This window comes from Arachis hypogaea, chromosome 14 (genome assembly GCF_003086295.3).
Source record: "Arachis hypogaea cultivar Tifrunner chromosome 14, arahy.Tifrunner.gnm2.J5K5, whole genome shotgun sequence".
NCBI classification, from domain to species: domain Eukaryota; kingdom Viridiplantae; phylum Streptophyta; class Magnoliopsida; order Fabales; family Fabaceae; genus Arachis; species Arachis hypogaea.
The window spans coordinates 18,182,268-18,253,957 of record NC_092049.1 but is presented as its reverse complement, the minus strand read 5'-3'; the positions used below and the strand labels follow the sequence as shown (position 1 = coordinate 18,253,957).

General features: G+C 35.8%; 6 protein-coding genes across 6 annotated transcripts; 4 read left to right on the top strand and 2 right to left on the bottom strand.

Moving 5' to 3' along the window:
• The first annotated feature begins 26,535 nt into the window (after positions 1–26,535).
• LOC114925188 (protein FAR1-RELATED SEQUENCE 5-like) lies at positions 26,536–27,482 on the top strand. Its single transcript, XM_029292440.1, has 2 exons — positions 26,536–26,828; positions 26,927–27,482. Exons 1-2 carry the CDS (start codon positions 26,536–26,538, stop codon positions 27,480–27,482), a joined length of 849 nt encoding a protein of 282 aa, XP_029148273.1.
• Positions 27,483–38,003: 10,521 nt separating this feature from the next.
• LOC112741736 (protein pleiotropic regulatory locus 1) lies at positions 38,004–46,497 on the top strand. The gene is made up of 17 exons (XM_025790826.2): positions 38,004–38,270; positions 38,370–38,394; positions 38,559–38,673; positions 39,259–39,340; positions 40,957–41,022; positions 41,296–41,380; positions 43,605–43,697; positions 44,192–44,255; positions 44,329–44,414; positions 44,520–44,621; positions 44,759–44,842; positions 45,063–45,123; positions 45,251–45,317; positions 45,425–45,502; positions 45,688–45,752; positions 45,935–46,012; positions 46,114–46,497. The coding sequence occupies exons 1-17, from the start codon at positions 38,131–38,133 to the stop codon at positions 46,284–46,286; spliced, it is 1,464 nt and encodes a 487-aa protein (XP_025646611.1). The 5' UTR covers positions 38,004–38,130; the 3' UTR covers positions 46,287–46,497.
• Positions 46,498–50,116: 3,619 nt separating this feature from the next.
• Positions 50,117–54,887, top strand: LOC112741735 (UDP-glucuronic acid decarboxylase 2). Its single transcript, XM_025790825.3, has 7 exons — positions 50,117–50,949; positions 51,669–51,816; positions 51,920–51,999; positions 52,094–52,177; positions 52,273–52,347; positions 52,518–52,610; positions 52,859–54,887. Exons 1-7 carry the CDS (start codon positions 50,371–50,373, stop codon positions 53,081–53,083), a joined length of 1,284 nt encoding a protein of 427 aa, XP_025646610.1. The 5' UTR covers positions 50,117–50,370; the 3' UTR covers positions 53,084–54,887.
• Positions 53,443–55,831, bottom strand: LOC112741734 (probable 3-ketoacyl-CoA synthase 21). The gene is made up of 2 exons (XM_025790823.3): positions 55,694–55,831; positions 53,443–54,988 (listed from the first exon to the last, which is right to left on the bottom strand). Exons 1-2 carry the CDS (start codon positions 55,767–55,769, stop codon positions 53,718–53,720), a joined length of 1,347 nt encoding a protein of 448 aa, XP_025646608.1. The 5' UTR covers positions 55,770–55,831; the 3' UTR covers positions 53,443–53,717.
• LOC112741733 (pentatricopeptide repeat-containing protein At5g50990-like) lies at positions 55,426–58,002 on the bottom strand. The gene is made up of 2 exons (XM_025790822.3): positions 57,816–58,002; positions 55,426–57,694 (listed from the first exon to the last, which is right to left on the bottom strand). Exons 1-2 carry the CDS (start codon positions 57,949–57,951, stop codon positions 56,178–56,180), a joined length of 1,653 nt encoding a protein of 550 aa, XP_025646607.1. The 5' UTR covers positions 57,952–58,002; the 3' UTR covers positions 55,426–56,177.
• A 6,862-nt stretch (positions 58,003–64,864) lies between these two features.
• LOC112741732 (phylloplanin) lies at positions 64,865–67,578 on the top strand. The gene is made up of 2 exons (XM_025790821.3): positions 64,865–65,107; positions 66,987–67,578. The coding sequence occupies exons 1-2, from the start codon at positions 64,918–64,920 to the stop codon at positions 67,262–67,264; spliced, it is 468 nt and encodes a 155-aa protein (XP_025646606.1). The 5' UTR covers positions 64,865–64,917; the 3' UTR covers positions 67,265–67,578.
• Positions 67,579–71,690: the final 4,112 nt, after the last annotated feature.

Genomic DNA, 71,690 nt, shown 5'->3' with positions numbered 1-71,690 from the left:
TCATCAGAAGCGGTGAGGAATGGGGATCTGTAACCTAAAGCCTGAAACTTCCTACTGTGAGGGATAATCTTCTTGCAGTCTGTAGCAGGTGGCTTTTCATCAGCAAGCTCCCAAGGCACGTCAGCTCGACGACCTAGCTGGGTGACCAAATAAGGGAAAGGGAGAGTGCCTCTGACATGGACCCTGACCATATAGTACCGGATGAAACGTGGAAGATACAAGTCCTTACCCTCCATCACACACCAGATGAGGGTGATCATAGCAGCGGGCAGCTCTGTCTCATGAGTGCTCGGCATCACATAGTTGCTCAGAATCTGGTGCCAGAGCCGAGCCTCATCATTCAGATAAATCAGCTTGATTCCCTTAGGCATCACTGTGTTCTTTCCCATGACCCATGGGACAGTAGGATCAAGGGCTATCCTCTGCTTGACAGCATCCCAGTCAAATCTCATAAAGCGCATATCCTCTTCAGCCTTTTGGTAACTGTCAGGCTGATCTAATTTAGGCTAAAGGTGGAGGATGTCCTCAATAGCTTCCTCAGTGACCAAAATCTGTTTCCCTCTGAGGTGCACTGCATCTAGGGAAGTCTTGAAATAGTTGCAGTGAAACTCTCTGACCCAAGAAGCATTGACCTCTGTCAAGTTTCTCTCCAAGAAGAACTAGCCTCTCTGTTTTATCTGTTCAGAGGTGTACTGCTGTAGTTCTTCTGGAATTTTCAGAGTTCTTTCCAGGTACAGGTTCCTGGAAGTGGCAAACACTGGATACTTTAGCTCACAGTATCTGTTTGCAAATTTAACTGGATCATTGGTAGGGAGGAGTTGGTCAGCCTTCTCCTGCGGGGTAAAGTGCTTTTCCCGCCAGGAGTCATCATGCATAATGTCGAGGATGGACATAGAGGATTTGCCTCTTTTCTGTTTGCCAGTGGTTGCTTTGCCTTTTTCTTTGCGCTGAGGGTCAGACATCCTGAAAAGTAGAAATTGCAAGATATAATTAAAGAACAAAAGCAGGAAAACAAGTAGGCAAATAGGATTTATCAATGTAAGCATAAAGGCAAACGAGCAGTAGAATTATGAGATGAGTTAAATATATGTACATTTTGGACTGAATTTGAGTGAAAAATCTGAGGTGAAAAAAAATCACAATCCAAAATATAATATAAGTAGAATTCATGTTAATTAGGAAAAACAATAATCATGCCTTGAGTTAAAAAGTTAAAGTAGTTAGGTTAAAAGCAAAAAGAGAAGTGAGAAGGTTAAAATGGTTAGGAGTAAAAGGAGGTTAGAAAGTGGAAAGCAGTGAGTTAGGACAAAGAAAATTAAAGTGAGTGGCATGATAAATATTTCCTAGGTAACAATAAATTCACAAATTTAAAGAATAATCAACTCATATTTAGGCAAAAATTTCAGTGGATTGATGATAATTCAGAAGGATAGAAAAGTTGCAAAACTAACATGAAATCATCAATAGTGCAAGTTATTAACTTGGGGATCCAAAAGGAATAAGAATGCCAGCCCGGGCAGTCATGAATCGGTTTGGTTGTAGCCAAGTAAGGCAAAATAGTAAGTTTTCAAACTCAATACATGAAAATAATTTGCAGAAAATTGGGTAGCATTCTGGCTAAAATTGGATGTTCCCGGAAATAAACAGCATGAAAAAGCAATTCATATAAATTAAAATAAAGCTGCAAATAGATACAGATAATATGAACATGAAAGAGCAATGTAACAGCAGCAAGAAACATGGAAGAACAATGTATGAACAATATGATTATCATAGCAAAATCAGAATTGCGAAATAGATAAAACAAGTGGCAAGAACGGCGCAATTATCAGGCCTAAATCCACTAACCACATCCTAGCTACCTAACCACCTAGAATCCACTACAAACATGCATCTCTAACTAGCCTAATTCGAACATAATCTGAAAAATAAGCAAATAGCTACAAGGGATAGAGAATTTGGTGTTCGGCAGAACCTGGTATGTGTATGAACAGAGGTGAGGGCAGAGAGATGGTGGTGGTTGGTGCGGCGGTGCTGGGGGGAGCACGGCGGCGCGGTGGTGGAGCAGGGGCGGTGGCAGGGGCTTCGGGTTGGGGTTAATGGTGGAGGGGGTAAGGTTAGAAGGGAGGTAGGTGAGGGTTGTGGTGGTAGGAGGCGGCGTTGGTGGCGGGGTGGTCGGTGCTAGTCGCGGTGGGAGGGCAGTGGTGGTTGAGAGGGGTGGAAGAGAGGGAAGGGAAGAAAGAAGAGAGGGGGAAGGGTGTCGCAGCGGGTTTTGGGTGGTCGGGGGTGGTGCAGTGGTCGCGGTGGTCGGAGCTGGGTGGTTGGGTGCGGTGGTGGTGGTTGCAGAGGAGGGAGGGAGTTGCAGAGAAGAGAAGAAGAATGGGGGGTTATGAGGCACGACGGGTAGGGTTTCGCGTGAAAAGGGGTTAGTGATTTTGAATCCACGCGAACGCATGGGGCACGCGATCGCGTGACTAGGGTGAAATGGGTTCGACGCGGTCTCGTGATTGACACAATCGCGTAGGCTGGGTAAAGGATGGTTGACGCGGACACGTGAGGCATGCGACCGCGTCGCTGAAAATTGTGCTAGACGCACACTTCCAGCGTCATTTCAGCGCAACTCCCTGTCTCCATTTAGGGGGCCATAATATCCACGCGACGAGGACGCGTCACTCACGCTTTCGCGTGGGATGAGTGTTTTGCAAATAACGTGTTCGCGTCGGGGACGCGAACGCGTGGGCCGTTTTGTGCTAAACGCACACTAGTCGCACGATTCCAGCCCAGATTTCTGGGCGTTGGATCTTCACGCCGATTTCCAGGTCACGCGTTCACGTGAGTGACGCGGACGCGTGGGAGGTATTTCTTTTCGCAACTAACGCGAATGCGTTAGCGACGCGGTCGCGTGGAACAATTTGTGCCAAAGGCACGCCTCTAGCCACGCTTTCGCGTGACTTTCTGTTCACTTTCCTTTTCTTCCCAATGCACTTGTGACGCGGATGCGTCGCGTAAAACTTTTTTTTTATGCAATTATGCAGTATGCAATATGCAGTGCTAATGTAGATGCTATGAATACTTCCAGGTTCAATGAAAATAAAATAAAATAAAAACAAATAACACGAAATAAAATTGAAAAAGAAACGATCATACCATGGTGGGTTGTCTCCCACCTAGCACTTTTAGTTAAAGTCCTTAAGTTGGACGTTTGATGAGCTTCTTGTTATGGTGGCTTGTGCTTAAATTCATTCAGAAATATCCACCAATGTTTGGAATGCCAACAACCTCCGGGATCCCAAACTAGGCATGTAAAGCTTTTGAGCAGCTTCAAACAGATTCTCAGGCTCCCGGGGTGACGAATGTCAGAATAGATTCCAGGATCCCAAACTTTGCTTTTAAATCTGCCTTTGTCTTGATCTATATTCTTCCATCCGAGTGGTTTAGAAATTGTATTCTCACCAAGATGACCAAACGCCTTCCGAGACCCACTCAATTGAGTTTGATACCAATCCGTGCACTTTGAATTGAAGCGTGGAACCTTATTGAATCTGGTACACCAGCTCTGAGTACGAGCCATTTCCCTCTTACTCTTAAAGCCGCAGAGAGATTTAAGCTGGCCATCTGTTTCAAGCAAACCATATTCAAGTGGAAAAGTAAAGATAAAGGTTAAGGATTGTACCCACTTGAAGCTTGTATTAGGTGGTAAGGGCCTTGGGATAGGTGTTTCCAGTGGTTCTGTAAGCTTTACTCCCTTGTATTCTTCTGTGAATTCCTCCACTTCCTTGCAAAATTCTTCAACTGCAATTGTGTCCTGATCAAAGTCTTCTATGTCTTCCTCGTCACTCAAGTCATACGTTGGAGGTTGAGAGAAATCTACCTCGACGTCATCTTCGTATCCACTTGGATAAGGTTCTTCAGGCTCAAGGAATTCAGTTGTGGATGTAAGTTCGTGACTAGGAGAGCTTGATTCATGATCATCACTGCCTATGGAATCAATTTCTTGGTTTGTTCCGTCCAATTTTTCACAAGGTATATGCTTTGGAGGTTTTGCACTATCCTCCTTGACATCAAATTCGAAGTTCTCAGCGGAATCCTTTACAGTTCTCGATTCCCATGGAGGTTCAGCATCTCCTAAATCTTCAACCACTTCTTCTTCTACAACTATTATGGCTTCCTCCACTTGTTCCAATACAAAGCCATGCTCCTCATTGTCTACCGAAGTTTCTAGCATCTCCTTCATGCTACGCTCTTCTTTTGATTCTCCACATGCAGTCATGGGAGTACTTTGAGTGCTCAGATGTCGGGAAGCTATTATATTTACTACCTCGGTTAAGGCAGTAGTGAGTTCTAGTACGTCCCTTTGCATCTTCGCTTGCCCTTGAAGAAGAACACGAAATTTGTCATCCATTGGAGGTTGGGGTGGGTATGAGGGTTCATTGGTTGGGGGAGAGGGTTCATAATAAGAATGTGGTGGTTCTTGGGAGTAATTGTATTGGGATTGTGGTGGATAAGGGTCATACGGTGGTGAATGGTGAAAAGAAACTTGTGAGTGTGGTGGTTCAAAGCTATGTTGAGAGGATGATCTATACGCACAGGGTGGGGCTTGTTGGTAATTACAAGGGGATCCACCATATCTATCAGCTTAGTATGCATTGTAGAGTGGTCATTGCCCATGATATCTGGGAGGGTGTTGTTGCCTAAAGGGTTTTGATCAGATCTTCTTGGCTCCATCCATCCTTGATTGCTTAGACCTTGATGCATATTCCTGTTATAGCTTCCACTCCTTTCAACAAATTTAGAACCAAACTCAAAGCGAGAGGGGTGAGAATTCATGGTAGCTAATAGAAATAAAAGGGAAAAACAAAAACAAATAAACAAGTAAAAGAAAAATATTTACAATAACCAATAATAAGGCACACGTTTGCAATTCCCCGGCAACGGCGCCATTTTGAAGAGCGAATGATTGACGGTTTAGAATTCAGAATAAATTCTCGTTGCAAGTATAGTTTCTAAACCAAGCAATCATCCTTTCTTACAAAAGTTTTGTTTGTCACAAGTAACAAACCCAATAAAATTGATAACCGAGTATTTAAACCTCGGGTCGTCTTCTCAAGGAATTGCAGGGAGGTATGACTTATTATTAGCTATGGAAAAGGTAGAATTTTGAGTTTTGAAAGGTTTGAACAAGGAAAATAAATTGCAGGAATTAATAAATTAATATCTAATAAAACTCTTGGCAAGGTATGAAAATTCGGAAGTCCTATCCTAGTTATCCTTATCGATGGTGATGAGAATTGAGTTTTAACCCCACTTAGTTAACCTTTACGAAAGCAAGGGAAAGTCAAGTGGACTAATTAGTTAGATCCTCAAGTCCTAGCCAACTCCTAAGGAAAGACTAGAGTTAGGGGAATTCAATTCAATTAGCAAAAATAACAATTAACAATCACGATAAGTTTGATAACTCAAGAGCCTCCAGTTAATCAATTAAAGCCAAGAATATAAAAAGCTAAATAAGAATCATAAATCTGAAATACCTCAATTTATATTAAATAAAGAAAATCCTAACATGAATGGTTCATAAGCCAATTTGGCAACATAAGTAATTAAATAAAAGCATTAAAGTATCTGAAAGTAAATGGGAAATATAAAGTAAAAGGAATATTGAACCTGAGAGGAAGTTGAAATAATAAGAAATCCTAATTCTTTTAAGAGGGATCCTAATCCTAAATCCTAAGAGAGAGGAGAGAATCTCTCCCTCTAAAAACTACATCTAAATTATGAAAAGTGAATAATCGGCAGGCCCCCTCTTAAATGGATGCATTCCCCCATTTTATAACCTCTAATATGTGTTTTCTGGACTTGGATCTGGGCTAAAATGGTTTTAGAAATCGCTGGGGGCATTTTCTGCAGTTTTTGCACGTGGCGTCTGTCACGCGTCCGCGTGGGTCACGCGGTCGCGTCATCTGGAGTTCTGCTCTTCCACGCGGTCACGTCAGGCACGCTTCCGCGTCAGTTGTGCTTTTGCTCAAGGCACGCGTCTGCATCAGTCACGCGTTCGCGTCGCTGCCTTTTCGCACTGGGCACGCGGCTGCGTCGTCCATGCGTTCGCGTCGCTGCCATTTTCTTCAAAACTCCATTTTTGTGCTTTCCTTCCATTTTTGTATGTTTCTTTTCCATCCTTTAAGTCATTCCTGCCCTATAAAGTCTGAAAGCACTCAACACACAAATCACGGCATTGAATGGTAATAAAGGATGATTAATTTTAATATTTCTGAAGCATAGGAAACATATTTTTCACATATATCACATAATAAGGAAGGAAAAGTAAAACCATGCAATTTACATGAATAAGTGGGTGAAGGATTGAATAAATCACTTAAATTGAGCACAAAATACATCATAAAATATGGGTTTATCAAGCACTATTTACACAGCCTTTGCCTAAGACTAAGACTTTTGGGATGAGAAGAAGTGAAAGATTGAAGATGGGGATAAGAAAGGGAGCAGCCAATCCTGCTAAACACATAGACCTCACAGATGATTGAAGTTTTTAGGGTTATATAGCTCCTCCTACTGTGGATTTATGTAGGGCTTCTTTTGTGTATTATAGTATATTGTGGATGTATTTTGGTATTGGAAACACCACTTTTTTTGTTTATTTTGCTTTGTGGTGGACCACTTTTGATAGTACATTTTAGGTGGAGCATTTATCTTGTGACTAGTGCAAGTTGGATCCACTGAACTTATCTAATGTGTGGAACATGTTAATGACCACTTTTGTGAATTATATTATTCTAATGATGCATCTGTGATAGGCTGATAGCAGTTGTTTTTAGTTGTATACATTTTCATTCAATATCACAACATTATATTTTAGCAACAAACAAAAAAAAGTTTCATCCATTCAATCTAAATAACATAACATACACTTTTTATAACTGCTCTGTTTAAAGCCAACAATGACCACATCATCCCTAAACTTTACCACATAGCACTGCAACTATTAGGATTACAAAACAAAAAAATAACATTATTTGCATCTTGCTCTGCTTCTTCATGTTTTCTTCCAACTTTCGAAGTTCCTCCTGGACCGAATTCAACTCTACACAGATTCTTCCAACACAGTCATCAACTTCTCCAATCTCCACCTTTAACCTCTCCGTGTCAACACTAAGTCTATCAACCCTCCTTTCTTGTGCATTTTCACCCCTAATTTCACCCTCTACCCGACCAGAGTGATACTGTGAAGCCAATAAGCAAACATCGCCAACCTTCTTTTCTTCATCAACCCATTCAAAAAATTTGCATCTTCTACTTGGGCAGTACATAAACCTTCTATTTGGATTTTTGGGTGTATTAGAACTTTTCAGAATCAAAGAGTCTCCACAGAAGCAACGACTCCTCCTCTCCTTCTGCTTCAACCACTCACCTTTCATATCATCTTCATTATCAATCCACTAAAAAAAACTGCACCTTGGCACTCGTCCACAAGCTACATACCTCCTTCCATGGCTGGCCACTTCAGAAGAAGATAGAACAACAACTGCCTCTCTACAATAACACAAATGTCTTCTCTTGTTGAGACTTCTTGAACTCGAAATTCTCGAAGAACGTTGGGTGGAATCCATGCAAGATGAGAAATTTTCAGCAACAAATAAGAAGAAAGGGAGAAGAGGAGAATGACGAACAGAACAGGGTTCTGGAGTTTTAGGATGAGGGCAAGGATTATGTAGGGTTATACACATGGGTATTTTGGTAAATTTATCATAGGTCAACGTTTTATTTAACGTTGACTGCGAATAGGGACCCAATTAAAACAAAAAAATTGGTATGGGGACCCAATTAAAAGGAAAAAAACTATAGGGACCTAATTAAAAATTTGGCCAAACTATAGGGACCAACAGAATAATTAAACTTTATTTATATTGAAAAAATGGTCTTTGTATTAAAAATTTGATTTATTAGTAATGAATAGAGAGTTGGAAAAGATTTTGATATTGGAACTGGTTAGATTTCAGATTTGTAAATGTTTTGAATATTGGACCTGGGTTGTTTTATTTATTGAAAGTGTTGAGAATTGAAAATGGATTTACAGTATTGAATTTGATTTGTTTGAATTATCAGAAAGGGTTTTCGAGAATTGAAAATGGTTTGGTAGGGACCCTCGAAGGGTGGCAAAGCCCAGATTTTTAGAAGAAATGCTGCATAAATTTTATAAAACTCTGAGGCTTGTTAAAGCTTTATCTAAAAGAAAGTTGAATTTAAAAACTATATTATTTGTTTTCGATTTGTTAAGAAAAGAATAAATTATGCTATGATTTCGAATTGTGAAGAAAAGCATTTTGTTTTGAAATATTTTATTAAGAAACTGAATTTTTCTTTAATTAAACGTTAAAGAAGTTTGGATATATAGAAATTAAAGGTTTTAATGCTAAGATTGAAAGTATACCTATGTGGTGATGTGGAGGTAAGAGTGATTGATTATTTGGTGATGCGGAGGTATGTGTAATTAAGTGGTGATGCGGAGGTACATTTAGTAATGTAGGTGATGCAGAGGTGTGTGTATGTAATTGGTGATGTGGAGGCATAATAAAGAGAAAGAGAATGAAAGTACTAATGCGGAAGTGCCCGCCTGACTAATAGCCTAAGATTGCTAATGCGGGAATATCTGCCTAATTAATAGCATATTGCTTGATTGAATGGGCCTTTGTGCTAAATTGCTAATGCGAAAGTGCCCGCCTGACTGATAATCTAAGATTGCTAATGCGAGAATGTTCGCCTAATTGATAGCCTATTTCTACCATGATGCCAAGATATCCTAACTGACACGGTAAAGAAACCATATTGGGGTTCCCCTCGAGTAACGTCGGGTTGCGGGCAGACTACCGACGCGTGAGCTCATGGCCTGCCTAGGACAGACATGCATCATATTGTTTGCGTATTTGCATTTGGTTGTATTTTGCTTGTTGTATTTTCTTTGTGATTGTGCTAGTTGTCTTATTCTACCTTGCTGGTGTGTTCAATTAGATTTCTGGTACTATTAGTTTATGTACTAAAGTATTTAAGAATTATTGTTTTAAATGAGTTTTGTTTTAAGTTCAGAAATAATGAAAGCAATTAATTGTCTAAAGTAAAATTAAAAAGTATTTTCAAAGGGTTGATAAAAGAATAGTTCTATAGAGTAAAGTCAATTATTCGCATTTTGTTCATTACTTTTACATCATTCACTTCTCCTATTGATAACATGCGAGGACGACATTCTCATATGCCTACAGATTTCTCTTTCAGCAACAGGTTCAAGAATCTTTGGCGCGGAGCTGCGACCGAACATCAGGGCTTTATGTACATATGTATCCGTATCTTCTGTGTTTGGTCTAGTCTTAGACTTTCCCCTCGCCATTTATTGTCTTTGATTCTTTTTAGAGGGGTAGGCTTGTATTTTGAGAATCTTGGATTATGTCTATGTATATGATGCTATGTGGGTATATATATATTTTTGTGAATAAAAGGTTTAAAGTATAGACTCACCGTTTCTGAAATAAAATTTCGGTTCGTATTCGCAAAGGCTCGTTATTAAATAAAGATATTATAAATTAAAAAGGTAGAGGTAAGTAACGCCTGAGCTTTTAGTACGATCATAAGGTGCTAAAAGTTAGGGTGTTATAGTTGGAATCTCTTCAGGAGTTCCAATGATATTTAAATCATCAACGTACGCAGCAATTATAATGAATCTAGATGCAAATTTCTTTATAAAAACACATAGGCAGGTATCATCATTCTTGAATCCAGTTTTTACCAGATATTCAGTAAGACGATTATTCCACATTTGTCCAGATTGCTTTAGACCATATAAAGATATTTACAATTTGACTCAGCCAATTGATGTTTAGATATCTTTTGTCTTTCAGAAATTTTTATATAGATATCACGATCTAATGATCCATATAAATAAGTTGTCACCACATTCATTAGATGCTTATATAGTTTATGGTATGTGGATAAACTGACCAAATAACGCAATGTTATTACATCTACTACAGAGGAATATGTTTCTTCATAATTTATACAAGATTTTTGCGAAAAATCTTGTGCCACAAGTCGAGTTTTGTAGTGTACAATTTCATTTTTCTCATTTCATTTTCTCACAAATACCCATCTGTATCCAACAGGTTTCACATCTTTTGGTATACGGACTACAGGTCCAAAGACTTCACGCTTTGCAAGTGAATCTAACTCAGCCTTCATAGCTTTTTTCTATTTTGGCCAATCATTCTTTTGTCGCCATTCTTCGACTGTTCTTGGCTCAAGATCCTTACTTTCATGCATGATGTGTAATACCACATTACAAGCAAATGTTTCATTGACAATTATTTTATTTCAGTTCATTTTTCTCATATAAAGACATAATTTATCGAGATCTCATCATTTTCAGAATTTTCAGGTACCTGAACATTTTCTGTTCGTCAAAATTATATCAGAATTTTGGACACTTTCTGATGTCTTTTCTATATCTTTATCTTTTTAACAGTAGTACCATTTATCTTTTTAATTATATCTTTACCTTTATCATAATTTTGTTTCAGTAGCTATTTGTCTAACTAGAACATCAATTCGAATTGAGGCATTTTCAACTGGTATATAGGATTTACTTATTTTCATTAGGCAATTCATTTGCTATTCTTTGTAAATGTTTAATCTTTTGAACTTCTAGTTCATGTTGCTCTGATCGTGGGTCTATATGCATTAACGATGATGCATTCCAATTAAGTTCTTTCTCAAGTGACTTATTCTCTCTCCCAATGTTGGAAACATTAATTTATTAAAATGACAATTTACAAATCAAGTTTAAACACATCTCCTGTTTGTATCTCAAGATACATCACTATAGAGGAAGAATCATATCCAATATATATTTTCAATTTTCTTTGGGTTCTATTTTGGTGCGATAAGACGGAACAGCTGGAACATATATCGTATACCCAAATATTCTCAAATGGAAAATATTTGGCTGTTGGCCAAAAGCTAATTGCAGAGAAGAAAATTGGTGGTAACTTGTTGGCATTAAGGAATAAGTGCTGCAGCATGTAAAATAGCATACCTCAAGCAGAGGTTGGGAGATTTATTCTCATAAGTAAGGGTCTAGCAATCAATTGGAGCCTTTTAATAAGTGACTCTGCTAGCTCATTTTGTGTATGAACATAAGCTATTGAATATTCAACACTTATACCATTGGCCATACAATAAACATCAAAGGCTTGGGAAGTGAATTCACTAGCATTATTAAGACGAATGATTTTGATTGAATTTTCTGAAAAAATGTGCTTTTATTCGAATAATTTGAGCAAATAATCTCGCAAATGTCAGGTTGCGAGAAAACAATAAGTACACATGGGACCATATCGAAAATGCATCTAATAGGACCATAAAATATCTAAAAGATCTACAAGGTGGATGAATAAATCCACATATATCGTCTTAAATCTTTTCTAGGAATTCAGGTGATTCAAATCCAATTTTTACTGGTGATGGTCTTAAAATTAGCTTTTCCTAAGAACATGCAGCACAACAAAATTCACTAGATTTAAGAATTTTCTAGATCTTTAGTGAATGTCCATGGAATTTTCAATAATTCTCTGTATCATGGTTGTTTCAGAATGGCCCAATCGATTATGCCAAATTATGAATTTATTTGGATTGGTAAACTTCTGGTCTACAATGGCATGTAATTCAGTTGCACTAATTTAATATAATATAACCCAGATAAAAGTGAGGGTAACTTTTCTAATATAACTTTTTTATTTGAATCATGAGTTGTGATATATAAGTACTTATGATTTTCCCCATTCATTGTTTTAATATGATATCCATTTCAGCAAATATCTTTAAAATTCAACAAGTTTCTTAGAGACTTAGTAGACAATAGTGCATTATTTATTATGATTTTGTTCCTCTGAAAACAAAATTATAACTCTTCTGGAGCCTTCTATCAAATTGCCTCAGCCAATAATGGTATTAACACATTCTTCTTTTGGTACAAGATGAGTAAAATATATATTACTTTTGAGAATGATATGCGAACTTGCATTATCCGCAAGGCAAATATCTTCATTATATGTTCTTACCATTTTTCAAAGACATATAATAATAATAAAATGAATAAAAGTACATGCGTAATAAAATTATATTCCTGATTAAAATTATTTTTTTTAAGAAGCACTGTATATAGTATCATATACTAAAAATTTTATTATTATTATTATTATTATTATTATGGAATTTGACACATTTAATGATCATAAACATTAATATTTTATTAAATATTATTTATATACATCATACTTGAAATTCCAATACATAAGAAATAAAACTTAACAAAAAAATTTTTACATTATTTATTTATATAAGTACTTAAGGAACTCAAATATTAAACTTTTCCACAATTGATTAAATGACCAATATTTCTTTCAGAATTCTCAAAGAAATCAGATACTTCATAATTAGTAGTGTAATTTTCAACAACATCCCTTTGAAACAAAATTTGCCTCCTTTCCTTTATCATCTTTTTTCAAGGATGCTCGATAAAGATCAACTAAGTGCCTTGGGATACGATAGGTAGTGACCAATAGTCTTTTTCACCACAACGAAATTATTTATCATCTGTTGATTTATTTTGCCTATTATTTTTTTTATCCCATTTCTGGTGAGATCTTTTATTGTGAAAATAATTTTTCTTTCTTTCATAATTTTTTTGTTACTAAAACCTTGTCATTTACCTCTTTTGTGATTATAATTTGTCGCATTTACTTCAAGAAATGGGGCAGCGCTAGCTGGGTGCACTTCATGATTTCTTAAAAGTAATTCATTGTTATGGTCAGCAACAAGAAGGCAAGAAATTAGCTCAGAATATTTTTTAAATTCTTTTTCTCGATATTGCTGCTACATGAGCACATTCGAGGCATGGAAGGTCGAAAAAGTTTTCTCTAACATGTCATTATCAGTTATTTTTTTCCACATAATTTCATTTACCTCGCATTGCTGAATTGTATTCATTTATGAATTTAAAATCCTGTAGACGCAAGTGTGTCTATTCATATCAGGCTTGAGGAAGTATTATTATCTTTTGATGATTATACATTTCTTCAAGGTTCTTCCATAGATCTGCAAGATCTTTTAGTGTGAAATATTCATTTTTTTAATCATTCGTCAAGATGACGACGAAGGAAGATCATGACTTTAACTTTATCTTTTTGGGATGTTTTATTTTCAACTTTAATAGTATCTCCAAGATTCATTAAATCAAAATAAATTTCGGCATTTAATATCCATAATAAGTAGTTATTTCTAGATCAGAAAAGCTCTACATCCATGTAAAAATTACATGGATGGTATCCAAGTACTTTCCACTCCACGCATTTTCCCCTACCCACACACTCGTTTGTTTTACACGCGTCTCATATAACGTATATGGTGCACAAATTGTGAATCACACTTTTCACAACTCGTACCACTAACCAGCAAGTGCACTGGGTCGTCCAAGTAATACCTTACGTGAGTAAGGGTCGAATCCCACGGAGATTGTTGGTTTGAAGCAATCTATGGTTATCTTGCAATTCTTAGTCAGGAAGTCAATTATATTTATCAGTTGAATTGCGAATGAACAAGAGAGCATGGGTTAAAAGTTACTTGTTATGCAGTAATGGAGAATATGTTGGAGTTTTGAAGATGCTTTGTCTTCTGAATCTCTGCTTTCCTCTGTCCTCTGATTCACGCACGCACGTCCTTCTATGGCAAGCTGTGTGTTGGGGCATCACCGTTGTCAATGGTTACATCCCCTCCTCTTGTGAAAATGGTCCAAATGCTCTGTCACAGCACGGCTAATCATCTGAGGTTCCCGATCATGCTGGAATAGGATTCACCCTCCTTTTGCGTCTGTCACTACACCCAGCACTCGCGAGTTTGAAGCTCGTCACAGTCATTCAATCCCTGAATCCTACTCGGAATACCACAGACAAGGTTTAGACTTTCCGGATTCTCATGAATGCCGCCATCAATCTAGCTTATACCACGGAGATTCTGATTAAGGAATCTAAGAGATATTCATTCAATCTGATGTAGAACGGAGGTGGTTGTCAGGCACGCGTTCGTGGGAGAATGATGATGATTGTCACGTTCATCACATTCATGTTGAAGTGCGAATGAACATCTTAGATAGGAACACGCATATTTGAATAGAAAACAGGAATACTTGCATTAATTCATTGAGACACAGCAGAGCTCCTCACCCCCAACAATGGAGTTTAGAGACTCATGCCGTCAAAGAGTACAAAGTTTAGATCTAAAAATGTCATGAGATACAAAATAAGTCTCTAAAAGTTGTTTAAATACTAAACTAGTAGCCTAGGTTTACAGAAATTGAGTAAACTATAACAGATGGTATAGAGATCCACTTCTGGGGCCCACTTGGTGTGTGCTGGAGCTGAGACTTAAGCAATTCACGTGCATAAGGCCATTTTGGGCATTCAACGCCAGGTTTGGATCCATTTCTGGCATTGAACTCCAACTTTTGATCCTTTTCTGGCGCTGGACACCAGAATTGGGCAGAGAACTGGCGTTGAACACCAGTTTACGTCATCTATCCTTGAGCAAAGTATGGACTATTATATATTTCTGGAAAGCCCTGGATGTCTACTTTCCAACGCAATTGGAAGCACGCTATTTCGAGTTCTGTAGCTCCAGAAAATCCACTTTGAGTGCAGGGAGGTCAGAATCCAACAGCATTAGCAGTCCTTTTTCAGCCTGAATCAGATTTTTGCTCAGCTCCCTCAATTTCAGCCAGAAAAATACCTGAAATTACAGAAAAACACACAACTCATAGTAAAGTCCAGAAATATGAATTTTTCCTAAAAACTAATGGAAATAGACTAAAAACTAACTAGAATATACTAAAAACTATATGAAATTAACCCCAAAAAGCGTATAAAATATCCGCTCATCACAACACCAAACTTAAACTGTTGCTTGTCCTCAAGCAACTAGACAAATAAAATAGGAGACTAATAGGTTGAGAAGCAATAATATCTCAGAGTTTTTGAGTGAAGCTCAGATTCTAATTAGATGAGCGGGACTAGTAGCTTTTTGCTTCCGAACAGTTTTGGCATCTCACTTTATCCATTGAAGTTCAGAGTGATTGGCATCTATAAGAACATAGAATTCAGATAGTGTTATTGATTCTCCTATTTCAGTATGATGATTCTTGAACACAGCTATTTCATGAGTCTTGGCCGTGGCCCTAAGCACTTTGTTTTCCAGTATTACCACTGGATACATAAATGCCACAGACACATAATTGGGTGAACCCTTTGGATTGTGACTCAGCTTTGCTAAAGTCCCCAATCAGAGGTGTCCAGAGTTCTTAAGCACACTCTTCTTTCTGCTTTGGACCTTGACTTTAACCGCTCAGTCTCAAGTTTTCACTTGACACCTTCACGCCACAAGCACATGGTTAGGGACAGCTTGGTTTAGCCGCTTAGGCCAGGATTTTATTCCCTTAGGCCCTCCTATCCACTGATGCTCAAAGCCTTGGGATCCTTTTTATTACCCTTGCCTTTTGGTTTTAAGGGCTATTGGCTTTTTCTGCTTTTTTTTTTTTTGCTGCTTTTTCTTGCTTCAAGAATCATTTTTATGATTTTTCAGATTATAAATAACATGTCTCATGTTCACCATTCTTTCAAGAGCCAACATATTTAACAGTCTTAAACAACAAATTCAAAAGACATATGCACTATTCAAGCATTCATTCAGAAGACAGAAAGTATTGCCATCACATGTAACTAATTAGAATTTCTCTTATTAAAACTCGAAATTTTATTGCCTCTTATTCAAAAGATCTACTATTTTATTCATGTTTGCTGATGATGAGAAAAATAAACTATGGCTTAATTGGAGATAAGATCAAAATAGATACTAATTACTACTATATGACTCCTAAGGTGAACTTCTCTAATGACACTATCACAGAGTTAAAGCAGAAATTGGAATTTAACAACCTTTGTTCTGGGAAATAGGTGTTCCTCTGATCCGTGGGGTGCTTGATTCTTCAAGAGATAACTTCTGGCGCTTCAATTCCCTTAAGTCACGCCCTTGCTCCTCTTGTTCTTTAAACATATAGGTCAGCATTTGACTGTGTTCCTTCTGTTCTTTTATTATTTGCTCCATAGCTTCCTGTATCTTGGTGATAGACGTCTCAAGATACTCCTAGTATTCAGATTGAGGGATTTCTGGGATAAATTCCTGTGTTTTCTTCTTGGTGGGATCATCCTGTGCTTGTTGTTTTTCCATTGATGCTTTGGTAATTGGTTTCTCAACTGAGATATACTCAGTTATTCCCATCCTTACCCCAGCATCCTTGCAGAGCAGAGAAATCACGTTTGGATAAGCCAACATGGCTTCTTTAGAATTTTTCTTAGCAATTTTGTAGAGTTCAGCTGAGATCGGCTGATGAACTTCCACTTCTTTTTCCATCATGATGCAGTGGATCATCACTGCTCTTTTAACTGTGACTTCAGAACGGTTGCTGGTAGGCAACAGAGAATGCCCAATGAAGTCCAGCCATCCTCTGGCGACTGGTTTGAGATCTTCTCTCTTGAGTTGATTTGGGACACCCTTTGTGTTGGTGGTCCACCTGGCTCCAGGGATACATATTGTCCTCTAAAATCTTATCCAGGCCCTTGTCTGTTCTCATCATTCTCCTGTTGAAGGAGTCTGGATCATCTTTCAGCTGAGGTAGCTTTAAGATCTCTCTGATCTTGTCAGGGGTGGTATGAACAATCTTTCCTCTGACCATGGTCCGATATTCATAGAAAGCAGTTCCAGATAGTTTTTGCTTGTCAGTCTGCCACATATTAGCATAAAACTCCTGGATCATATTCCTTCACACTTTCGTTTCAAGATTAGCTAGGACTTCCCAGTTCCTGATTCGAATTTGCTCCTGGATCTCCGGATATTCATCTTCTTTCAGATCGAATCTAACTTCCGGGATCACTGATCTCAGACCCATTATTTTATTATAATGGTCTGAATGTTCTTTAGATAAGAACTTCCCTTGATTCCAAAGTGGTTTTGGAACGCTCTCTTTCTTGCCTCTTGGAGTGGGTTGTTTTCCTTTAGGAGCCATGATCTTAGTGATCGCGGATAAACACACCAAACTTAGAGGTTTGCTTGTCCTCAAGCAAAAGAAAAGAAAGGAGAGGGATAGAAGGAGAGCTAGGTGCAATTGTTGATGGAAAGGGGGGGCTGAACCCAAATTTAAAGGGAGGGAGGGTGGGTTTTCGAAAAAAAGAGATAAAGATATGATAAAAAGATTGATTTGGAAAAGATAAGATAGAAGATATGATAAGAGAGGATATAGTTTAAGATTGAAAAGATATGAAAGATTTTTGAAAAAGATAGATTTAGATTTTGAAAAAGATAAAGTGGAGGTTTTGAAAAAGATATTGATGAGTTGAAAAGATAGATTTGTAAAAAAAAAGATTTGAAAAGAGTTGGATTGAATTTGCAAAGAGGCCTGGTGCTTATGGATTAAAATACATTTGATATTTTTAAGGTAGGATTTTTAAAAATTAGGGATTTTAGAAATCAGGGTTCTTAACATGTTTATGCAAGAAATCATGAATTGAAGTATGAAAATCAAGATTTAGAATGAAAAAATATGAAGAAAAATGATTTTTGCCTCCTCCCTGCCATCCTGGCGTTTGAACGCCCAAACACTGCCTGTTTTGGGCGTTCAACGCCCAAATGCTGCTCTCCTGGGTGTTCAACGCCCAGCTGCTACCATTACTGGCGTTCAACGCCCAGTGGGTGCCCATTTCTGGCGTTGAACGCCCAGATTGCTACCATTACTAACGTTCAACGCCCAATGGATGCCCATTTTGGGCGTTGAACGCCCAAAATACACTTTTACTGGCGTTTTCCTGCCAGTGAGCTCTTTTTCTCTGTTTTGTGTGCCGAATCCTTCTGTAACTCTGTGGACTTATATAAATGATTCCTCACCTAAGTGTCAGTGAACTTTATATAAACAAATAAAAATAAAAATAGGGCAAAATGCTTTAGAGGATTGATGCCCCATGGCTGGGTTGCCTCCCAGCAAGCGCTTCTTTATTGTCTTTAGCTGGACCTTGCTGAGCTTTTAGTCTAGCTTCAGCCTTGAGCACTCTTGCTCAATGTTGCCTTCAAGATAGTGTTTGATTCTCTGTCCATTGACAATGAACCTCTTATCAGAATCAATATCTTGAAGCTCCACATAACCATATGGTGATACACTTGTAATCACGTATGGTCCCCTCTACCGGGATTTCAATTTCCCGGAGAATAGCCTGAGTCTAGAGTTGAACAGCAGAACCTTCTGTCCTGGCTCAAAGATTCTAGATGACAGCTTTCTGTCATGCCACTTTTTTTATTTCTCTTTATAAAGCTTGGCATTTTCGAAAGCTGTGAATCTGAATTCCTCTAGCTCATTTAGCTGGAGCAATTTTTTTTCTCCTGCTAATTTGGCATCAAAATTTAGGAATCTGGTTGCCTAGTAGGCTTTATGTTCCAGTTCCACGGGCAGGTGACATGCCTTACCATACACAAGTTGGTATGGAGTGGTCCCTATAGGGATCTTGAATGCTGTTCTGTAAGCCCACAGAGCATCATCCAGGCTCCGTGCCCAATCCTTTCTACGGGTACTTACTGTCCGTTCTAGGATTCTCTTTAATTCTCTGTTAGAGACTTCAGCTTGCCCATTAGTTTGTGGATGATATGGAGTAGCCACCTTATGGCGAATTCCATACCGAACCATTGCAGAGTAAAGCTGTTTATTGCAGAAGTGAGTGCCCCCATCACTGATGAGTACTCTAGGGACACCAAACCTGCTAAAGATATGTTTCTGGAGGAACTTCAGCACTGTTTTAGTATCATTGGTGGGTGTGGCAATGGCCTCAACCCATTTTGATACATAGTCAACTGCTACCAGAATATAAGTGTTTGAGTATGATGGTGGGAAGGGTCCCATGAAGTCAATTCCCCATACGTCAAACAACTCAATTTCCAAGATTCCTTGTTGAGGCATGGCGTAACCATGAGGCAGATTACCAGCTCTTTGGCAACTGTCACAGTTACGTACAAACTCTCGGGAATCTTTATAGAGTGTGGGCCAATAGAAGCCACATTGGAGGACCTTGGTGGCTGTTCGCTCACCTCCGAAATGGCCTCCATATTGAGATCCGTGGCAATACCACAGGATCCTCTGTGCTTCTTCTCTAGGCACACACCTACGAATTATTCCGTCTGCACATCTCTTAAAGAGATAAGGTTCATCCCACAAGTAGTACTTTGCATCAGTAATTAATTTTTTCTTTTGTATCCTGTTGTACTCCTTGGGTATGAACCTTGCAGGTTTATAGTTTGCAATATCGGCAAACCATGGTGTTTCCTGAATGGCAAATAAATGCTCATCTGGAAAAGTCTCAGAGATCTCAAGAGAGAGGAGGGGCGTCCCTTCTACTGGCTCTATCCGGGATAGATGATCAGCCACTTGGTTCTCTGTCCCTTTTCTGTCTCTTATTTCTATATCAAACTCTTGCAGAAGCAACACCCATCTGATGAGCCTGGGTTTTGAATCCTGCTTTGTGAGTAGATATTTAAGAGCAGCATGATCAGTATACACAATCACTTTTGATCCTACTAAGTATGATCTGAACTTGTCAATGGCGTAAACCACTATAAGTAATTCTTTTTCTGTGGTTGTGTAATTTTTCTGGGCATCATTTAGAACGCGACTGGCGTAATAAATGACGTGCAGAAGCTTATCATGCCTCTGTCCCAACACTGCACCAATGGCGTGATCACTGGCATCACACATTAGCTCAAATGGTAATGTCCAGTCTGGTGCAGAAATGACTGGTGCTGTGACCAGCTTAGCTTTCAGAATTTTAAACGCCTGCAGGCACTCTGTGTCAAACACAAATGGCGTGTCAGCAGCTAGCAGATTGCTTAGAGGTTTTGCGATTTTTGAAAAATCCTTTATAAACCTCCTATAGAATCTTGCATGCCCCAGAAAGCTTCTGATTGCCTTAACATTGGCAGGTGGTGGTAATTTTTCAATTACCTCTATTTTTGCTTGATCCACCTCTATTCCCTTGTTTGAGATTTTATGCCCAAGAACAATTCTTTCAGTCACCATAAAGTGACATTTTTCCCAGTTTAAAACCAGGTTGGTCTCTTGGCATCTTTTAAGAACAAGTTTCAGGTGATCAAGGCAGGAGCTGAATGAGTCTCCATATACTGAGAAGTCATCCATGAAGACTTCCAGAAATTTTTCCACCATATCAGAGAAAATAGAGAGCATGCATCTCTGGAAGGTTGCAGGCGCATTACACAGCCCAAATGGCATCCTTCTATAAGCAAACACTCCAGATGGACATGTGAATGCTGTTTTCTCTTGATCCTGGGGATCTACTGCAATCTGGTTATAGCCTGAGTAGCCATCCAAAAAGTAGTAATAATCATGACTTGCCAGTCTTTCTAGCATCTGGTCTATGAATGGTAAAGGAAAATGATCCTTTCTGGTGGCTGTATTGAGCCTTCTGTAGTCAATACACATGCGCCACCCTGTAACTGTTCTTGTAGGAACCAGTTCATTTTTTTCATTATGAATCACTGTCATGCCTCCCTTTTTTGGGACGACTTGGACAGGGCTCACCCAGGGGCTATCAGAAATAGGATAAATAACCCCAGCCTCTAGTAATTTGGTGACCTCTTTCTGCACCACTTCCTTCATGGCTGGATTTAGCCGCCTTTGTGGTTGAACCACTGGTTTAGCATTATCCTCCAATAGGATTTTGTGCATGCATCTAGCTGGGCTTATGCCCTTAAGGTCACCTATGGACCACCCAAGAGCTGTCTTGTGTGTCCTTAGCACTTGAATAAGTGCTTCCTCTTCTTGTGAATTTAAAGCAGAGCTTATGATCACTGGAAAAATGCCACCTTCTCCCAGAAATGCATATTTCAAGGATGGTGGTAATGGCTTGAGCTCGGGTTTAGGAGGTTTTTCCTCTTCCAGAAGAAATTTCAGAGGCTCTTTCATGTCCTCTGAATCCTCCAAATCAGGCTGAACATCTTTAAAGATGTTTTCCAACTCTGATTCGAGACTCTCAGCCATGTTGATCTCTTCTACCAAAGAGTCAATAAGATCAACTTTCATGCAGTCTTTTGATGTGTCAGGATGCTGCATGGCTTTGACAGCGTTCAACTTAAACTCATCATCATTGACTCTCAGGGTTATTTCCCCCTGTTGGACGTCAATGAGGGATCGTCCAGTTGCTAGGAAGGGTCTTCCTAGAATGAGAGTAGCACTCTTGTGCTCCTCCATTTCCAACACAACAAAGTCAGTGGGAAAGGCGAATGGCCCAACTCTGACAATCATGTCTTCAATCACGCCTGATGGGTATTTAGTGGAGCCATCAGCAAGTTGGAGACATATCTTGGTTGGTTTAACTTCTTCAGTTAAGCCAAGCTTTCTGATAGTGGATGCAGGTATTAGGTTGATGCTTGCCCCAAGATCGCATAAAGTTGTCTTGGTGCATTGACCTTCTAATATGCATGGTATCAGAAAACTCCCAGGGTCTTTGAGCTTCTCAGGAAAGCTTTTCAGAATGACTGCACTGCATTCTGCAGTGAGGAGAACTCTTTCTGTTTCTCTCCAATCCTTTTTATGACTCAAGATCTCTTTCATGAACTTGGCATAAGAAGGTATTTGCTCAAGTGCTTCTGCAAATGGAATCTTTATTTCAAGAGTCCTGAGGTAATCTGCAAAGCGAGCAAATTGCTTATCCTGCTCCTCTTTCCGGAGTTTTTGAGGATAAGGTATCTTGGCTTTATATTCTTCAACCTTAGTTGCTGTAGGTTTATTGCCTACAGAAGTGGTTGAAGAAGCCTTTTCAGAGGGGTTGTCATCAGCACATGTGTGTGTCTGATCCCTCACTGGCAATTGAGTGCCAGAGTTAGAAGCTGGAGTGACGTGAGATGCCAACTCATTGTCTGTTCCTGGCGTCTGAACGCCAGAACTGTGCCCATTTTGGGCGTTCAGCGCCAGGTCTTGCCCATTTTGGGCGTTCAACGCCAGATTCTTGCCTATTTCTGGCGTTGAACGCCAGTCCTGAGCATGGTCTGGGCGTTCAGCGCCAGCTTTCCACCAAATTTCTGGCGTTTTAATTCCAGAATTACTTTTCTCTGGGCTCTTACTGTCCTCAGGTGAATTTTTGGTGGTTTGCTCGTTTCTTAGCTTTTTACTACCTTGAGGTGGGGTATTTAATGTTTTCCCACTTCTTAGTTGAACTGCTTGGCATTCTTCTGTTATTTGCCTTGATAGCTGCTGCTTTGTTTGCTTAAACTGTTCGTCCATATGTATATTAGCCATCCTTGTCTCTTGTAGTCTATCTTTGAATTTGGCTAACTGCTTTGTTAGAAAATCCAATTGCTGATTGAATTCAGCAGCTTGTTTCACAGGACTGAGTTCAGCAGTTGCTGTTTTAACCTCTTCTTTCATGGAAGGGTCACTGCTTAGGTACAGATGCTGATTCCTGGCAACTGTATCAATGAGCTCTTGAGCTTCTTCAATTGTCTTTCTCATGTGGATAGATCCACCAGCTGAGTAATCTAGAGACATCTGAGCTCCTTCAGCAAGCCCATAATAGAAGATGTCTAACTGAACCCACTCTGAAAACATTTCAGAAGGGCATTTTCGTAGCATCTCTCTGTATCTCTCCCAGGCATCATAAAGAGATTCACTATCTCCTTGTTTAAAGCCTTGGATGTCCAGCCTTAGCTGTGTCATCTGTTTTGGGGGAAAGTATTGATTCAGGAATTTTTCTGTCAGCTGTTCCCATGTCCTTATGCTGGCCTTAGGTTGGTTATTCAACCACCTCTTAGCTTGATCTTTTACAGCAAATGGAAACAGTAATAGTCTGTAGACATCCTGATCTATTTCTTTATCATGTACTGTGTCAGCAATCTGTAGAAACTGGGCCAGAAACTCTGTAGGTTCTTCTTGTGGAAGACCGAAATACTGACAATTTTGCTGCACCATGATAATGATCTGAGGATTCAACTCAAAGCTACTGACTCCAATGAAGGGTATGCATATGCTACTCCCATATGAAGCAGTAGAGGGGTTAGAATATGATCCCAGAGTCCTCCTGGACTGTTCATTTCCGCTTAGGTCCATGATGGAGAAAGGGAGATGATATAAAAATTATTTTTATTTATTTATTTATTTATTTATTTCGAAATCAAAATAAATCAAAATAAAATAAATAAAAATGAGTGAAAGATTTTCGAAAAAGTGATAGAGAGAAAGTGGTTAGGAGATTTTGAAAAGGATATGATGATTTTGAAAAAGGTTTTAAATTTTGAAATAAAAATCTAAATTTTAGAAATAGATTTCGAAAAAGATGCTTTAAAATAGAGAGAAAAGATATTTTTGAATTTTAAGAAGAGAGAGAAAAACAATAAGACAGCACAAGATTTAAAATTTTTAGATCTAATGCTCCTTGTTTTCGAAAATTTTTGGAGGAAAAACACCAAGGAACACCAAACTTAAGAATTTTAAGATCAAGACACAAGGAAAACTCACGAACACTTTGAAGACTCACAAGAACACAAGAACATGAAGGAAGAACAACAAACTTAAAATTTTTAGAAAACCAAACTAAAATTTTTTTGAAAAACACAGAAAAATCAACAAGAAAACACCAAACTTAAAGTTTGGCACAGGATTTAATAGAGAAATTATTTTTGAAAAATATTTTAAAAAGAAAATAAGGATTCTAAAATTTTAACACGACAATAATAAGAGACTCTAAACAAAAAAAAAGAAATTTTTCCTAATCTAAGCAACAAAATAAACCGTTAGTTGTCCAAACACGAACAATCCCCGGCAACGGCGCCAAAAACTTGGTGCACGAATTGTGAATCACACTTTTCACAACTCGTACCACTAACCAGCAAGTGCACTGGGTCGTCCAAGTAATACCTTACGTGAGTAAGGGTCGAATCCCACGGAGATTGTTGGTTTGAAGCAATCTATGGTTATCTTGCAATTCTTAGTCAGGAAGTCAATTATATTTATCAGTTGAATTGCGAATGAACAAGAGAGCATGGGTTAAAAGTTACTTGTTATGCAGTAATGGAGAATATGTTGGAGTTTTGGAGATGCTTTGTCTTCTGAATCTCTGCTTTCCTCTGTCCTCTGATTCACGCACGCACGTCCTTCTATGGCAAGCTGTGTGTTGGGGCATCACCGTTGTCAATGGTTACATCCCCTCCTCTTGTGAAAATGGTCCAAATACTCTGTCACAGCACGGCTAATCATCTGAGGTTCCCGATCATGCTGGAATAGGATTCACCCTCCTTTTGCGTCTGTCACTACGCCCAGCACTCGCGAGTTTGAAGTTCGTCACAGTCATTCAATCCCTGAATCCTACTCGGAATACCACAGACAAGGTTTAGACTTTACGGATTCTCATGAATGCCGCCATCAATCTAGCTTATACCATGGAGATTCTGATTAAGGAATCTAAGAGATATTCATTCAATCTGATGTAGAACGGAGGTGGTTGTCAGGCACGCGTTCGTGGGGGAATGATGATGATTGTCACGTTCATCACATTCATGTTGAAGTGCGAATGAATATCTTAGATAGGAACACGCATGTTTGAATAGAAAACAGGAATACTTGCATTAATTCATTGAGACACAGCAGAGCTCCTCACCCCCAACAATGGAGTTTAGAGACTCATGCCGTCAAAGAGTACAAAGTTCAGATCTAAAAATGTCATGAGATACAAAATAAGTCTCTAAAAGTTGTTTAAATACTAAACTAGTAGCCTAGGTTTACAGAAATTGAGTAAACTATAACAGATGGTATAGAGATCCACTTCTGGGGCCCACTTGGTGTGTGCTGGGGCTGAGACTTAAGCAATTCACGTGCATAAGGCCATTTTGGGCGTTCAACGCCAGGTTTGGATCCATTTCTGGCGTTGAACTCCAACTTTTGATCCTTTTCTGGCGCTGGACGCCAGAATTGGGCAGAGAACTGGCGTTGAACGCCTGTTTACGTCGTCTATCCTTGAGCAAAGTATGAACTATTATATATTGATGGAAAGCTCTGGATGTCTACTTTCCAACGCAATTAGAAGCACGCCATTTCGAGTTCTGTAGCTCCAGAAAATCCACTTTGAGTGCAGGGAGGTCAGAATCCAACAGCATTAGCAGTCCTTTTTCAGCCTGAATCAGATTTTTGCTCAGCTCCCTCAATTTCAGCCAGAAAAATATCTGAAATTACAGAAAAACACACAACTCATAGTAAAGTCCAGAAATATGAATTTTTCCTAAAAACTAATGGAAATAGACTAAAAACTAACTAGAATATACTAAAAACTATATGAAATTAACCCCAAAAAGCGTATAAAATATCCGCTCATCAGTATATAACGTAATCCTTCTTTTGCGTGATCAACTTTTCTCAACGTAAACCTTTCTCAATGTAAAATTTTCCATATAACGTAATCCAAGTACCTTCTTCTTCTTCTTCTTCTTCTTCTCTATTCACGTTCTTCTTCTTGTTGTTGTTGTTCTTCTTCTTCTTCATGTTCTCCTTCTTCTTCTTTAACCTAATTAAATTCATTGTTCTCCTCTATTCGCATTTTTCTTCTCTACATTATGGATATGGATTAACTTCAACGTAATTAGCTTCGTCATTCATCTTCTTCTTCATTTTCTTCTTTGATCTGTACTTCTGAATTGAAACAATGAATCAATCAACTTCAGATTAGTTGAATGAGTGCGATTTGGATAATTCTTCTGAAACATATCAATTTGATGAGGTTTGGATTATTGAATTTTGAATCTAATTCAATGGAATGAAATTGCTAATTTTATTTGAAGTGAATTGAATGGACTGAGGTGATCTATATCTGAATTGAATTGAATTAAATTAATAATATGTAACTGTGAGTAATTGTGAGTGTGAGTAACTGCGAGTAACTGTGAGTAACTTTTCAGTTTGGTCAGTACTAAATAGTTGATTCACCATGTTCATGTGTTCGGTTCTGTATGCAGAAAGGAGTAAAAAAAATTAGATGAATATATTCTGTTTTGTTTCCTAAGCACTATATAATTCTTTCACCATAATTAATATTTCAGTTCACCATAATTATGATTTCGTTCACCGTGCAGACCAGCTGTGTTGTGGATGAAAAATTTGTCCCAAAGGTGGGAATAATTTTCAAGACACTAGAAGAAGCTGGAAAGTTCTACAAACATTATTCCAAACTTGCCAGTTTTTCTACAAAAATAAGGAACACGACTTGGGACGGAGATAAGATTAAGAATCAATTAATTGTATGCACCAGAGAGGGGAGATAAAAATCCAAGATATCTCCAATTTTGAAGACAAACCCTTCAGCTGGGTTAAATTGTCCGGGCATAATTTATGTACACATAATGAAGGATGTTGGTCTTTGGACAATTTCTAAAGTTGTTTTGAATCACTCACATCCTTGTTGTCCAGACCATGCTGAGATGCTCAAACAACACAGGGAGCTTAGCATGTTTGTGTGTCGCACCATCGAAACCCACGAGGAAGCCGGAATCAGACCGAGCAAAACTTACCAATCATTTGTGGCAGCAGCTGGCAGTGACCGTGAACTAGGTTTTATTGAAAAGGATGTGAGGAATTACATCACAAGAGAAGTACGGAATATTTTCGAAGAAGACGATGCCAAAGAATTTGGGAAGTACCTAGTAAGAATGAAAGAGAAGAACCAAAATTTCTTCTTTGAGCTCAACGTTGAAGGCGATCACTGCATTAAACATGCATTCTGGGCTGATGCAGGGCTGCATTTGATTATTTCAGAGACGTGGTTTCATTTGACACCACCTATAACACAAACATGTATTCGGTTCATTCATATATATTTTTTATGTTCAGTGAGTGTATATATTTCGGTTCACCACGGTCTGCTTGTTTTTTATGCAAGTACAATTTGGTTTTAGATTCTTTTGTGGGCATGAATCACCATGGCCAGTCGACAATTCTTGGATGCGCGCTGATGGAAAATGAGGATATCCAATCATTCAAATGGCTATTTGAGTGTTGGCTACGTTGCATGGGAGGGAAGGCACTAAAAGGTATTCTTACCGATCAATGCGCATCGATTCAAAGGGCAATTGAGCTGTGCATGCCAACAACAATTCACCGCTGGTGCATCTGGTACATTATGAAGAAGATCCCAAGCAAATTAAATGGCTACAAGGGACACAATGAAATTAAACAAGAGATGAGCCATGTTGTTTGGAACTCGTACACAAAAGAAGCATTTGACAGAAACTGGATCGATTTCCTCAGAAAGTACGGCCACGGAGGCAACAAGTGGCTTTCAGGTGATTGAGATTTCAATTCGAATTATTTTCATGCTCATATCTTTTTTTCATGCTCATATCTATTTTCGGTTCACCACACCTTATGGGTTCGGTTTGGTTTGCAGAGATGTATGAGGATCAGCATATAATGATTCCAGTTTACTTGGATCACCACTTTTGGGCTGGAATGAGAAGCACACAAAGGAGAGAGAGCATGCATTTCTTTTTCAACAAGTTTATCACACGGAATAGCTTCTTGAGACAATTTGTGAAGTAATACGACAATTGCCTAGCAAGCAGAGAGCAAGCAGAGAGAGAATTCGATGCTGCAGATTTTTTCACACTGTGATACCGTGCATAACAAAATCAGCAATAGAGGCACAATTTCAGCATGTATATACCCATGAGAAGTTCAGGGAAGTTCAAGCTCAATGAAGTAAAGTGAACTGTATCACAAGGTCAATGCATTCCACCCTAGGTTTCACAACATATGAAGTCATAGAGCAGGTTTCCAACTTCACATTCAACAAGTTTGTCGTCACCTACGACGCAGTATCACGAGATGTAAAGTGCCATTGCTTGCTGTTTGAGTCTAGGGGCATATTGTGCCGCCATTCTCTAAGCGTCCTAAGCTTTGAGCGAGTGGATAATGTGGCACCGAAATACATATTGGAACACTGGAGCAAGAACATAAAGAGGAGGCATACACACATCAAGAGCAGCCAAGATGAACCTCTACTAGAGCCAAGAAGTAAGAGATTTGACGAATTGGTGTTTCGGTCACACAATATATGTGAATTTGCATCCGAGTCTAAAGAGTTGACCAGAATTTTGCACCGAGCATTTGACAAGGTCATGGCAGAGATGGAAGAATATCAAGAGAGAAGCAAAAGAAGAAGTTTAATTTGTTAACACACGAAGAAGCGACATTAAGCAATGTGAATGACCTTCAAAGCCCACCACGTGTCAAAACAAGAGGTCGGCCCAAGAACAGACTTGGATCAAACCTAAAAAAAAGATCTCAAATGCCATGAAGAAAAAGAAAAAGACAGCTCCAAGCAAGGTAAAATTGACTTGCTTTTTATTTGTTAAAAGTTCAATTGTTCATTTTGCTAATATACAATTAATTATGTCTTTTGTAGTTGAACCTTTTAGACTCCAGATCATCGATTCAGTCAAGCTCCACTCTTTATAATGCATCAGATATGAATTATCCAAGAGAGGATTGTACAAGTTTTAGTTTTTATTAATGTAAATTTTTGTTCACCCATGAGCAAATTTCGGTTCACCTTGGTTATAGCAGGGTTAATTTCTGGCTGTTGTTAGTCTTTAATGAGTAGTCACTTTTTTTGTGAAATTCTATATTGATATACGCAGTTTTTCGATTCGTCTAGTGTATTAATTTCTAAGTTGAATAATTAGAATTTATTTTGAAAAACGGGAATCAGGTGTAGTGCTAGTTACATTTTTCGTGTGATTAATTATATAAAAATTATTAAAAAAATTTAAAAGAGTAACATAAATATTTTTAACTTACATTGGTGGAGTTTTAAAACTCTTTCTTGGATGGATTTTTAGGGTATAGGGTTTTGGGTTTAGGATTTTAGGGGCTTATGGGTTCAATGTTTAGGGTTCAGGGTTTATGGTTCAGGGTTTAGGTTTAGGGTTTAGGGTTTAGGGCTTAGGGTTTAGGGATTTAGGGTTCAGGGTTTAGAGTTTAGGGTTCAGGGTTCAAGGGTTTAGAGTTCATGGTTCAGGGTTCAGGGGTTCAGGGTTTAGGGTTCAAGGTTCAGGGTTCAGGGTTCAGGGTTCAGGGTTCAGGGTTAGGGGTTTAGGATTTAGGGGTTCAGAATTCAGGGTTCAAGGTTTAGGGGTTAGGATTTTAGGGGTTTAGGGTTTAGGGGTTTAGGGTTTAGGGTTTAGGGTTTAGAATTTAGGGGTTCAGTATGTTTGAAACTTTCGGTTCTCCCAATGTATTAATTTCGGTTCACTGTGTTCTTTTGGCGTTCGTAATGTATTGGTAAATACACTGATTACAATCACTGAGAACCTAGAATAAAACAGCAGCCAAACAGTTCCAATAGATATATAAATTAACATCTCATATGAGTAATCCATCTTGAATCAAATATAAATATTAACATTTGATACATACATTGTTATTAAGAATTATATACATTAACATTGACATATATCCATTTGAAAGAAGCATCATTTGCTTTTTTAACAAGTTAAACAAAATATTGTTAATTACAACTAGTATATGCTATTTGCTATCTAAATCCCCAGATGTGAATTTACAATAAGGGCTGGAGAGGACAGCAGATGGCTTGGAGAGTCTTATTGCTTCAGATTTCCAAATCACTTGGTCTCTGATTTTGTTTATTTCATGCAACAGAAGATTTAGACCATATTGGTATCTGAAGTCATCAATCTCATTCTACATTTCAATTGAAATGAATTAGTTACATAAGAAATGAACCCAAATAAAATAAGAACAATATCATTCAAAGCCCTAATCATACTATAAAAATGCAATCACAATAACTCTAAACCCTAAACACATTAAATATCAAGTAAATCAAAATCACATTAAATAACAACAAATTTCATTTAAATCCCTAGTTATACTGTAAAAATGCAATCACAGTAACCCTAAACCCTGAACAAATTAAAAGGAGGCCACCGAACCGAAAAATATTCACTTGGTGAATCAAAATTGTAAAAGCCACCGAACCGAACATTGTTTATGTGGTGAATAAATGGTGATCAAATTTCAATCAATAAGAATAGTATTTCTGCATGGGAAATTACTATTGAACAGAGTAACAACCAACTTCAAAGCCCTAGTTACACTATCAACTGAACTGAATGAAATAAGAAAAGAAAGAAGTTTATTAATTTAGAAAGTACTTACTTGTGTCCAAGCTTTATATTTATATCTCTTCCCGCTTTTGATTTTTTGTGGATCAATTGTTTCGAGCCATTTCATCACGTATATTCCACAATCATAGCTAAGCAAGAATTGAGTATAATACGATCAATAGTATACAAAATAAAACACATTAAAAATAGCACTATAGAAGAGAAAGATTCTTACTTTGTACGTTGACCATTCAATTGGATATACTCTGCTTCCTCTCCCAGTCCATCCTCCATTAAGGGTTCCGCCCCAGCGTATACCCTCATCTGGAAAATTATTAAACCTGAAAGAGATAAAAAAAAGTAAATAAAGAGAACCAACAATAGTGAACCGAACTCCTCTTATGTACAGAATAATTTGAATAATTTACAAGAAAATAACTTACAACAAATTTGTTCAATTTCTTCCTCGAATCAGGTATATGTTCTGGCAGCTTATTGATAGGGTCAAGGACATAGAATTTTTTTTGTTGACATCAGCAATCCACAATCACCAATGCCCTCCATTGCAAAGTGGGACAAATAGCTGAAGTTTCAAAAAATTATAGAATATTTCAGTTGAAACAACAGCAAACAAGAGAATTATCAAAGAATTTTTAGAAATTACAACTTACAAATGGATGCGATGCAAGTTTCCTTTTGTCAAGAAACTGGCGGTGGTGTGCATACTGCTCAATATAAAACTTGTAGGCCTTGTTTGTCCTCTTATCAGTGTACTCCACGCTATGTGTTCCCAACATAAAATTATGAAAAATGAACATCAGTTAAATCACATTTCCACCGAACCGAACACAATTCATATGCTGAATAAAATATGAAAAATATTCAATCATCAAGAGAAAAGTTTTCTTCATGCAAAAGAACTCAACAGAACACATAAGAATAAGGTGAACCAATATTAACATTTTGACTGAACTGAACAGGAATCAGCAGTGAATAAGAAATTTAGCTTACCACAATATCCAGCGGCACAATGTATATTTGTTCCTGATATCACCAAACTTTGATTTGGTTGAGAATCATGCTATGTATACTGACAACCTATACGAAAAAAAGTTATGAGATATACTGTATAAGAGTGTTTAAAAAAATTATTATTGTTAACCCAATTGGGAAAGAATTTACTGAGGCATGCACTTGTTCTTTGGGCATTAGAGACATGAAATATTCTCTTAACCCCTCATAAAGCACCTCATGTTTCAAGACAAATATTGCTTCATATTCATTGCTACTGTCATTTGTCTTTTTCACATGTGTTATCCAATGATAACATTTTTCGATCAAGTCCTTCGAGATTTTTATCTTTTTCTCCGGGGTTTTGAAAACTTCAGCAGCTGGTAAGGTTGGCTCTGAAGTTGTTGCTTTAGCAACTTTAATGCTGCTGTCACTCCAGCATCTACCACCGCCTCTGCCAGGATTTCAAGTTGTGAAACACTCTCTTGAGAGGGCTGAGTTGGTTGAGATGCTGGTGGACTTATCCCAAGGCTAAAGGAAGGCCTTTCATTTTCCTTTTGCCTAGGTTGAGCAGCACTGCAAGATGATAGATATTTAACAATGATATTAAACAAAAATGATATTAATCATTATAATGAACCGAAATCCAAACATATAGTGAACCTAAATCCAAACATATAGGGAACCGAAATGATATTAAATAAAAATGATATTAAAGAAAAGCAAGTAATATACCTATCAAATGATGACAAGATTAGAGTTTCTTGTTCTGATTGCCGTGCCACTGGAGGTTCTTGGAATTGTTCTTTATCAGAAACTTCATAGACATTGTCATCTTTGAAAAACTCTTCAATAACAGAACTTGTAAGAGACCCCGTAACACTCTGCTTTTTGGGTTCTGGAGGGCAGCTATAAGAAACAGAAGAGAGTCCAAAGACAACAACACATTGAATTCATTTATGGTTTCAACTGAACCATAATTAAACCATGTATAAGCAGTAAACATTATCAGTATTTATATAAGCAGTAAAACTTACACATCAACAGGTGCTTCTTGTTCGGATTGCTGCGCTGTTGGTTCTTCGCAGGGCTGTTGTTGCTGTTCCAGAGGTCTGCTGCATTAAACAGTAAACATTTCTATAATTATCCCAAACTATTATCATATTTAACAATAATATTTAACAAAAATGACATTAATCATTATTAATTGATTTTTTATATAATTATCCCAAACTATTATCATATTCCAGAGGTCTTATTTTTAATTATAGTGAATCAAAATTCAAACTAATAGTAAACCTAAATCCAAACTTATAGTGAACTAAAATTATATTAAACAAAAGTGATATTAAAGAATTTTATGCTTACACATTAACAGGTGCTTCTTTTTCTGATTGCTGTGCCACCGGAGGTTCTTTGGATTGTTGCTCTTGTTCTTTGGCAGGGCTGTTGCATTAAACAGAAAACAGTTCAATAACAACCCAGAATTATTATCCAATACCATTAAAATTAATAAAAAGAATTTTTATGTGAAACTTACTCTTCATCAGAAACTTGATAGACATCGTCATCTTTCATTAAGTCTTTAATTATAGAACTCATAAGAGACACTGTAACATCCTGCTTTTTGGGTTCTGGAGGGCAGATGTAATAAACAGAAGAGAGTCCAAAGACAAGAACACATTGAATTCATTTCTGGTTTCAACTGAACCATAATTAAACCATGTATAAGCAGTAAACATTGAACAAGATTCATGTGGTGAATAAATATTTATTAACTTACTCATTATTAGAAGTTTGTTGTGTTTCATTTTGTGGAGGGACATAGATGAAGTCATCTCTGATCAACTCTTCGTGAACAGAACTTGGAAGAGACAATGCAAGAGGATGTCTAAGGAATGTAAATAAGGATAAAGTTAATGTTGAATAATTAGAATTTGTTTTGAAAAATAGGAATTTGCACATTGAAAAACTCACACTTCCAAAGGTTGAGAACGAGTTTCTTGTCGAAACTCAACGATTTGTAGCTCAGAATTAGGTGTAGCTCTAGTGACATTTAAACACATTTTTCTTGTGATTAATTAAACAAAAATTATTACCTAAATCTAAAAGAGTAACATAAATATTTTTAACTTACACTGGTAGAATTTTAGAAGTCTTTCTTGGGAAGATTTTCTTTTTTCTAAAATATTTTACCGGGCTTTCTGGCGTATTTTTCCTAAAAAAAGATAACAAATTAAAATTAGAAACCAAGATTAAAAGCAGATGTCTAGAAACACATTAAATTCATTTTTGGGAAACCACTGAACCGAAAGTACAATATGCAGTGAACCAATTTACCTGGTATTGCTTGCGGCATTTACAGAAGGTGTAGAGCTTCCTTGAGTCTGTAAGTGTTGCTCGCTATGCAGATTTACAGTCGGCACTCTAAGCAAGATAAATAAATATTAGTAATTCAATCTAGAGGAATTATAAAAGGTTATAGAAAAAGTAAGCAAAGAAAGAAAAAGAACTCGGGAATAATAAACTGAATCTTACGTCTGAGAGAATTCATTTTGTGCCTCTAGTGAGTCAAAGTGATATGGAGCAATGTTTGTTGACTGAGCTCCATCATTTCTTTTCTTTGATCTTTTTTCCCTTATCGTCTCCAATGCTCGTTTTCTTCTTTTCGCAACATTGTCTTTTGCTTGTTCAATTCTGAAAGTTTATAAAATAAGTATCAAGGAACCTAAAACGTAAGTATCAATAAAAGAAAATATGAATCGAGAAACTTACTCCTTGTCAGATTGGGCTTGTGTTTTTGCCACCTTTTGCGGTTGTTTTCTTTTTATTATGGGTGTTTTCTCGATTTCATTTTCTTTGGAATACAAACAAACACATCGAATTTATACCGGAGACAAGACACTAACAATGAAGTCAACCAAACTGACAGACACCACCGAACCGAACTAAATTAAAGTGCTAAAACGAAAATTAGAAGCTCACCGAACCAAAATTAATTCATTTGCTGAACAAAAAGTGATACATATGCAATCAACAAAACGTCTCACAAAAATTACGGAATACTTACTTGCTTTCAGATTCACTTGTGCTCTCTGAATCTATCGGCATAGGCTTTATTTTTTTGGTTTGTTTTTTAACCACCTTCGGTGGTTGTTTTTTTTCTTTGATCTGGTTTTTTCTATTTCTTCTTCTCTGCAATACATAAGAACAAGCACATAAGAATAAATTTAAGCAAATACAAGTTAAATGAAATCAATATGAAAATTAAACTTACTGGCTTTCAGATTCAGATTCGAAAAATCATTCCTCTTCCAATGAAGAATCCATCTCGACAATTTTCTTTTTCTTTTCTTTCCTTTTTCTTTCTTATCCGAGTTACTTGTTTTTGTTTTTTCTTTCTTTTTTTCCTTTCTGTACAGAAGTCCCTAAAACAGAAATAAGGACTCAATTATTTAATCAGCAAGAAAACACATTAACAATCTGGTGAACCAAATGAAGCAATCCCACCGAACCAAAAAATATTCATATGGTGAATAATACATGACAACTATTTAATCATCAAGAAAAATGTTTCTTAATGCAGAAATATTCAAATGAACAAACTAACAATTACAAGTAGGACAAATAAATTAATTATAACCTAAAACAGAAGTTTATTTAGTTAGTAGAGTATTTTAAAAGCATTTGAAAGCAAATTTTTGGGGGAATTTTAGTAGAGTATTTACCAATGATTCTGTTGCTTCGGATGAAATCCATTCAAGCATCATTTGTCTTGTCCAATGGGCCACCCACGGTGCAGGGGGCATCAGGTGCAAACGGGCGAGGGAATTTGGTTTCGTGGAAGTATATCAACATTAACACAAAAACACAGCCATCAACAGACTGTTTCCTCCCCTTTCTCTTGTTTTCAACTCCTTTCATCAAGAAGTTGAGCACATGTTTTGCCCAATCCCATTTCCAAATGTTGTCCACATGAAAGATCGGTGGCTTATAGATCGGGGAGGCCACACTTACCATTGTGGGGAGCAAGAAGCACTTTTGTATGAAGACAACAAAAGTCCTCTTGAATTTTTTTCCGGTTTTCCTCCCCTTCTACACTCATATCCATCACATTCCTTGTCTGCTGGATTTAGGTTGTTGTAGTCAACCTTATCAGGAAAACGATTTCGTACAATATTTTAATAGAAAAAATCAGTAAAAAACAATCAGTTTAATTTTCTGGACACCAATGAACTGAAAATAAGCAGTAAGTGGAAAGTGTATTACCTCCGTTGGTTATGCCCAGGGCAGCTGCTACTTTCCGAGGAGTTATGTATATTTTCCCCTGGAGAGTTTTTAGGCATCCTTTCTCTTCATCAAAGCGATCAAACAATTCTTTCAACAGGGTATTAGAGACATTCATTTCTGGGACATTTGCCAGGGCACCAAATTCCATTTCTTCCACTATATCTTTTCTTCTTGACTCATTTCCCTGTACACTGTTGCTATTGCCTTTGTTTGGCATCTGGAATAATGTTTTCTGCAAGTTTTGAAACAGAATGTGATGATATATTTATAATACAAAATAGATATTATTTGAATGAAAGCAGATAAATATATTTAATCTGCTTACGTTATAGTGTGGTTTCTTTTTCATTGTTGCCATTGTCTTGTTCTATTTTGCTGTAATGAAAAATTTTGGTCAATACTTCATTGAATAGATCAACAAGCACAAGCATTTATATCTTAATCAAGTCAATTAAAATACCACAAGCCACCGAACCGAAACTCATTCATGTACAGAACCAAAATCACAAAGGCCACCGAACCGAAAAATGTTCATGTGGTTAATAAATGATGATCAACTTTCAATCAATAAGAATAGTATTCCTCCATGCAAAAGAAGTACTGAAGATAGTAACAATTAATTTCAAAGCTCTAGTTAAACTATCCACACAAATAAGAACATGCACGTATATCTTAATCAAATCAACATCTTCCAAAAGAAAAATTTTTCAAATTTCATGAATTAGGTGTCTTTCAAAATGACATTTGCAAATTGACTTCTTTAAACACTCTTACTGAAACTTGATATCTTTCTTTAAGTATCAAGGTTAACTACTATTCGTGTTGAAGTCTATCCAATATAATGAGACAATTTTACAATAATAAAAAATTTTGGTCAATAATTTATTCAATACATCAACAAGCACAAGGATATATATCTTAATCAAGTCAATTAAAATGCCACAAGCCACCGAACCGAAACTCATTCATATACAGAACCAAAATCACAAAGGCCACCGAACCGAAAAACGTTCATATGGTTAATAAATGATGATCAACGTTCAATCAACAAGAATAGTATTCTTCCATGCAAAAGTACTGAAGATTATTAACAACCAATTTTAAAACTCTAGTTAAACTATCCACACCAGTAAGAACAAGCACATATATCTTAAAGCCCTAGTTACACTATCCACTGAATTCCAAGGCCTAGTTATACTGTAAAAATCTTTCACAATAGTTCGATGTACTAAATGAAGCAAATCAATCTAGTAAAACTAAAATGCAACTAGGAGAAACGCGACATTGCAAGATTTTAAATGAACAGTAGTTTTCTCATACCTTTGGTAGTCTTTGTTGCCGTTTTTTTCGTTTCTGGTTGTTGCTTGCGAAATCTTCTTCTGATTCCTTTCCAGTAGTGGTTTCCGCAAAGAATGTGATTGAAATTTGAGTGATGTTGAGAGAGATTCGAAGAGAATGAGTCGTTTCGTCTATTGGTTTCGTGTTGAAAAAGATATAACGTTTTTTCATAATGAAGCGCGAATGAAAAAGGAAGGGTTTCTTTCGTCTGGCGCGGGTTTTCACTCGCCATTTAATGTGTCTGTTTCTATTTGGGCTTGGGCCAACTTAGTTATATGGTTATATGGATGTGTAGCAGTTTTTAAATATATCAAGAACATTAAATTTAAGATGAGAGAATTTTAATATAATAAAAATTTATTATCTAAATCTTGTTAAATTTTTATTAGAACTTTGTACTGATAATGTCTTATAAAATAAATAAACAAATAAATAAATAAATATAAAATAAAAAAATATAAATAAAAGTCTTTTATATTAATATCCACCGATATTAATATTTTAATATAATAAAAATAATTTATATATATATTGATTAGTTATATATTACAGCATATAAAAAAGAGGAGTGTTTATATATATATATAACCGGATTAAGTTTCTCATTTTAATTTCGTTAATATAATCTATTTAAAAATTTAAGTGCTTGTTTGGACGTCATTATTTTGATAAAAAAGATATTTTTTAATGAAAAAATATCCTTTTTTATTTTTTAGTGTGTTTGTCAAATTTCTAGTTGTAAAAATAAAAGTACTAAAAAAAAAGTATATTTTTTGAGAAACTGTAATTTACATCCTTTTTTAAAAAACATTTTTTCTTTTAAAAAAAATATTTTTCATATAATAAATAAATAAAAAGTACTTTTATATTATTATACCCAAACATAATTGAGAAATAAAAAAATCTTTTTACATAAAATACCCAAACATAAAATTACTTCTATTTTTTCATAAAATCTTTAAAAAAAAATAACTCAAAAAAAAGGATCTTTTTCTACAAACTCACCCAAACAAGCCTTTAGTATTCTCCTTCTTAAAAAATTAAGCGAACCTTTCTCATTTTTCAAATAATTCAAAGCGAACCTTAAAAAAAGGGGCAAAAAGAAAAGAAAAAGACTCAGGAACAAGGCGAGGATAGCAGTTAAACCCTAAAGAAGAAGAAGAAGAAAGGGCGATGACAGGTGCTACGTTGTCGTCGGAGGTTGAACCGGTCGAGCCGCAGTCACTGAAGAAGCTCAGCTTCAAGTCCCTGAAGCGCGCACTCGATCTCTTCTCTCCCACTCACTCTCACCTCGCTCCTCCCGATCCCCACAGGTTCCACCTTTTCCTTTCTTCTTTTCAATTACCCCCAAACTCTTCACTTTTCTTCTACTTCTTTGTTTGCTCATTCCTGAATTTGATTTCCTCCTGCAGCAAGAGAATTCGCACTACCCACAAGGTTAGTCTTACTTTTTCGTAATTGCGGCATTTTCATTTTAATTTTTATAGCCAAAATACCAAACCCTAAGATGCAAGCGTGAGCGTAATGTAGTTTGTGGATTAATCTTTGTAGCTTGAGTGAAATTAGGGAGTGATGTTATGTGGTTTGGAATGAAAATTTAGGTACTTGTGGAGTATGGTGGAATCAGACTCTCTACTACTCAAGCTCCTCGTCAAGCTAATTCCGCGGCGCAAGGTCAAGCTCAACCGGGGCCATCTAATGCACTTGCTCTTCCGGGTATGATCATCTTGGTCTCAGTGTGTGCATTTTTAATATATGTGCCTTAGAGAGGGAAAAGAAAAGGCTCAGTTGACTTTATGGTGTTCATGAAATTAATTTCCTTGAGGTATGCACCGTTACAAATCGTCCACGGAAGATCATTTTAATTAATCTTAAAGGATGCCAATCAATCATGATGTTTGTGATTTTATAGTTAATAAACTTGGTCTTCTTATGCTTTAATTATTTAATTGTCGTCTTCGATTTTCTCCTTTATATATTATGACCTAAATGCATTTGGTGTTTAGGAATGACGTATCCCGGTATCCGGAAAATTTGGGTAGGGGTACAAAGATGATACCAGATGTAAATGTGGGGTCAAATTTAATGAAAAATGCAGGCAAACGATACATACAATTATATAACTATAACAAAGTTTCTAAAACTTTGTAGGGGGCATATGCCTCCCAGCCAAATAATCCATCATTGGTTTTAGTATTGCTTGCCCTATAACCCTTTTAGGTTTTGGAATTTAGCATTGTTTTTTAAGAATTTTCCATTATTTAGTGCCCAACATGCTGATGTTTTTCTCTTATTTGACAGGTCCAGGAGATTCCAAAGATCCCCAGAAAGGAGGACCCCAAAATGCTTTGGTTGTTGGTCCAACTATGCCGTCAACAGCTTCGTAAGTATACCTTCCTTGCCTATTTTTAGTTAACTTTTCTATGCCTATTTGTAGGAAGGAGACTTAAACTCAATAATTTGTGTCTTGTAATCATTAGAAATTGCTTTTTTATGCTTCTTCAATTACTTACAAATTTTATTCTTTGATATATTAGCATATAGAGCAGTTTAGGTTTGAACCATATTCTGCTGGAAAATTTTTAATAATATAATGAGTAAACTACCATTTTTACTCATGAAAGTCTTAAACACTGACAAATCTACCCACGAAAGAACGAAATTGAAGTTGTACCCATGAAAGATGGGTTCCGTAAGACAAAACTATCTAAACCCAAAAAACTACAAAAAAAAAAAAAAATCCCAAATTACCCTTCTTAACCTAACCTAACCCACCCAAATCCCTAACCCTTTACCACCACTATTATTCTTCCTCTCTAAATCTCATCCACAACCGCAGCCACTGTCACCAAACTCTTCGCATCCTTTCCCAAGTTCAAAGCTGAACCATCACCACATTCCCCTATTCTCACTTAGTCACTTGGCAACCGCTAACTCCCAGGCAAGTCTTTCCTTCTCTGATCTCTGATGCTTAACCCTGAATCTCGCCGCCGCGGACAACAACCTCCGAGTGGTCTTCGCAGCCGGCGGCACCGGCAGCCACATGTACCCTGCAGCGGCCATCGCGGATGAGCTCAAACTGGCCAACCCCACAACGGAGTTCCTCTTCGTTGGCACTCCAAACAGCGTGGAAAGCACTGCAGTCCCTTCCGCAGGTTACAGCTTCGCCTCGGTTCCTTCGGTGAGGTTGAGTCGCCCCATCATCGCCCCTCACAACCTCTTCTTCTTCCGTTATCGTTTGTTAAGATCCCTCATCTGTTGCTTTTTCCGTTTGCGTGATTTCGACCTCCATATCGTTGTTGGAACTGGCGGCTATGTCTCTTTCCCCGTTTGCCTTGCCACCAAGTTAAAAGGGATAAAGCTTGTGATCCATGAACAGAACTCTGCTCCTAGTTTGGCCAACTCTGTTTTTGCCGTTTGCTGATGCCATCTTTGTCGCTTTCAACTCAACTGCTGAGTTGTGGTGAAGGTGGCACTGACGGTTGTGGATGAGATCTGGAAAAATTTTAGCAGTGGTAAAGGGTTAGGGATTAGGGTGGGTTAGGTTAGGTTAAGAAGGGTAGTTTGGGGTTTTTGGATAGTATTTTAGGGTTTGGATAATTTTGTCATACGGAACCCATCTTTCATGGGTAAAACTTTAATTTCGTTCTTTCGTGGGTAGATTTGTCAGTGTTTAAAACTTTTATGAGTAGAAATGGTAGTTTACTCTATAATATATAATGCCCCTACTCTATATTCTAAAATAATGCTTGAAAACACCAGTTTGGTTTTCAAGATAGTTAGAACTATACTATATTTAAGCATGTTGGAAGATTGCAGAAGCTGATAGAAGCTTGCTAAAGTGATAGAGTGTTTGCATTAACAATTGTGCGGATGGTTCTTAGTTGTAGTAAGAAAATCTGTTGGTTTCAAAACTGAAACACATTTTCCGATACAGCAAGCTTTTGAAAAGCTGTCATTGAAGACCAGTGGTTCTTATGTTTTTGTGTTATTTTACAGGAATGATCGTGGTTTTACAGGCAAAAGCACAGCAGTTATTTCTGCTTCTTCTGGTTCATCTGAAAGGTTCAGACTTTGGCCACTTTTAATCTTTCAATGCTCAAGATATTCTAAGATGATTTACAATGTTTCTAAGAGTGAGATGCTCATTTTGTTGGTTATGTATATTATCTTCTGTAATTTTTTTACCTCAATATGTGTATTTACATTTGCATTTGGCTATGTAGGATTGTTTTTATATACATTACATAATTCAGATTTACATATAATATATAGTTGACAGTTCTGTTGGATTGGCACTTTTGACAAAACACTTATAGTTTCTACATTATTATATAGGAATTTATCCACAGCTGCTTTAATGGAAAGAATGCCAAGTAAATGGCCACGTCCTGATTGGCATGCCCCATGGAAGAATTACAGGGTGAGTTACTGAGTATTTTCTTTTAATTAGATTTGAATAATGGATGATTGGTATTAGGGTCTTTTGATTACATACTCTGATCGCTTGAATCAGAACAAATTTAATCATCCATGACTTGGTAATCCTTTTTGTAGTTTTCCCTTTACTATACCAGAACTTGCCTGGGGTTTGAGAGGGAATGAGGGATACAAATCTTTGTTTCACCTTCTGTGATTGCAACATTTCTCCCAAACATAGGAGAAATTTTTCATCTTGATTTGTAGGGTGAAACCAATTAAAGTGGAGTCTAGAATAATGAAACACTGAAATGTGGTAGCATATTTTCAAGACTGCATAATTAATTACTAGCTATCTCCAAGGAGCCTGATATGCCCAATGCCACACACTAACACCTGACCCAATAGATTTGTCACATTTATTGTTTCCAAGAGTTAACCTTCACTTTTGAGTTATGCTTTTGTTGAACAGAGGTGTATCTACACTATATACAAAAGAAGATTGGGTTAAGTACTGTTTTCGTCCCTAAGGTTTGAGGCCAAAATCAAAATCGTCCCTGATTTTTTTTTTCCGGTCAAAATGGTCCTCAACATTACATTTAGTTTTAAAGCCATCCTTTTGAACACAATAATTTTTTAAATAACAGAAATACCACTTTAAACTCTCCAGCGTTAGTCATTTTCCCCATGAGAGTCTTCTGTAGATCTGCATCTCTTCACACAACCTTAGAACAAGATGCAACGTTGAACTATAAATTTTCCTTTCCTTTTCAAATTTCAATCTGTGGAATTCAAGAGCAAAGGGCTTACCTTCTTTCAATTTGACTTCTTCTAGTTTATCCTTCTATTTCCCCTTTTCATCCATCTTCAACCTATTTTCCTTATTCATGTAAAATTCTCCCCCTCTGCTTCTTCCACCATCCCCAATCACCAAAATTTTTGCTACACCATCAACACATACAACAACAACAACAACACAACAATTAATTGATTTAATTAAAAATAAAAAAGAGAGAAAGAGGGAGATGGAGAAATAGACATAGACGAAGGGAGAGAGAGGCAGATTGCAGAGAAGGAGAAGAGAGGAAGTAGGAGGAGATGTGGCACAGGCGAGGGTAGACCCATCGCGCTGCTGTCGCTGGAAGGAAGTTTGAAGAGAGACGAAGACATGAAGGGAAGGATAGAGAGAGAAGAGCGAGATAGAAAGAGAAGCAGAGACAACAAGGTCGGGGTTCCTCAACTGTTGTTGCTGTTGTGGAGCAGCCTTCGCCGTCGCCAACATGCTCCGATACTGCTGTCGCCGGAGAAGCCGTCAGATTTGCCAGGTGATGGAAAAGGATGGAGAAGGAGATGCAGAATGAGGGTTGTAGTTGGGGCTGGTTATAAGTTGACAATGAAGGAAGGAGATTGAGTTGGGAAGGTGAGGATAATTAAACTGAAAAAATTGGGAACTGAGGATGATGGTGAGTGGGAGGAGGAAGGTATTTTTGTCCGAAAGATGATTTTAAAATAAAATTCAACGTTAAGGACGATTTTGAATGTAAAAAAAAAAAAAAAAAGCCTTGGGAACGATTTTGATTTTCGGTCAAAACCATAGGGACCAAAATCGAACTTAACCCAAGAAGATTCTTATTTTCTAATTTATTTCAAGCATAGGTTTGCTGTGAACTAGCTAAAGCCCATTTTCTGGTCTAAGTTGACTTATAAAAAACCAAGATATTTAACAAATAGTAACAGCAGCAACAACAACAAAGCCTTATCCCACTTAGTGGAATCGGCTACATACATCAAACATTGCCATTGTCTCTTATCATGTATCATGTTCGTAATGAGACCGTTGATAGATAGATTTCTATTGCGTATTGACTACCTCATTTATCGTTTTTTAAGTTTTCTTCTACCTCTCGCCACTTGTATATCTTCCATGTAATCTATCTCCTAACTGGATGCTTTGTCGGTCTTCTCCGCACATGTCCAACTCACCTAAGACAAAACTCCACCATCTTTTCAACAATAGGCACTACAACTATCTTTCTTATATCATCGTTTCATATTCTGTCCATGTGTTTATGGCCGGTCATCCATCCAGTTATTCTCATCTTTACCACATTAAAAGCTCACCCTTCGCCAATTTTTCTAATGCAGTATGACTGGTGTAATGTTTAAGGGAACTTTGTTTTGATATATTTTTTAATTGATTGATTTTAACCTTGTTTTATTTCTTGTAGGTCATCAGTGGTCACTTAGGATGGGTGAGATCTGTTGCAGTTGATCCCAGCAATACATGGTTTTGTACTGGTTCTGCAGATCGTACCATCAAGGTAATCGATTATGAAATGCATATCATAGTTGCTTGTTATGTCGAAGTATGTAGATAAAATGGAAAAATGGTATTGAGTGAGGTTTAGTTGTTGATATTGATCTGGATTCCTTCGTTGTAATTTCATCTCAAGAAATATCTTCTTTTTGATAGTACTTTAACTGCTTTATATGTTTGATAATGACGAGACATTTGGTACTTAGAAAGGTAGTTTTATTATTCTGTTGAGGAGTTGCCTTTTGTCAGACTTACCTTTACTCATGTTGATGAATTAATTATTATGAATATTAACTTTGTAATTACCATATTCACCTTGCTGTAAATTGAAGCTAGAAACCTGTCGGGAAAAAAATTGAAGCTAGAAATACGTAACCCAAAAAAAAAAATTGAAGCTACGGATTTGGAAAAATATGTACCTATCATGTGAAGAATATAATTTCTTTAACTGTTGTTCCCGTTCTGCCCCTCTGCTTAATTAATTGTTCATCTGAGCAGATATGGGATTTAGCTAGTGGAAGGCTAAAGCTCACACTGACTGGCCACATCGAGCAAATAAGAGGTAAAATACTATAACATTATTAGTAGTGTCTAATTGTGAATCAGGTCAATTATAATGGTATGATTTTTTACAGGCCTTGCTGTCAGCAGCAAGCATACTTACATGTTCTCTGCTGGTGATGATAAACAAGTTAAATGTTGGGATCTTGAACAGAATAAGGTAAGGAATTCTACTTCACTCTCTCTCTCTCTCTCTCTCTCTCTCTCAACAATTACAGAATATCTATCAACAATATGCTACTAAAACTCGTGATGCTGTGTTAAGGTTATTAGGTCCTATCATGGTCATCTTAGTGGTGTCTACTGCTTGGCTCTTCATCCAACAATTGACATTTTACTTACTGGAGGGCGTGATTCTGTCTGCCGGGTATGGATGCTGTTGATAAAATTACCTGTTGACACGTTAGATGGATGCCATGTACCTGCTGAACAGTATCATATATTTTTTTGAATTTTATTATGTACAAAGATTATAGCTAAGGAGTGGCAACATTAACTTTTCAGGTCTGGGACATCCGTAGTAAAATGCAAATTCATGCTCTTTCAGGACATGATAATACTGTCTGCTCTGTATTTACACGGGCAACGGTATGTAAATTATTCTGTTTTCTGTTATTTTGTCCTTTGATATTCTCAATGGTCAATTATCTATATAGTTGGCTAGATTTCCCTCTCTGTTCAGAAGATAGTCAGGTGAATTCAGACTGGTTTAGTTCTTGGTTTGTTGATAATTAAATGGAAACACAGACTACAACTTTTAAATTTAACTTTGGAGCAAAAGTCTAAATTTTCTTTTTTCTATTCACAGGATCCCCAAGTTGTTACAGGTTCTCATGACAGCACCATCAAGATGTGGGATCTAAGATATGGTAATTTATGGTTTTATTTTAATTTTTATATCTTCTTGTTTGTATCTGGTTATGCTGTTTTTTCATATTCCCTTGCTTTTTCCTGTGCATCTTTGCTATCTATCTGACATGTGATGTATTCTTGCAGGTAAAACAATGTTAACCCTTACAAACCACAAAAAATCTGTTAGAGCCATGGCACAACATCCTAAAGAGTATGTCCCAATCTCCGATATTGTTAGTTCTTCGACCCCCTTCCCTCCTCTCTCCTCCCTTCTCTTTTTCTCTGTCTTCTCACTCTTTTCATTGTTGTTGGCTGCAGGCAAGCTTTTGCATCAGCATCAGCTGATAATATTAAGAAATTCAGCCTCCCAAAGGGAGAGTTTTTTCACAATATGCTGTGAGTTCAGTTATTTAATGTTACTAAACCCATGTGATCATGGGGATCATTAATGTAAATTGGACTTGGATTGTTTCCTATGGAAAACTAATATTTTTTTCAGCCATCTTATAGTATCTCACTTGTCATGTTCAAAACATTGTTTGCAATACATGGGTTCTAATTGTTACTTGTTTCATGTGCAGCTCTCAACAGAAAACTATCATCAATACGATGGCTGTCAACGAGGAGGGTGTGATGGTTACAGGAGGTATGAACCCTAAAACAGCAAAATTCTATTCGAAATGCTTGATAGAATAAATTCAATTTATCTGTGCCGGTTTTTCATAACTATTTGCTTAGGGGTTTTTCGTTGACATGCATAATTCTTTCTCGCATAGTATTATTTATGATTTATTATTCAACGTTAACCTTATAATTCATCTGTTGAAGGTGACAATGGGAGTCTCTGGTTCTGGGATTGGAAGAGTGGTCACAATTTCCAGCAAGCGCAGACAATTGTGCAGCCTGGTATGGTTGTTAGGCCTTAAGTTGTATTCTTACTCAGATCTAATAATAATGATATACACATACATACCAACACTTTTTTCTCTCTATCTACAACCTTGTAGGTTCCCTGGACAGTGAAGCTGGTATTTATGCTTGTACCTACGATGTAACGGGTTCAAGGCTTATAACATGTGAAGCTGACAAGACAATCAAAATGTGGAAAGAAGATGAAACTGCCACTCCTGAAACCCATCCTCTTAATTTCAGGCCCCCTAAAGACATCAGGCGATTTTAGCTTCAATCCTTATTATCAACCAATCAATCTCTATACTATCCCTGCAATACATTTTATATTTGGTTATTTGTAGGTCTGATGTAAAATTACATATGTGAAAATAATTATCATGAGTACTATCCATTTTTGTAACACTGGATTGCATGTACATTAATAGTTAGATTTAGATCCGTAATATATATTTTAATAGAATTGTGCAGACTTATGAAAACAGGTGCGATTTTGTTTTATCTCATTTCTCCATCACCCCCTTAACCGAATCGATTTGGGCATAGTGTTCAATGTTTTCCGAAATTAGTATAGGGAAGAAATGTTTATCGAGTAATTTCAATCATTTTCTTCCCATAAAAATGACTTTTTAAACTTTAACTTATTCTTATCTACACTCTTTCCCAGTTTTGTTTGTATCCAATCAAAACATAAATTCTAGAGTAAAAGTCCTTTTCATTCATTAACCATTTACCCGATGGACATGGTCTTTATCTACTTTTGTATTTGTTCAATTCAGTCCCTAGAACCGGTTAATAACGGGTTAACGCTGACGTGTCTGGTAATGTCTCTTTTGTAATAGGGATAAATCGCCCTCTAAACTCTTCAACCGTCTCCCTCTTCTAAAATTCTTTCTTCTCCTCCCTCTTCTCCATCGCTACCGCACTCACACTCTCCCTCTCTCTCATCCTCCCTCTTTGCCACCACCACTGCACTCACAATCATCATCGTCATTAACAATATCATCACCACCATTTATGCATGATAATTAATGAAAAATTTATATTTTCCTACTCTCTCTTTCCTCCCTTTCATCCCTTTATGTATTTTTTTTTATTTTTTCATTTCTCTTCATCACTCACTACTACCACCACCACCACAACATCATAGAGTTTCATTTATTTTAACACTCACATTTTTCTTTTTTTTTTTTAACCTTTATTTTTCTAGTAATTTTTCCAAAAAACAAATGGATTTTTCCTCCAAGTGATCAGGATACTTCTTTAGTGTGATTATGTTTTTGGTTTTTGAATTTTTGGATTCTGATGATAATATTATTGATGATGATAATGATTGTGATGAGGATGACGAGAAATGAATACGGTGATTTTGATGATGATCGCGGTGATGATGATTTTGATGATAATTCCGAAGAGGAGGTGAGGCGGATTGGGGGTGTTGGGGTTAGGGTTTTGGAGTTGAGAGGAAATGGAGAAGAGGAGTGAGATTGTTGAGCTGCTCAGGGCCAATTTGTCCCTATTATAAAGGAGACAAAACCACGTAGACACAGTTACCTGACACGTCAGCGTTAACTTGCTGTCAACCGATCTCTGGATTGAACAAATACGAAAGTGGATGAGGACCGATTTATGTTTTTATAATTGTTAGGGGGCGCAATGTCCATCTGATAAATGGTTAAGGACCGAAAAAGGTATTTACTCTAAATTTTAATTTTATTTCTGTTTAATTACTTATTTTATGAGTTTTTATAGTTTTGTTAAATTTGCAATTAGATTCCTTACTTTTTTTAATTAGGTTCTTATATTATTTTTAATTTTGTAATTAGATTTTTTTTATGTCAAAAATGTTAAAATTAATGGAATATTTCTTCTAAAAAATGTGGTCGATGATCTAATTAGGTTTTTAATTATAGATATTTTTTATTTGAAGAGAAATATTAAGTTAATTCTAATATTTTTTACATTAGAAAAGATTTCGTTACAAAATTAAAAGTCGTGGAGGAATCTAATTGAAAGTAAAAAAAATAGGGATTTAATTGCTAATTTGGTAAAACTATAAGGATTAACAGAATAATTAAACTTTTTGAGAGGCTGTAAAGAGTGGTGACCATAGAAGGGCTAATTTTTTTTATATTAATTAAATGTGTAATACATTGTTATTAGATGTTTTGGTATTTTTTTTTATGATACTTCTTTTAAATTGATATTAATCAAATTAGATTGTCTGATTTATTTGAAAAGTGAAAATACACTAAAATTAGAGGATTTGATTTGTATTTTTAAATTTTTTTATTTTTAAAAATAAAAATCGAATGGTCTAATTTTAATGTTAAAAAATTTTTAATTTTTAAAATTATAAATTGGACAATCCGATTGTTTGTTAAAAAAGTTAAACAATATAAAAAAAAATAGGAGGTATCGAATTATTACATCCACAACAGTATTTTTTTTTTTTTTTTTGGTCAAGACATTCACAACAGTATAAATCACATCTCTTTTCACATTTTTTTTTTGGGGTCAGATTTTCACATAGTTTTGTACATGGGAAAAATAATAAGCGGACCAGAGGTGCTATGATTCCATCAAAAAAAAAAAGGAAGAGAGCATTGAATGTAGCCATGCAGGGCCTGAAGGCCTAAACCAAACCCCGCAACTCTTTTCCAACCCTCTACAGTCTATCTCTATCCCCAATTCGCCACAAGAACCCTTCACATCCATATTTTATAACAACTCTATCAGAGAGAGAAACCCCGCCTAGTAGAAGGGTTCATTCTCCTTTTTTTTTTTTTTTTTTGGTCAAGGAAGGGTTCATTCTAACTTCTAAGCTAGAGGTGGTGGATTCTGGTTTGGGTCCAGGTAGGATTTCCTCTTCAAGGATTTTATTGGGCCATGTTAATTTCGCGCTTAATTACTTTTGCGTCGTCCTAGTAACAACAATATATTTAATCATTACTCCATTTGTGTGTCATGGTCATGGAGCATGCTAATCTTTTTTATGGGCGAACGTAGTTAAAGTATTACTTTGTTACTTGTATTCTATTTCTATAGGAATGGGAGAAAGTAGAAATTGAAATGATTGTATTTTAATTTTTTGAAATTAAATTTGTTTGAGAATAATTTTTTAAATTTTGAACTAAATATGAGAATATGATATTTTCATCTTAAAATTTTTAAGAATTATTTATAATTCTTCCAACTACACATATCCTATATTTAATCAAATCGAATTGAATTGATTTAGTGATCAACTTACTAGTTCATTTAAGTAAATTTTATTTTATATATCCAACAACTTATTGGCCAATAATAAATCTTTAAATAAAACTCTGATCTATAAAAAATTAATTATTGATCTATCAAATTAAAAAATATAAAAAAAAACAAAAAATATATTTAATCATTTTAAGTCAAATGAATTAAAGAGAGATAGTTAAGCAAGAAGAAAAAAAAAGACTCATTTTTTTCAACCAAATGCTAATAGTTTAATTTTAAACATAAAAAATATTTTTAAATTTCGAGCCAACTCCGTCAAAATTGAAAATAATTATAAGTTAGCTATAGATTAATCATTACATTTATAGTAGTACTTGAACCTAAATAAATAAATAAAATTTAACATTTTTGGGTTTGGTCCACTCAAGACCAATTTTGATTGGATTATTTTTTATATTTTTCCTTTTCAGGTAATATTATGCTTCTATATATATACTCTTAAATAATAATTAATTAATATCCCGTCTTACAATGAACAAATTAAATATTGAAAAGAGCATGACGCGACACCTAGTTGAACTGTTTTAGTTAATAATGGAGAAGGTGGGTACTCCCATGAAGATATTATAATTATCTTCATGTGATGATTTTTCTTTTTGACCCTTAGATGATAGAGTGTAGGGTTAGATTTTGATATGTTATAAAAGTGTTGTTTTTATTTGAAGTGTGGCCAAATCAATAAATCACATTTTTATACAAAGCATCTTCATAAAAAGATGTTTTTTGCATCTTCATTTGAGTAGCTCCCAATGGAGAATGCATACACGTGGTTTGTGTCTCAATCTTGTATCATTATATGCATGCATGAGAGTGGTTCCTCAATGATCACCACAACAATGGTAATGAATGGTTGATGAAACGATGAAGAGCGATTATGAAGCCAAATTTCATGCATCACAATACCACCAACACAAACACCACACACACCCCTCACTCTCCATTTCCCACCCATGCATTCATTCACTCACCAACACATTCACATTCTCAATTATCCCTTTTCTTATATTACAAGTAACTAAGTAACTATAACAAACCCGTTTTAATTAATTAGAATTAGAATTAATTAACACTATTATCTCAGCATGAGCTCTTCTCCCGCCTCTGAACTTATCCACAGAGCCCAAAGCCGAGCCCGCAAGCCCACCACCGACCCACCGCACCCTCCCCAGCCCGGAGCACCAATGTCTCGCGCCTTCCGCAACCGCATCCCCTTCCTCCTCGTCGGCATCGCCATCTCCGCACTCTTCTTCCACACCTTCCCGATCGTCGCCGACTCCTCCGAGCCCTCCGCCACGCTCCCGACACGCCGCGTCCTTCTAGAAGATTCCAGCTACGCAACGAAGGCAACTTCCAAACCCGACGTGGTTCGCGTTCCCGGCGGCGTCAAAGGGCGGAGGAAGAGGATAGTGGTGACCGGAGGGGCTGGATTCGTGGGGAGTCACCTGGTTGACCGTTTGATTGAGAGAGGAGACAGCGTGATTGTGATCGATAACATGTTCACGGGTAGAAAGGAGAACGTGCTGCATCACCTTAGGAACCCTAATTTTGAGCTGATACGACACGACGTCGTTGAGCCAATACTTTTGGAGGTTGATCAGATCTATCACTTGGCTTGTCCTGCTTCACCTGTTCATTACAAGTATAATCCTGTCAAGACTATCATATCCTTCCTCAAATCATTACCCAATTATTATTCTTATTATTGTCTGATCATGCATGACCTTTAACATCACATACAGATAAGAAATATTCACATATATTAAGTATGGTGTTAATAAAAGGATCATATTATTCATGAATTGGTTTAGATATTTGTATTAGTACTAATATGCTAAACAAGAAATATGAAAGAAAAAATAAAAATGCATGAGTGTGATAGATACAAGAACAGATGACTCTACAAATTTAAGAAATTATACTTTTGGAAATAGATTAATTTTCATTATTTTGTAACATTTTTTATGTTGTAGATGATTGAGTTAAATGATTTTTCTAATTAGATAAAAGAAAACTATTAATATTTAAGCACATAATAAAATGTCTATTTTTTAAAAAAAATAATTTTTTTTAATTAAAGTTTCCTTTTTCTTCTTTATATTTATATATATGTTTTTAATTTCTATCATGTCAATTTTGTTTCTTCAATAAAGTGCTTTGGTTTTGCATTTTTATAGTTATCAGATTTTTATTTTTATTTTTATTTTTCTCATTTTTATTCTTATCAGACACAATACCAAGTGATGGTTTTATACTTCTATATAAAGTTTAAAAGAAACTTTAGTAAACATAGATAAAAAAATAATAAATAAATAAACAATAGCTCACCATTTATAATGACTACACACATATTAGTTGGAGTCCTTGATTCTAATGTGTGCACAAGACGAATGTGATGGGAACTCTAAACATGTTGGGGTTAGCAAAGAGAATCAACGCCCGGTTTTTGCTTACAAGCACTAGTGAGGTGTACGGTGATCCTCTTCAGCACCCTCAAGTTGAGACTTACTGGGGCAACGTTAATCCAATTGGTATATATTATATATTAGTAATGAGACTTAAAAATTATTATCACGTTTTCATTAATATCATTGCTATTGCATGTTTAATTTATTTATGGGGTATTAATTATAGGTGTAAGGAGTTGTTATGATGAGGGAAAGCGAGTTGCTGAGACTTTGAGCATGGATTATCACAGAGGTGCTGGTATTGAGGTTTGTAATTTGTTCACACTTCATATACATTAATATCTTCAAATTGTTGTTAGTTAATTAATCAATGAAATTAATTAAATTGTTGTATATATAGGTAAGGATTGCTCGTATCTTCAACACATATGGACCAAGAATGAGCATTGATGATGGACGTGTGGTTAGCAACTTCGTTGCTCAGGTAAATGAAACTCTCAACCTTAGTTTTATTGGGTTTGGTTTTGTTGCTTTGTTAGTTGCTACACTATTTGCTCCTTGTTCCAAACGATTTTTCAGGCATTGAGGAAGGAACCAATGACTGTATATGGAGACGGGAAACAAACAAGAAGCTTTCAATTTGTTTCAGACCTGGTAATTCTTGTTTTCTTACCTATAGTTTATACAAGGTACTATTGCAATTGATCCATCATCTATTATTGGATTGAATTTCAATCGATGAGTTAGTCCTTGTTCTCTATATGAAATGAGTATATTTAAGAAGATTAGAGGAAATGTTTGACATGGGTTTGTGTACCCAACAGGTAGAAGGCCTAATGCGACTAATGGAAGGTGATCATGTTGGCCCTTTCAACCTCGGCAACCCTGGTGAATTCACCATGCTTGAACTTGCTCAGGTATATGTATATACTAACTTGAACTATCTTGCTTCATCATCTTCATATGGTGAAGTCTCATGTGTAGTTGTCTTCATTTAAAGTTGATAGTTGAATCATTAAATGATTTGATATATTTAACTAAATTGTCATTCAATAATTTTCAACTATCAACTTCATATAAAGACAATTTCACCTTTTCATAAATATTTGTATAAGAACTCAAAAGGACATGATATGAATTTGAGTATTTGGTTTAATTTGTGCAGGTTGTGCAAGAAACCATAGACAAAAATGCCAAGATAGAGTTTAGGCCAAACACAGAGGATGATCCTCATAAGAGGAAGCCAGACATTTCCAAAGCCAAAGAGCTTCTCGGCTGGCAGCCCACCGTGTCCCTCCGCGAAGGACTTCCAAGAATGGTCTCTGATTTCCGACAAAGGCTATTCGGCGATTCCAAAGGCTCTCTTGACGGTTCTCTCTCTGCAGAATAAAGTCAGGAAGAAAGGAAAATCACACAGAAAAAGAAAATAAAGATGCACAGAATATCAAAATCTGGCCTGCTTAGATAGCTATATTAAGATTATATATATATATATAGATATCTATTTATTACTCCAATGGATAGGATATACATATATTTGGCATCAAAATAAGCAGCATCAATGCCATGGCAAGCTTGTTTCATTAGAGATATATTTTTCTTTTTCAATTGTATTTTATAGTATATTGTATTATACTACCCTCTTGTAGCATGTATTCCAAAAAAAATTTCTCTGCTAAAATTTTTAATTTTAGGTGGAAACGTGTTATGAGAATAAATGGATGAATTTTTATAACACAGTGACAGAAGTAAAGAAGAGGTTAAATGCGGGACTTAATAAATAAAATTGTACTCTCTTACATCATTATATGCTTGATCCCTTTTGAAATCTATCACTTGATTTGTTTCTTCACTGAAGTCCTAGCTAGTGCTATTTGATAAGAATTTTGCAGATATTACACCTTATTCGTTTAAAAATTAAAGATCATTGAAAAGGAATAAAGAAGTTGGAGCTTGAAAGTTGAAAGCAGCAAAACACAAAATGTGTACAAGGAACTAAAACTCCACAATAGTGATTAGCAGCTTCAGCTTATTTTCATATCAGTTACTTGTACAGGGTACATGTTAATTGTATCCCTCCAAGCACTGCCATTGTCCGGGGTCACGTCCTGTAAACATTTCCACACCGCGCTGCTACACTTGAATCCGCTTCCAATGGCGATTTGCCACACCCTATCGCCACGTTTCATCCTCCCTTTCGCTTCTGTGTAGCTAAGCTCATACCAAATCGAAGAAGACGACGTGTTTCCAAACCTGTAAAGGGTCATGTTGGATGCTTCCACGTCCTGTTTCCTTAACCTCAAGCTTCTCTCAATGGCATTTATGACAGATCTTCCCCCGGAGTGTATGCAGAAATGCTCGAAGGCGAGATTGAAATTTGGAGTATAGATGCCTGATCTTCTTCCATACAACACCTTGCAGCATATAATAGAAATTACATATAGGAATTGCTCTCTCAATGGCAAAACTAATGGCCCTAGTGAAGCTATGTTCTTCTTCAATGTATCTCCGGCCACATGGACAACATCCTTTGATATCGCAATACCTTCTTTGTTTTCTGGATCCACATCCTGGTAGACACATCTATGAGCTTGATCATCTTTAGCATTGATCGTTCTAACAATATGTTGTAGTTCATACTTTGCTTTATGTTTATCATTAACCTTGCTAGACATCAATATAGCAGCACCACCCATTCTGAAGAGACAATTAGTCAGCAACATGGAGTGTACTTTACCTGTGTACCAATTCAGATTAAGGGTCTCTGAGCTCACAATTAGAGCTAATGAGCCCCTATGAACCCTCAACAAGTCCTTAGCCAGACTGACCGATATGATTCCGGCGCTACACCCCATACCTGATAGGTTGAAGCTCATGATGTTGCTCCTCATCTTGAACTTGTTAACCACCATGGCACTAAGAGATGGTGTAGGACAGAACACACAACTGTTGGTGATTAGTATGTCGATGGATTTCGGGTTGATGTTGTTTCTCCAAAACAGGTCTGAGATTGCTGAACACATTATGGTTTCGACCTCATCAAGGGCTAAGGCAAGAGATTTTACTTTTGGTATCTGTGCTAAAGATGGAGTAATGGCTGTTTCCTCACTGAATCCAGATTTCGCTATGATCTTGCACTGGAAAGCAACAGACTCTGGATCTAAATCATCTAAAACACTATTCTCTTCAAACATGGCAATAGGTAGCCTATGAGAACTAGGTGGACGGTAGCAGGTAAAGTCTATCAAGTAAATTGGTGCTTTTCTTCTGTATGCAAAGTAGAGGATTGCTAGACCTGCAACCAGTACCAGTGCAAAATGATGTGAAGATGGGAAAATAAGATCAATGATAGTGCTGACATGCTGTGTCAACATTTCCAATAGAGAATACAAATTGTAAGGTTCTATTTTGCCAAAATGTTTATAAAGTTGAATTGTAATGGAAACATTTTTTAAGCACAAAGTTTGATCATGTAAAACATGATGGCCTGAGATTAGGGACATTTTAGGAAAAGTAGTTTGGCATGACTTGAGAAAGAGAGTCCAATGGGAAAGAAATACAAGAGAAATGGCTGTGGTTGGTAACATGATATTCTTTTTTTATCCTTTATTTTCCCCAAAATATACGCTCTTTTTAAGTTTTTTTTTTCCCCAACCTCAAAAGGATTAAAATTGGACACTTTTTGCAAACAAATGCAATAACAGTTTGACATTTATATGAAGACAATGCATATATTAAATCTTATGTTTATACTGTTATTTCATTTTTATGCATAATAGTTTGGTCTCTCATAATTTTAAGAAGTTGGTGACTTGGTGGGTCTTCATATCCACATGACGTAGGTTAGCCTAATTTGACCTCCACCCATTCTTCATCCCCCTAATTAAAAAGAACACAATGGCCTAACACTCACTTCTCAGAACAATAAGTAATCTAATGGCATCATCGTAAGCAATTAATTCTGGTAACTTGGTAATGCATGCCAAAAGCATATTCTTACCCACATAGAAAGGTACTGGATGATTTGCAATATGCCAATAAACTTGGTTTCCGTTGACTTTCACACAATCATGCATAGCCCAGGCAGAATAATAGGATGTGTCATTCAGTCCAATCAGAGCATTTCAATCTCCAATGCTACCCAATTAGGCACTTGATACCATCATAATAATAGGAACTCTCAATTTCAGTGCTTCTAACTTCTAAGTTGTAACAACGACATTTTTTTTGGCATTAGTTGTAACAATAATTTTATGGTACCCAAGTGATGCATTGTTAACATGGGCAAGTTCAAAATGCCAACTTGAAATCCTCAGGTTTTCCACTTGATCACCCTTGCTTGCAACCATAGCTGTTGCAAAATCAACATTGATGGTATGCGATCGGCTGGAGGTAAAGGAAACATTACCCTTATTGAGAGGCACGCCAAAGATTCAAGTGCTATAAATGCCTAAGTGTCTAAGTATTACTTCGAATAGCTACCTCTACCAGTAGTCTCTGCAAGAGCAAAAACCACCTTCAAATTGGTGAAAACGGATGCGATCCCTCACGATTATTTCTCTGTTTAATATTCTGGACACAATTTTTATCCAATTATGACAGTCTTGACAGATACGAAGATTCTTGAAAATTCTGATTTTAGTTCCAGGGCTAGTTTTCAACACGGCATAGACCAAGGCCAACTTCTCACTATGAAAGTTTAAATTTTCCTCTTTCTCCTCTTCGGAAACATCCATCAAAACCAACTCTGTCATGGGAGCAAAGCCTTCCAGCTTAGCCCTTTGGTTCAGTCCTTCCAACACACTGTAAATTGCTTTCATTTCAGCATGCGAGTGATTGGCTGCCTTGAATTGGTGAATGCTGCCCCCCAATTCAATCCAACTCTTACCCTGTTTTTTATGAACTCCTCCCTTTTTCATCATCTGTCTCACCCTCTCAGCACTATCCCAGTTCTTTAAAGAGCAATACATATTCGATAGCAGGACGAAATCACCACTCTCAAGACGTGATATATTGGCAATTGCAACTTCACCAAGTTCTTTCTTTCTATGGTTTCTACAAGCACTCAAAAGTGCTCTCCAGATAACAACATCGGGCTCAATTGGCATTGCTTTAATCATGTCATACGCGTCATCCAAAAGCCCTGATCGTCCTAACAGATCAACCATGGTTCCATAATGCTCAAGTTGCGGCTGAATTAAAAATTGATTCTGCATCATATCAAAGTACTTGCGACCTTCTTCAACCAATCCACAATGACTACAAGCTATCAGAATCCCAATAAAAGTAACACTATCAGGTGAAACATTTTCCATCTCCATCCTAGAAAACACTGCAGCTGCATCCAAAGCAAGCCCATGAATTGCCAACCCATTAATCATAGCATTCCAAACTGACACATGATTGCGCACACCATCTTCAAAAACACATTTTGAAACATCAATTCTACCACACTTAGCATACATGTCAATCAATGCAGCACTAAGTATATAGTTCAGCTCAATCCTCTTCTCCACCATCAAAGTATGCACCCACTTGGCATTAGCAAGAGCCCCAAGGCGTGCGCACGCAGTAACCACAGAAGCAAATGTGAACCCGTCGGGCTCAACTTTAGCATTCAGCATCCCCCTGAAAATGCTCAGTGCATCAACAACCCGCGAGTTCTTCACGTACCCTCCAATCATGGTGTTCCAAGAAACAACATCTCGAACAGGCATTTTAACAAACACCTTCTTGGCAACACCACATTGCCCAACTTTCATCAACCTTTCAAGTATCAAGTTCATGTTGAATAGGTTCGAAACACGGGTGAAAACATGATGAACAACGTGATTTGCAATGTGGGGTAGGTGACAGTTAGCATAGGTTGAAACCAGAGAAGAAACAAGTGATGGGTACGTAGCATACCCAAGTACGACAAGCCTTGCATGGGTTTTTGCTGCAGTTTTGGAATCCCTGGAAACTCTGCATTGTTCAAGAACCCTGTGGAGTACCCTGTGATCTGAAACAAGTATAAAAGCTTGAAATGAACGGTTTTTGCATTAAAAAAATGAACTTTGTTGCATAGAAGTGGGAATTGGGAGAAAGAAAGCGAGAAAGAGAATGTGGGTAGGTGTACATACCTGTGAGAGAATAGTAGTGGGAATGGAAAGGGGAAGAGAGAGACAAGGAACGATTAGGGTTCCAAATCGAATAGCATGATTTGGAAGAATGAGGAAGCTTGTTAGTGACAGTGAGTAAATGTGTTAACTTGATCATCGTCGTCGTCGTCGTCTTGAGGAATGAGCATATTCATTTGTCCGTCTTCTTTTTCTTTCTAAACACATAATTTTATTACTTTTATTATTTTTTATTTTATAAAATTCTAAGAACAAAAAATATTTAAAATAAAAACCAAGCTAAATGCATCTTAAAACTCTGAAATTTTTAATGTTTCAAATTTTTTAGTTTTTATTTTTTGAAGGATGAAAAAAAGCTCAACACAACAAGCATATAACACAAAAACAACCTACAAATAATGAAATAATGACTAATTAATCACAAATAAAAAAATTTAGTGACAAATAAAACTGGATGAAATAGTCACAAAAAAAACTGGATGAAAAGTAAATATTTATATTAGATTTAAAGATAAAGTATTATTTTGGTCTCTAATATTAGGATGAAATTTTAATTTAGTTCCTAACATTTCAAACGTCTTACTTCAGTCCCAAAAATTTTTTAACGTACTATTTCAATCTTAAAAAACTTTTAAATGGGTTTAATATTGTTCCACCATTAAATTTGATACAAACATTTCGTATATTGAAGAACTAATAACATTCGATTTCAATATGTAAGTAAAATTAATCCACTAACGATCACTTTTTTCTTTGATTTTGAAGCGTTGATGTTTGATGGTTAGGATTTAGAGTTTTATAAAAAAATAAATTGACGCGAAGAAATGTTATAAAAAGGTTTTGGTTATATTTTTTTATCATACAAAAAAAAAATATGACTTAACTAGTACTCATTCTATTAATTATTAGAGTCAAATTTTATGGTAGGGTCAGATTGAACCTATTTAAAACATTTTGAGATAAAAATAAAACGTTTAAAATATTAGAGACCAAATTAAAATTTGACCAAAATATTAAAAATCAAACTAATACTTTACACTAAATTTTAAAAAAAACCGTGTGTTACACATAACAAATTTTGTTCAATAAAATTTTTTAATAAAAAAATAATATTCACTTTTTATCAAAATTCCGCTCTTTTCTATAGTATTACCCCTACATTTCGGAATTTGGATCCTCTAAATTTTAGATTTTCATTTTAGAGGATAAAGTGAGATCTCTCACCATTGAATGTTTTCTTTCTCATGTATTCTTTTGATCCCACCTATAAAATAAATGGTGATAAATCATACTTTACTTTCTAAAGTTAAATTCAAAATTTAGAGGATTCAAATCCCACATTTAGTCTCTTGCATTGCCAAGGATCTTTTAATAATTGCATTTATTCTTATGAATATATCGTAAAAGATATTTTAATTTATAATCATCAACCAAATGTGCCAAATTGGTGTAAGGAAGCTAACCAACCACTCGTCCACTCCCTGCAAATTTCTTTACTTGTACATTAAACATTATCACTTATTTGTTCCTGGATTAATTTTAGGGATGTCAACGAGACAGGGTAGGGGTGGGGATGTTTCCCTGCTCCTCATCTTGCCTCCAGATTTACTTTTCGTTTCTGTCTCCATTTTCTGCCGTGAGAAAATATTGTTCTCCATCCCCATTTTTTATAGAGTCTCATTCTCTATCTATCTGATAGTTGTAACTAATTATTAATTTCTATATGAATAGAGCTGTAAGTATCCATCCTATACAAAAACAACAAGATTTTATACAAAAAATCTAAACGACAAGATAGTGACTTCATTCGAAATGACGCAGTGGGGGACACAACAGCGAGTCAGAGGACAGAACAGTGGATGAGGTAGGAGACGCAGGAATAGAGAGGAGAATAGACACGACTGTAGAGTTACGAAAAGGAACACCGCAAATAGAGAGCACGACGCAATGAGAGTGATGGCATGGTGAGGTGTGACGATGCGGTGAGAAGAGAGAGTGGCGAAGGAATGGCTACAGAGAGATTGGATGGAGTATAGACAGCGTTAGGGATCTCTGAATTGAAGAAGGGTTATGCAAATGAGGATTAGGATAATTCAACTATTAAGGAAAATTCAATAAATTTATGAATTTCGGGGATTAACAGGGATGGAGAGAAGATCTCCGCTCGGGTCCCCGTGCCTGCATCGAGAAAATTTTATCCCCCGTCTCCATCCTGCGGGAAAAATTTCTCACAGTCAGATTTTCATTCAGGGCAGTCTCCGCAGAAATTCTCGCGTCTCGGGGAATTTTGCCATTCCTAATTAATTTGTTAGTCTCCTAACTCCTATAACGTTAGTGAAATTAATAAGCTTTTAAGAATTTGTTAGTGAATTTTTTTTGTTGGAATCAAAGTTATAATAGAAGGAATTAAAAGTTGGAATCAGTTCAATGATATTTGAGATAATATTCGTTGTGTAGGATAAGTCTTGATCTTTTTCTTTAATCATCCTCCAACTAATCAAACTATCAACCTCTAGAATTATATCATTCTAAAGTTGATTTTTGTTCACTTAAACACCCCATCAAACTATTGCATGTTGGATTTTTTTTTTTTTTTTTTTGTCAAAAGATAGATAATTTTATTAGATGGAATAATTAGTTTACATTAAACTACAATCAAAAGGAAAAAATAAAAAGTTTTAACTAAAACAAAATGAAACCATTAAAAGAAAATAGAAATGAGCTCGTGGGTTTTCAAGAATTTTTCATGCAGCTTCTGCCATTAAAAGGGAGTTTTTTCGGGAGCCAATAAAATTCATTTTATTCTTTTGCTCTCCAATTCTCCCATGTTGTGTGATTTGTTAGTACTTTTAATCGCTAATAGTCTCCACTCTTCTAAAGGGATTCGATCAATTGTATCCACCATTATTAAGGATCTTCAGCTCGGAGAGCACTGGACAGTTGGTTATCGTTCCAAGCTTCAATGGCGTCGGGACATGACTAGAGACAATGAAAAACAGATTCTTCCTCCAATCCGCATCTTGGACAGTTCAAGTTCACTACAACAATTCTTGACTTTAATTTCTTCTTAATTGGTAAGTCTTCGTGCATCACCTTCTACAAAAAACTTTTAATTTTTGATGGACACTTTAGCTTCTAAATTGATGACCATAGTGAACTTTTTTGACATTGTTCAAGTGAAACTCGATGAGAGGGTGAAAGAATTAGAAAGCAACATTGTACCCTGAAGCCACTGAGTAACTCCCATTTTTCGTCTTCATCCGGGTCAGTGTGTCTTCTCCTTCTTAAATGACTATTTTGAGTATGGTTGTTGCTACTTCTATACTAAAAATGTTGTTTATCAATGTCTGATTTTATTTTCTATCTGGCTAAATTAACTTTAAAACTCATTCTGGTGTGTCCTGTATTAGCATTAGGAATAAGGATTATAGCAGTAAACTCGGGAACCTATGAATCCTCTTTAATATTTACTGAAACACCTCTGTGAATTTTTCATAGCAAACCCTTCTCCATCACCTTCCTTCCCTCCAACACGCTCCTCCATTCCAAGATGGATTATTTTCAACTTCATCTCTCAAAAAGTTAGAAAATCTATAATATTTGCTTTTATAGATTTTATGGATTAGACAATGGAACTTAGTTAGAATTCTCCATCCTTGTTTAGCTAGCATAGTGGGGTTGAATGCCTTTAAATATTTGAAGTTTAAACTCCCTTAAGGTTGCAATCTGCATGAAATTTTTTAGTTAATCTATTGCATCCTTCTCTCTATATTTTTCTGGCTCCACTAAAATTACATCATTGCTCTATGAATATCTTCAATCAATGTCTCTGAAAATTTGAAATAACTGGGGGTATAAATAGGAACTACTGTTGTCATTGTCTTGATTAGTACTTTCCTATCACTTGAAGAAAGAAGTTCCCTTTTCAGTGTTACAATTTTTTAGAGACTTTATCCTTAATATAGTTGAAATTATCCTTTTTAGATCTTTGCATAACTGCCGGCAATCCCAAATTTTTATTTTCATTGCCTACGTGGGAAATTCGCAAGTACTAGCTAGTTGATCACGAACTTAGATAAGAGTGTTTTTGCTGAAAAAATCGAGGATTTATCTAGATTGACCATTTATCCATTAATCTCTTCATAGACTTATAGGATCTCAATTAGGTGGTAGCACTTTTCTCCGTAGCTCTAATAGAGTCGTCTGCAAAGAAAAGATAACTGACTTTTGGACATCAATGATTATGTCTCAATCCAGAAATATCATGTCTCTGTTCTTCTTTGTGGAGCAGGTAGGAGAATCCCTCTGTACAAAATAAGAAAAGGTAGGGAGATAAAGGGTTGCCTTGTCACAGCCCTCTATATGATTTAAAGAAACTATGAGGTTCTCATCCATAGTAATAGAGTAAAAAATTGTTGTCACCAACTCCTTAATCCAATTCATCAATTTATCACAGAAATTGAGTCGTTTCATGATATCTCAAATAAAACTCCATTCCACGTTATCATACACTTTACTCATATCGAGTTTCAACGCTAAGTCAAACTCTCCATAAATCTTATTCTTTAAAAAGTGTATAAATTCATGTGCTATCAAGACATTATCACTAATCAGTCGCCTTTAATAAAAGTACTCTGATTGTTACTGATGACTCTGCTCATAACATATTGTAGTCTATGCACCAGAATTTTTGAAATGATCTTATAAAATACACTGCTAAGGTTTATTGGCCTGTTTCTTTCATAGATGTAGCATGTAGGATTTTAGGGATAAGATAGATATGAGTATGATTGAAAGCTTTTAAAATTTTACCTCCTGAGAAAAAATTTCTCATTGCTTAGTTCACATAAGCTTGAATTGATTTCCAGAAAAATTGAAAGAATTTGGCATAAATCTGTCGTTTTCAGGGGGCTGAGAATAGATTAATAGAAAAAACTGCAATCTTAATCTCTCTATGAGTAACCAGTTTTGTAAGGGCTCTATTGATAGTAGCAAACACTTTATTAGGTAGATCTTGAAGTGCCTCTTTCGGGTCTCTGGGGTTAGAAGAAGTAAACAGATCTTTAATATAGTTTTCTACTATCTTTGCAATGTGGTTTGGCTCCGTGGCTGCCTTGTCTTCTTCATCATATAACATGTGAATTTTATTTCTTTTACTCCGAGTTTTGAATTTGGAGTGGAAGAATTTAGAATTCTGATCACTCTGCCGAAGTCACTGCACTCTAGATTTCTCTCTCCAATAGTGTTCTTCCTCCTCCATAGCATCCTCCAATTCAGTCTCGCATACCCGAATAGCCACTCGATCCCCCTGCTCTCCTTTTGCCGTTTCTACTGTAATTTTCTCTTTAAGATTGGAAATAATAAATTCTGAGTTCGAAGGAGAACTTTTTCTACCATTCAACTAATTTGTGCTAGCACTTCTTGAGCATGCCTGCTAATCTAAACATTGGAGAGCCCAAAATGTCCTCAACCCATACTTCTTTAACCAAGTTTTTCACCTCTTCATTTTCACACCACCTCTCTTCTGAAAACCTAAATATGATTTCTAACTTTCGTTCTTCTCTGTTTGAGCACAACAATAGCGGCTTATGACCTGAACCATTCTTGTCTAGGTGTAAAACAATAGCATATGAAAATACTGAACGCCAAGTCGTTGTTACCAGCTCTCTATCAAGTCGTTCTTTCACAAAATTGCCTCCAAATTGACGGTTTGATCAAGTAAATTTGTCTTCCTCATAACCAAATCTACCAGCTCTCCTCTGTTGATAAAGTCATTAAAATTTTGAATAGTAGCTGCTGGTTTTGGTCTTCCACCTTCTTTCTCATGATATGCCTTGATCGCATTAAAATCTCCAACCACAGCTATTTGTTTCCCTCCATTCTCCAACAGTTGCAGCACTTTATAGTATTGTTCATCTCTTTACCTTTTCTCTATTTTCACTTGAAGATAACTGCTCCTCTAGTACAAAGTGTATTAAAAAAGAATCGTGGTTGACAATATGAATATTTACTCCTTTTTTTTAAGTATCTGCCAATCCTCCTGACAAATCTATTGGATCTACCGTAAAAAATGAATTGAAATCAATCCTTCTTAGAGTTCCTTCAACCATCGATGCATTATTCTTGATTTCACTATAAGAACAATATCTTGAGAGACTAAGATTTGTGAATTCCTTTAATATTGTGAACTGTCATAATGGCGTAATTATTGGAAAAAAATTACGATGAAATATTTAAGACTATGCTTGAGTTGGTAGTTTATATTAAATAAACAAGAAAGTTTAAGAGACAATAAAAAAAACTAACCAAAAAAAGTATAAAATTATCTTATTTTGTATCCTATAATTATCGCTAAAATAATTAAATAATAATAAATATAATAAATATATATCTATAAATATTATATACATAAAATTATAAATATTAAATTAAATAAAATACTTATAAATTATTATTTCCTTAGCATGCATTACCATTAAGTAAAATGAAATGAAGCCTAAAAAGATTTTGATCAATTTCTATTGATTAAATTAATAATATTATAATGAATGAAAAGATTAATACTAATAGAATAATAAATTCTATATATCATATTCTATTTTAAACTTTTCGTTCTTTGAAGACTATCATACTCTTTTAATCTTCATTTCACTCCATGCCTTTTAAGTGATGAGCACCGGCGAGTGTTGGAGGAATCGTGTGATATAAGAAACATGATTATATGTTAAAAAGCTCTAAATTAGTGGGAACTCTACTTTGAAGACATAAAACTTTAGTTGCTTACGTTTTTGATAGACCACACATAATGGCATAATTCTATTCATGCAAAAATGCAGCTCATAAAACATGTGCTTATAAAAATAAAAAAAATAAAATAAAATGAAAAAAAGTTGTATGGTTGAAAATAATTACTGAGAGAAAGGAAAGGAATATTGTCATTTTGGTATAGGTCACTTAGATAACAAGTTTTCCCACTATTACCCAAATTCCAACTATGTTATTGAAGCATGATAAAAATTTGGTGCTTCTCTTCGGTATAAATTGTCTAGCTACACAACTAAATTGTTGCAACCAAAATTTATCATAAGATATAGTTCTCATAGCCATGGCCATGAAAATTGTTGTTATGTTGTCTCTCTTAGTTGTTGTTGCAATGGCAATTCCTGAAGCCAAAGCTCAGCTTGGGATTCTAAATGATCTCCTTGGTTCAGCTAACATTCAAGGGACAGTGTTGTGCACTTTGAATTTGAAGGACAATATTGATGATAATGGGGATGGAGCCCCAGCATTTTCAAGTAAGGCTGAAAATTCATTAATCATCATTTATTTGTTAATGGTCGAGTTGTGAGTCGAGTTAAATTTTTATGACTTGAATTAAGTTTGACTCGGTTCAATTCAACCCATCTTCGACCTAATTTCAATATATTAGTTAAAATTTGCACAAATTTGATGTTCGAAAATATTTAATAGCCAAAACAAATTAGTCAAAAACAGTTATTAGAACTTACCTTATTTAGCATCATTAATTGGTGCAACTTACTTTTTAACTGGTTTTTTATTTCTGTCTTTTTAGCATTATTGTTTGATGTTGTACTGATTATAAACAATAGCCTTAATTAATTCACTCATTAATCAATCCTGCCGAATATACGCTTTTTATAATAAATACCATTTTTACACCGGTATTTTATTAACAACCAAACACGTGTTCTTTTTGTTTTGTTAATTAAAAAATAATTTAAATACACAATTAATTTGTAACAACTGTATTTTGTATGGTGTTTGCTATGGTACGATGATAAATTTATACGTACCGATACGTTTAAAATATGGACAAGTAAGAAGAAGTCACGTGGAATTTATTTTCCACGTCAGCATTTAATTTTTTCTTTTTTAAATATATATAATATCACCACTTTTACTAATATACCCTTTTAATTAAATAAAAATAAAAAAATTATTTTTTATTTAATTTTATAAAAAGTCTTAAACATCCTTACTTTATTTGATTAAACAAAAATACCCTTTTAAATCAATCAAATTTTAAAATTCAATTAATCCTAATTTTATAGTTTCAATTAATTTAAACAATAAAATAAAAACATATTAAAAAAAACAAAAATCAATCGTTCTTCGTCTTCTCCAATTCCCCTAATCATTCATCACCCTCTAAAGCAAGCAAAGGAAAACATATCAAAAAATAAAAAATCAATCTGTTCTTCATCTTCTCCTAATATCATTCGTGCCCCCTCCCCTCTGAAGCACACCAAAACGGCAAAACCCTAACAATAGTTGACTGCATTGATCTCGAAAACCATAGAAGGCCATTAATCCAGCCGCAAATATCGAACCGGAACAAAATAAGGCCAGCATTGCCAAACGAATCACTCTTCCATAGGTTGATTCGGTGTGATTGCTGTTGGAAAACCATGACTTTGATCTTTGGTAAAGTGAGAGACGGATCCTGCTGAAGGGCCAAAGGAGCTTTGACCAAACTGATACCCTGATCTAACTCCTTCCTCACCTCCCTCTGCACCTTCACCTTATTTCCCTTCATCCTGCAAAAATCGCCGCAAAACATCAACAAACAACCACATTAAGGACATTTACGAAGCTCTTTAATACAGATGAAGAACATATTAATTTTTTATTTTTTTGATATGTTTTGCTTTGCTTTAGAGGGGATAAATGATTAGGAGAATTGGAGAAGACGAAGAATGATTGATTTTTGTTTTTTTTTAATATGTTTTTATTTTGTTCTTTAAATTAATTGAAACTATAAAATTAGGATTAATTGAATTCTAAAATTTGATTGATTTAAAAGGGTATTTTTATCTAATCAAATAAAGTAAGGATGTTTAAGACTCTCTATAAAATTAAATAAAAAATATATTTTTATTTTTATTTAATTAAAGAGGTATATTAGTAAAAGTGGTGATATTATATATATTTAAAAAAGAAAAAATTAAATGCTGACGTGGAAAATAAATTCCACGTGGCTTGTTATTACTTGTCCATATTTTAAACGTATCGGTACGTATAAATTTATTATCGTACAGTAGCAAACACCATTTTGTATAGATGTTAAGAGTGTTTTGTGTATGAATAGTATTTTTGAATTAATTAATTATGTGATAGTTTGGTCTCGCCATTAATATTTGATATATTTATCAGATGCTCAAGTGCAACTAATGTGTGGAGGGAAGGTGCTTTCTAATGCAACAACCAATGGTGCCGGAAAATTCTCAATGAAGATGGATTCTGTTGATTCACTTGTATATGATTTATCATCAATGCTCAATGGTTGCAACCTCATGGTTCCAACACCACTCTCTGATTGCAACTCAAACCTTCCTTCTGTTGGGTCTCTTATTTCAACCTTGCGCTTTCTTGGGATAACTAACTCTGTTGCCAACATTACTCCATCTGGGTTTCACTTTGTGCCCTCTTAATTCAACTTAAGTTAATTAATTAAACCATGTCCCTATATTAGGATGACAAAAAACTATATGATTAAATAAATTAAGTCATCAATTATACTTGTATTACCTATGCCATTTCTAAATTAGTATTTGGACAAAAAATTAATTATGATGATGATTATTCACCACCCCCTCTTAAACATATATGGTAAGGCATCACATTGACTTATGTTGTTGCTTGTGGAAATTAACTATAAAGGATTATATTGGGATAATCATTTGTAATTCTCAGATCTACTTATATATATTGACAATAATAGCATGATCCTTTGACGTTGTTAACACACCTTGTATCTTAATCAGTCTCTGCTACTATCGGCACTAGTTTATTTGGATCCACTTCTCTGATTCTAATTCTTGTGAAAATCATGAGAATATTGTATTCAAAACATATAATATGATTGATTGATTGTCATGCTACTAGTTGCATTCGGATAAAACAGAAACAAGTATAAGTTTACTAGTCATTTGTTTAGAATTTGAATTTGAGAGAGTAAAAATATTAAAACATTAAAATTATTAGAAAGCGCATTAGCGTAAAAATATAATAAAGTTTATCAACAAAAAATAAAAAATAAAATTTTTTAAATTTTATATTTGAAACATGATATAAAATATAAGAAAAAGTATAGGAAATTAACTCTATAACGACTATAAGTCAACTTGAACAACTTTTCAAAAATTAGAATTTTAAAAAAATAGGATTAAGACGCATCATGTAAATCTCGTAAAATTAATAAATAATTAACTAATAAATTAATTATTAATAAAAAAAATTAGAAAAATCAATTTTTATAATTTAGAGGAGAAGAAATATTAAAAATATTAATTTTAATACTAATTTTAAAGATTTTGGCTCAAAATCAAGCTAATAGGCCGAACTAGTTGAACCGAGTCTAAGACCCAACCTATTAAACACCGAAAACGAGCTTTCCTTCTTTCATTTCAGCCTTGGGAGTCGAGAAGAGAAATCGGGGAGAGAATCCTAACGTTTCCAAAAAAATTCAATCGTCCATAACTTTCAATTCGAAGCTCCAATTGACAAGCCGTCAGCAACCACGTATTCGTCTCAGAATTCTCTTCAATTCTATCTGAACAAAGTGGTAAACAAAGTGGTAAGAAATTTGCATTTCTCACCTAGTTCTTTCCCTCCTCAATTTCGTAAATTTTGAGTTTGAGTATTGAGGAATTGAATGATTTTGATGGTTTAGGTGAACTCTAGTAGTGAAAAATTACTAGATTTTGTCCAATAGATTAAAGTAAGAAACTGTTGAACCCTTGTGAATCATTGAGTTGGTGAACCCTGTGATGATTATAGTGATATTGTGTGAATTAGATTGTGTTCTTGTTTATTTGGAGTTCAATTGGATGGTTTGGAATGAAATCCGGGTGATTAAGCATGAGGAATTGACGTTTGAAAGTTTGAAGCTTGTTAAAGGAGAGGTTTTTGAGGTGTTCCGAGTTTAGGGAGGAATCGGCCAAGGTATGGTTTTAGTTTCTCGTAGTTAATGTTTAATGTCACGTGAAAACTTAGGCTAGAAGACCTTAAGATAGGAATGAACTGAATAAATTATTGATGAATTGTATATATGGTATATGATGTGAGGTTTGGTTTTTGTAAATGATTTGCTATATATTGGAGTTGGTTGGTTTTGGAAAAAGATTTAATATTGGAATTGGTTTGATTTTGAAATGATTTGATATTGGAAACGATTTGAATTATCGAGAGGTGTTTGGTTTGGTAGTTGGGACCCTTGAAGGGTAGCAGAAATTCGAGTTTTATAAGATGTATTTTCCAAACTCAGTAAGGATGGCGAAGAAGCTTGAGTTGCTACAGCTGAAGCAGGGTCCTATGTCAGTGGCAGAGTACACCAATCGGTTTGAAGAATTATGTCGGTTCTCTAGAATTTGTTAGGATGCTCTGGAAAATTTTGAAGAATAAAAATGCATAAAATATGAAGGTGGTCTGCGAAGTGACATCCCGAATACAGTAGACCTGATGGAGATCAAAATTTTCTTTGAACTGGTAAACAAAAGCCGAGTTGCTGAGGATTGTGCAAGAAAGGCCATGTCAGACAAGGACAATCACTGAGCTTTTGTTAGGAGAGATTGGGGGAGGAACCTCGCGCCTAGAGGATAGAATTTCAAGCGAAGAGAATATGTTCCACAACCACATCAGGGCCATAACACCTTCTGGAGATTCAACAATAACAACAACCAGCGAAGAGGCAAAGGAAAGCAGATTCAGAATCCTCCCAACAATTTGACATGTAAGAGATGTGGGGCATATCATCCTAATACTCCATGTAGAGTTGAACTGGGTGTATGCTACTATTGTGGTGGAGCCGAGCATCTGTCCTGGAATTGTCCAGAGAGGAAGAGACAGGAAGCTGAGAGAGTTCAGCAACAGAGACATGTTTACCATGTCGGCGGATGGTGTTGAGAGGTCAGACACTTTGATCCGAGCTAATTGCAAAATGGCTGGTAAAACTTTAATTATCTTGTTTGATACTGGAATATCACACTCATTTATAGCATTCGAAAAAGCTAGTGAGTTAGGATTGACCATCGAGTTCCGTCTATTGGAGTTTGTCGTCGATTGCTGCCAAGCTTCCTAGACGGTGTCCTCGGGCTGAGGCTATGCATGCAAGGTCTCGTGAGACCCCATCTGGCTTTCAAACTCTCAAACCAGAATTTTTTATCTCAAACAATTGATTAAGGACGAAACTAGAAGGGAGGCAGAGGCGAATGGAGATACTATTCGGATATGGGAGGCAAAATTAGAAGAGATGCTAGATAAAAAGGAAAGATATTAGAGAAAAAAAATTCAGAATTCAGTAGCTTAACTAAGGAGATAAAAATACCAATTTTTTCACGCAAAATTCCAATCAAGAAATAGAATGAATAAATTAATGGAGTCGGAGGATGAATTGGGAGGAGTAGCCAAAGAGCCAAAAGGTATAGTAGCTCAGAAATATTTTGAAACCCTTTTTTGCCACTAGCCACTCAAAGGACCTTCAAACTGCGTTGCAAGGAATTCCTAAATAATTTAACGCTTCAACGAACATATCACTGATTCAGCCAGTCATCAAAAAAGAAATCAAAACATTATTGTGAGATGCCTCAGGAATACTACTTTTCTCCATAGGATTATTGGGATCAATTGACAGCATTCATTGGGCAACTGACATCATCAGTTGATCAGCTGAAGATAGACTATGAGGGCCACTCTGCCCTTCTCCAATAGCTAGTGGAGGAGCAATAGAGCCAGAGGCGAGATATGGATGAGTTGAGGCGTGATTTTGGAACTTGGAGAGGATTTTTGGGAGAAAGCAGTCATCATGACTGAGATGGTTGAGTTTCTTATCTGCTATTTTCCCTACTTTTAGTTTTTCAGTATTATATCTTATTTTCTGTTTTTTATTTTCTGTTTAAAGCCTTTGCATGAGGAGTAGTGTTCTTAATCTTTCAATTTTAGTTAATTAAATTGGTATTTTATGCCTATTTTAAAAAGTTGTCTCATGTATTACTTAACGCTTTTCAAACTCTATATTTAATTGTTTTATACTTGTATATTCAAGATATATAATAACATTATAAAAATATAAATGCACTCAATAATACGTATAACTTTATAAATAGAAAAAAAAATCCGCAGTCCGAGTCATTAACCTTGCAAGCCTAATAACCTTTTTCTAGACACACAAAAAAAAAAAAAATTGAATTCCATTTTCACATTGTAGAAATCTTGTGATGCTTATTTGGATTAACAATTATAATTTGCAAATGTACTGATTTATTTCATACAAGTTAACTATATAATCATATATGGGCAAGTGTATATAATATATTTAAAAGTCACTATTTTAATTTTTTACGGTTTCTGAAGAAAATAAGAAGATAATACAAAATAATATATTTTAGTTCTTCAAAGTAATAGTATATTAACTTAACAAAATATGTATCCGCTTAAAATTTGACCAGTGTCATTTAATTTTTTATTGACAAATTAAAGCCAAATAGTTGCATAATAAAAACAGGTCAATATTTCGTTTTAAATAAAATATAGGTTGATTGATTTTTAAAAACTACTTTTAAATTTAAATAAAATCTTAGATTATTTATTAAATTAGTTGTTGATTTATTAAGTTGAAAAATATCATAAAAAATATTCAAAATTTTTAAAAATTTTCAAAAATACTTTTAGTTTAAATTTAGAATGAATAATCATCTTTGATCATAAAAGATTTATGTGCTAACAAATTTAGCCATAAAAAAAAAACCGAATGTTATATCCATAAAAGATATATTTTATTGATAAAATTATTTAAATCTTAAAAAATAATTTAAATTTTTAAATTAAACCTCTTAACCTAATATAACCTAACTCATATTT

Coding starts and splice junctions, on each gene's coding strand:
- LOC112741735 (XM_025790825.3), top strand. CDS start 50,371: ATGAGCTCTTCTCCCGCCTCTGAACTTATCCACAGAGCCCAAAGCCGA. Junction 52,000..52,093: donor ACAGAGGTGCTGGTATTGAG/GTTTGTAATTTG, acceptor TTGTATATATAG/GTAAGGATTGCTCGTATCTT. Junction 52,611..52,858: donor CCATGCTTGAACTTGCTCAG/GTATATGTATAT, acceptor TAATTTGTGCAG/GTTGTGCAAGAAACCATAGA.
- LOC112741736 (XM_025790826.2), top strand. CDS start 38,131: ATGACAGGTGCTACGTTGTCGTCGGAGGTTGAACCGGTCGAGCCGCAG. Junction 44,256..44,328: donor CCACATCGAGCAAATAAGAG/GTAAAATACTAT, acceptor GATTTTTTACAG/GCCTTGCTGTCAGCAGCAAG. Junction 44,843..45,062: donor CTGTATTTACACGGGCAACG/GTATGTAAATTA, acceptor TTCTATTCACAG/GATCCCCAAGTTGTTACAGG.
- LOC114925188 (XM_029292440.1), top strand. CDS start 26,536: ATGAAGGATGTTGGTCTTTGGACAATTTCTAAAGTTGTTTTGAATCAC. Junction 26,829..26,926: donor GATGCCAAAGAATTTGGGAA/GTACCTAGTAAG, acceptor GGGCTGATGCAG/GGCTGCATTTGATTATTTCA.
- LOC112741734 (XM_025790823.3), bottom strand. CDS start 55,769: ATGCATGATTGTGTGAAAGTCAACGGAAACCAAGTTTATTGGCATATT. Junction 54,989..55,693: donor TCCAGTACCTTTCTATGTGG/GTAAGAATATGC, acceptor TACTGGTTGCAG/GTCTAGCAATCCTCTACTTT.
- LOC112741732 (XM_025790821.3), top strand. CDS start 64,918: ATGGCCATGAAAATTGTTGTTATGTTGTCTCTCTTAGTTGTTGTTGCA. Junction 65,108..66,986: donor TGGAGCCCCAGCATTTTCAA/GTAAGGCTGAAA, acceptor TATATTTATCAG/ATGCTCAAGTGCAACTAATG.
- LOC112741733 (XM_025790822.3), bottom strand. CDS start 57,951: ATGATCAAGTTAACACATTTACTCACTGTCACTAACAAGCTTCCTCAT. Junction 57,695..57,815: donor CCACTACTATTCTCTCACAG/GTATGTACACCT, acceptor TACTTGTTTCAG/ATCACAGGGTACTCCACAGG.